The 63031-nt window shown below is 47.0% G+C and overlaps 1 protein-coding gene and 1 non-coding gene across 9 annotated transcripts; both read left to right on the plus strand.

Annotated features, from left to right (window-relative positions):
* Positions 1–919: 919 nt before the first annotated feature.
* Positions 920–54483, plus strand: AP1B1 (adaptor related protein complex 1 subunit beta 1). Of its 8 annotated transcripts, XM_090064038.1 has the most exons (24): positions 997–1015; positions 11937–12022; positions 15335–15397; positions 18121–18226; positions 19768–19903; positions 21000–21245; positions 25793–25983; positions 27211–27432; positions 29510–29630; positions 33587–33682; positions 35630–35745; positions 37715–37880; positions 39384–39482; positions 41528–41787; positions 42319–42520; positions 43595–43615; positions 44277–44306; positions 44416–44556; positions 45684–45829; positions 47358–47487; positions 48300–48384; positions 49143–49229; positions 49953–50107; positions 51071–54483. In XM_090064038.1, the coding sequence occupies exons 3-24, from the start codon at positions 15361–15363 to the stop codon at positions 51155–51157; spliced, it is 2880 nt and encodes a 959-aa protein (XP_089920164.1). In that variant the 5' UTR covers positions 997–1015; positions 11937–12022; positions 15335–15360; the 3' UTR covers positions 51158–54483. The 8 variants fall into 8 exon arrangements, with proteins under 8 accessions (XP_089920159.1, XP_089920161.1, XP_089920160.1 ...); XM_090064033.1 differs by lacking the exon at positions 11937–12022 and having other exon boundaries at positions 920–1015; XM_090064034.1 differs by lacking the exon at positions 11937–12022 and having other exon boundaries at positions 921–1015; positions 52274–54483.
* On the plus strand, positions 46566–46663 carry LOC149857534 (small nucleolar RNA SNORD125). Its single transcript, XR_016444361.1, has one exon. It is a non-coding gene; the product is annotated as a small nucleolar RNA SNORD125 (small nucleolar RNA).
* Positions 54484–63031: the final 8548 nt, after the last annotated feature.

Below are 63031 nucleotides of genomic sequence, written 5' to 3' on the forward strand. Positions count from 1 at the left end.
CATAGAATCACAATGAGGGCTGGGAGGGACCTCAGGAGGTCATATAGTCCAACCCCCTGCTCCAAGCAGGACCATCCCCAACTAGATCATCCCAGCCAAAGCTTTGTTTAACCAGGTCTTAAAAGCCCCCAAGGATGGAGAGTCCAATCTCTCTGGGTAACCTGTCCCAGTGCTTTATTACCCTCCACGTGAGAAAGTTTCTCCTAATATCTAACCTAAACTTCCCTTGCTGCAACTTGAGACCGTTGCTCCTTGTTCTGTCATCTGCCGCCACTGAGACCCGGCCAGCTCCATCTGCTTGCAAACCCCATTTCAGGTAGTTGAAGGCTGCTATTAAATCCCCTTCTGGTCTCCTCTTGTCTAGACTACATAAGCCCAGGTCCCTCAGCCTCTCCTCAGAAGTCATGTCCCCCAGGCCCCGAACTATTTTGACTGTCCTCTGCTGGGGTCTCTCCAATTTGTCCACATCCTTTCTGTAGTGGGGCCCCCAAAACCGGACACGGGCCTCTAACCCAGCGTTCATTTACTCCTTACTAAATACCTCATATCCCTGTCTTTAAAGTCTCCTCCCTTACTGGGCTGCACCAACGGCAATGGAGGGAGGGCTGTAGGTTTTTCTTTGGAAGTCAAGCAGCGGTGCGCAGGTCTCTGCCCTGCCGCAGGCCAGATGAACGCGGGGCCTGTGCATGGGTCGGACAGTCCTGCCACCCATCCTCCGCGCCCCACCTACAGCTCGGGAGCGGGTCTGTGGTGCCCCACAGCCCCCGAATGCCCCGGCACTGGGGCATGGATCTGGGGCGGCGGCGCACCCGGCGGCTCTGCGCCGCCTGCAGCCCGCCTGCAAAGCGCTACGCCGCGCGGCCCACTGGAGCGGAGCGGGACGCGGGACACGCCCACTCCCTCCCACAAGCCCGCCCCTCGCGCGTGACCCGGAAGCGCTTCAGCTCCGCGCTCTCACTTCCGTTGGGTCGGGGCAGCGGCGGCCGCAGTTGGAGCAGCAGCAGTGGGCCGCCGGGTAGGAGCGGAGCTGCCGCCGCTGTGACTTGTGCGGGTGGCGGGGCTGGAGTCGCTCGGGGTCGGGCTGCGGCGCCCGGGCAGGAAGTGTCGGGAGCGGGACGGAGCTGGACGTCTGGGCGCGCGGGAAGCCCCGGCTCCTCCGGGGGCGCCTCGTGCTGAGGCTTGCCCCGCACCCTGGTGTGGCGCTGCGGGCACCCACCCGCGAGAGGCTCTTGGGGCTTCCCGGGCTGCGCGGCCCCGGCTCGGAATCGCTGCTTTTGTGTCTGCGGCCGGGGGTCGGAGTCGGGGTGCCTCCTTGGGGAGCTGCGGTCACTTTGCCTGTGGCTTAGAGGGGCAGGGTCCAACTTCCCGGCTCCCCCACCCTGTTGCACCCGTGCGGTCTCTGGCGTCTCCTGCCTGCTCCTTAAACCCCTCTTTTCAGAAGAGAGCTGTGGTCTTGCTGCTCTAGGCCCTTGGCACAGCCAGTAACCGTCCCGGGTGAGCAGAGTATTGTGCTATCTGCATGTCCAGTGCTGCTGGCACTCCTGTATGTGGAGGGTGGTGGCAGCGTAAGAGCAGTGTTGTTGCTGCGATAGTCCAGAAATTATGCAAGAGGCAAGGGCTTCTTAGGGCATTGTCGCTTCTTGGACCGACTAGGGAGGTGGGTTAAGCTAGACAAGCTTTTGAATGTAAGGCAGTGTGTATAATGCGTGACTGTCTTTCCCTGCAAGGCCAAACTGGCCTGATATCTGTAACTAAAACTTCAAGCTGGCCTGCAAGCAGCCTATAAGCCCTTCACTTCTTGAGAAGCAGGATTTGAAACTCTAAACCTGATCTCTTGTACAGAGCGCAGCAGCCCCCCAGGCTTCAAATTCATGCTTGCTTCTACAAGCAGCAGCCCAGGTAGACCTGCAGGTTTGCTGTCGGCTTCCCATGTGTTCCTGTTGTAACTCTCTCCTCCTTCCTGTGATGATAGCTAACACATTCTTGCAGCTCTTGTCAAGATTTGGTCTTGTGTGGGTGTATAAAATTGGCTGGTAAGTGGGAGATTTTTTTCCCCTTGTGCATAAGAGCAGTGAAAGCTGAGTTGCGAGGAGAGATGTTTCACTTCCCTGCCATCAAATGAAGTCAGTGACATGAATCATTCATTTTATGAAGCCATCAACCTCTGTGCTTCTCCTCTTTGTGGAGCCTACTAGACTGTGAGCAGGTGCTGCAAGGTCTTTCTAATGCCAGGCTGCTGTGTTGTGGGGCCTCAGTGGGAGAATGAAATTCTTAATAATGATTTGAAGGTAAACAGCCTGGAGTTTATTACAAGATGAAGGGTGATATTGGCTAAGATAACAAATCAGTATGACTTACTTGCAATATGCTGTTACTATCTGGCTGTTCACTGAACTGTGTGATATGAAAAATCACTTGTACTATGGCTTTCTCTTTGTAGTGCCACTGGGTTGGTTGAAGGCAATAGTTCTGTGGAAACAACTTATGACCTTTGTGTTTACTCTGTCCATGTGATGGTCCTCACATTGGGAGGAAAGCAGTTCTTAGAATTAGAAGTGCAACCAGTAACACAAGATGTGCAACACTATTTGGCAATCAGAGGTCACAACCAAGAGAAACCTAAAATAGAACCAGAGCAAAAGAAATTTAGTTGCGTAGAAGTACCGATTAAATAAAATACGCCTTTTGGCTGGGTTTTCTGGTCACCACATGCATGCAGGCAGCCAGGAGCATAACTGGGCAGCATGGGGGGTAGTGACCTGTAGGTAAGTCTGTAGAGGGGAAGGGGTATGGGTGGGGGGCAGGTGAAGGCCCCCACAGTGAGGGAAGGGCTGGGGCTGGGGATGCTGCCCAGGCAGGATGGTGAGTGGGACTCTGGGGCTGGGGCAGAGAGCGGGACAGAACCGCAGGCAGCTCATCCAGGGGGTGGGGAGTGGCTCCCTGCTGCTACATGCACCCCTGGGAGAGGTGTGATGGGGCATGTGCTCCCCCAGACCCATGCATGTCTGGGGTGATGGAGCAGAGGCAGGTTGCTTGCTTTGATGAGCTTTAGTTCAAGCAACCCCACTGCTATTTTTAAGTGCTGGGACACTGACCCTCTGGATGAGCTGCTTGCAGTTCTGTCCCACTCCCTGCCCCACTTTCCCTCACCGTGGGGGCCCTGATCTTCCCCCCCATGCGCTTTCCCCTCCACAGACTTACTTCCAGGGTGCTGCTCTCCACACAGCCTGGCTGTGCTCCTGTAAATCCGCTGTTGGATCAGTATCAGCTGATATGCCTGGTGAATAATTGGCTATTGGTATCAGCCAAGAAAATATCTTCTGATGCACTCCTAATTTATTGTATATAGTCTTGACTTCAGGCTTATAGATGTTGACTTTCTCTCTGGAAAAGTTGCTACTGCCTTCAGTCCTGAAGCCATGTTCTTGTGCTAAACTTTCTCAGTGGGGGTGGATGACTCCTGTGTAAATAATAGCAGTTTTCAGTCCTGCTACATGCTCCTTCATGTACAGATAGCCTGAGAATGAAGGGTGTTGTGTTGATGGTGAGGATGTCTGCTTTATGGTGAGCCAAAGGGTCAAGCTTATCATGGTGCTGACTTCCATTTGTCCATCTGGGCAAGGTTTACAGCTCACCTTGACAAAGAAAGCTGCTATTTTGAATATTGCCTTGGAATGTAACCAAAATATACTCCTTCCAGACAAATACCAAATTCAGGTCTGTCTGTTTATCCAGAGGTTGAAGATCAGTGTTGTAACCATGATGCTAGTAAAGAGTGTTTTTACTCTTCAGGGCTTTGTTTTGTCTCTCGCTAAGGCTGTTTAGACTCTTCTTTAAAACTCCTTCTGTTGCTCCTGGTGGTAACAGTGTTAGGAGCTCTAGAGAAGACTTGCTTGTGTTGTGATAATCTTCTTCAAACCCTACTCTAGTGTATAGCACTGCCACACACTAGATATTCTCTGTGGGTGTCGGAGGATGTTAATAGATGACTTATTAAGATCATAATCTTTTTGGGACCTGCCTATTGTCACTGAACGGCTTGCCCATTGATAGGGACCTAGTTAAATCCCTGTGGAAGTTCACAGCACCTTAAATCCTGTTCTTTTTGCTGCCCCACACCATCATTGAGTGACTGAGGCAAAAGTTGCAGCACTAATTGCTGCTCAGCCACTCTGGTAGGGGAAGGGGGTGTGTGGTGAAAAGAGCCAGATTAAAGGCACTGTTGCCCTGTGAACTGCTGCTGCGATTTGGGTAGGTCCCTAGTCTGACTGACAGAGTAAAGCATTTGAGGCATTTACAGTTTATGGCCATTTTTGGTGCATAGCTTAGTTGTCTTGCACAACTCATTCTATTGATATGAAGATGCTTTGGGTACTTCCATGGTTTTCTGCCATCCTCACTGATTGTGACAAGATGTCCACTGTGCTTTCCATTAACTATAGGAAATCTGCTTCTTGGTTTTCTGAGCAGCATATTCTGAAAGGTTCTATCAAACTGATTCTTGGCTCTTTCATGTGGCTACCCTGGCAGCCAAATGTTCGACTAAATCCACTTTTATTAACAGACTCAAGATGTATGTGCAGGGGATGCTGTTCTTTAGATCAAAAGATAAGGGATCTTGTAAAGCTGAATATTTCATGACTGACATCAAAGGAACACTGATTCACTTGGAAAACTGGCTACATTTTTAAAAACAGTTTTAGGCCCCTTGTCTGCCAATTCCTGTGCATCTCTTTGTCCTCTTATTCTCCCCCTCCTTCCTCTCCAATTAGAACTACAAATTGGACATTGAAGCAATAAAAATAAAAAAACTATATTTAGGTGAAACCGGGGGCCTCCACAGTATGAAGATGTCATAGTACTACTAGAAATAGTCTAGCTTTGGAACTGAACAGTAGCCAAAGACAGCAGTCAGTGCTCAAACCTCTTCTGAATTGGATCTATATTTGTAAGTACAGCAAAAGCTGTGTTAACCGGCACTTTATTAGCCAGAAAACTCTACTAACCGTCATCTGAGGGATGCGGCAAAAGTGAAACTGGAAGTACCACTTCCAGGGGACTTTCAGTTTTGCCGTGGCAAGCTGAGCTTTACTTTGTCGTCTTCCCTGTCCCTTGGCACCAATGCCAGTGACACCAGGGAGTGCACCAGACGGTGCACATCTGATTAACCGGCATCCCCCATTCCTGGGGGATGCCAGATAAGAGCTTTTGCTGTATATGATAAACAAAGCCTGACTATTGGATTGGGGTTATTGGGAACACAAGGTCTTGGTACCTCTTGGGTTCAAACTATTGCTCATGAAAATGTAGTCACATCTGCCACAAATATCAGTAGCTGTTTAAGAGTCTGCTGTCCTGTAGGACAGGGAGAGGAAAATAGATGGGAATAAAAGACGGTAGGAATTGAACTGAACTGGAAATTCTTTCAGACTCAGTGTTAATAATTTCAATTTTCAGATGTGCCAGAGGAACTGAAATGAACTCAAGGTCGTGACCACTTGCAGGCATCTCCTCAAAGTAGGCTTATAGTAGTCTTCAAGCCCTAGCTGGAATTATGCCAATCCTACTATGTGGAAACATTTATCTTGGACCTTACACCCAATAGCTTTATGACTTAGTGCCAGGTGCTTAAGGTGGTGAGTAGTATCAGCATCTTTCTAGCTCCAGGGTGGGCTTTTTTGCTGGAGGGCTGTTTAACAAGCTTTGGTGAGCTGTTGAGAACTGCAAGAGTAGCCCCACCTCTTGACAGGTGCCCCACCCCCTGGTCGCCATCTCAGGGCCAGAAGTCCTGCCTCTAACTCCTGACTTTGCCACTAGAAGTCCCCCTTGCCCCCCTCTCCCCAAGTACTCCTTTTTGGAGTGGGGGTTGCCATCTTGGATCTGGGAAAAAAACAAATCTTATACTAAAAATCTAACACCTACTATAACATTTTAATTTTATTTCAAAAAATATTTTTGTCCTGGTGTGTGTGATTTATAGAGGTGATTGCATAATAGTTCAAAATAAAATCTTTCTCTTGTATGGGGTGGGTGCAGGGCTTGTGGGGTACATGTGTGGGCCTCTTGCCACACACCCTCGCCTCCAACCCCATGGCGCAAAGCCCCTGCCGGCAGCAGCAGTGAATGGCAGACCCTTGGGGCACTCGTGGCCCATGGTAGGTGGAGCCCCCCGGCAGTGCGTGGCTCCAGCTTAGTTCCAAGAACTGCACATGGCAGCATAGAGCCAGCCAGGCCCAATGGTGTATGGTGGCCCAGTGCTGTGTGGCTCCCACTGGATTGCCAGGAGCCATGGGGAATCGCATGCCATCAGGCCATACTGGCTCCATACCTCTAGGTGGGGCTCCTGGAACTCCAGCGGGGAGCCACACATGGAGGCCCAGAGCCAGCCTAGCCCAAGCCAACAGTGCGTGGCTCCTACCTGCAGTGCTGGGAGCCCCACATGCTGGCATGAAGCCAGTCCAGCATGAAGGCATGCAGCTTCCCTCCTGGCCTGATTGTGCATGGCTACCTGTGGCTTCCACCTGGAGTGCCAGGAGCCGTGGTTAGATCCTGTAGGTAGGGGTCATGTATCAGCAGTGTGCCATGTGTAGTCTTGGATCACTTGATATCATGCCTGTTGTATAGCCTAGCATGGAATGTAATAGACCCTCCTTACCTGATGACTTCCCTTCTGCAGCCCTCCTTTTTTCCAGCATAGCTGTATTTTATCTCTATCAAAAGCTTTTGCTTATCTGGGCTTATCTTTCTTGACTTGTTCTAGGAAGGCAATGGGTTTTCTTGAGTTGCTTACGCCACACCAGTTATCACTCATTTGGAGGGCTTCCATCCCCTCCTGTGACAGCTTATTTTGTTTCCTTTAGCTTGAGCTCTTGCTCCTCTCCATGTAAGATTGATATTGATTAGTGTTTTAGGCCCCTTTGAGTTGAAACAAGCTGTGGAGACTTGACATCCCTTCTCCATGTAATTGCCATGGAATTTTCTTAGACTTTGCCTTTTGTGTATTGTAATTATGGCTCATGGAGGCTTTATAGGCTTCTTACAAGGCAGATGGCTTTAATAAAGAGAGCTTTGCTACCTTCATGAAACAGTGCTGTTGATCCTGACTTTGATTGCACCTTATGTGCAGCTAGAAGAGGGAGTATTTATCTCACCTGCATAGTTTTTTGTCATCTTGCTCATTGGCTTTAAGCACCTCATCACTCCTCTTACAAGTCCATGCTGCCAGCATTTCCCTCTTCCCCATTGCCAGCCCGTTGCTTTAGACAATAGCATGGTAGCCAATATGCAGATTTCCATGTTAGAGCAAATATGTCCTTTTACACTTGATTCCCTCTCTCCCTATTTCAAACCAAGTTTTCCACTTCATAAGCTTGCCTTTTCTAAGCATGCTTCAGGACTGGCTTTCAAAGTACTGCTGCAGTATGCCAGTACAGTTATTGTGTTCTAATCCCACTGAAGATGCACACTAACTCAGTAGATTGCAAAACTAAACTATCTCTTTATTAAGAGCTTCTAAAAAATCAATGAATGTAGAATGACCCTGCCTCCTAATGTAATACACTACCTCTGTTATCATTGTTGGATCGCTGTGCTTGGGTATAGTCTGCATGCTTCTACCCTGTTCATATTGCCTGCTTGTTCAAAAATAAATGCACCACTTATTTTTGAATAAATACACCGTGTCATTCCCCCTACCTGGTAGGGATCCTAGCCTCATCTCTGTGTTACCATTATCCAGGACTCAAATTTAATTACTAGTTACTGACTTTAGCAAGGCTTTTGATATGGTCTCCCACAACTTCCTTGCAAGCAAGCTAAGGAAGTACGGGTTGGATGAATGGACTGTAAAGTGGATTAACCTCCCCCCCAAAACAAACAAACAAACAAACAAAAAAACTAGCTAGATCATTGGGATCAAAGGGTAGTAATCAATGGCTCAATGTCTACTTGGTGGCTGGTATCAAGCAGAGTGCTATGGGATCAGTCCTGGGGTTGGTTTTGTTCAACAACCTGGAAGATGGAATAAGGTGTACCTCAGCAAGTTTGCAGATGACACCAAGCTGTGTGGAGTAGTAGATTGAGAGACCTATGCAAATTGAAGGATTGGGTGAAAAGAAGTCTCATGAGGTTCAATAAGGACAAGTGCAACATGGTGCACTTAGGATGGAACAATCCCATGCACTGGTACAGGCTGGGGACTGACTAAGCAGTAGCTCTACAGAAAAAAACCTAGGGGTTACAGCAGACGATAAGATGAGTATGAGCCAACTGTGTGCCCTTGTTGCAGAGAGTAATGGCATACTGGGCTGCGTTAGTAGGAGTGGTCCCAGATCGAAGAAAGTAATTCTCCCCCTCTCTTTGGCATTGGTGAGGCCACATCTTTAGTCCTGGGTCCAGGTTTGGGCCCCGCACTAAAGGGCTGTTGACACATTGGAGAGAATCCAGTGCAGGGCAATGAAAATGGTGAGGGGGCTGGAGCGCACAACTTCTGAGGATAGCCTGAGGGAACTGGGTGAGAAGTGTGAAGAGAAGAGTAAGGGGGGTTTAATAACAGCTTTCAATTCAACCTGGGGGGGGCGGGGTCCAAAGAGGATGGAGTAGACTTTTCTCAGTGGTGGCAGATGATAGAACAAGGAGCAATGGTCTCGAGTCGCAGCAAGAGAAGTTTGTTGGATATTAGGAGAAACTTTCTTGTGAGGAGGTTAGCAAATCACTGGGACAGGTTACTTAGGGAGGCTGTGGAATCTCAATCCTTGGAGGCTTTTAAGACCCAGCTAGACAAAGCCTTGGTTGCGATGGTCCTGCTTTTAGCAGGGGTTGGACTAGATGACCTCCTGTGATCCCGCCAACCCTCTTTTTCTTTTTTTTTTTTTTTTTTTAAATGATTTTTATGATTGACATTGGCTTCTGAGGGCCTGAGCTACTATAGCCGCACCTTCCTGCCTCTCTGAATGAAACCATTAGACAGACTTCAGTTGTAACTTAGAGCAGATAATCAGATTGCACTAGAGGAGCTCTAAATCTCGATTTACTTTCCATTCCTGGTGTCACACTAAGATCTGGTCTTTTCTAAACAGACAGTGCAATCTTGTCTGGCTGTTTTCAGGGTCCATTTCCTTTTTCTTCCTACACTCTATTCTTTATCTCTTTGCTGGCTATTAATATTTTCAGGTATGGCAGAGCAAGCAGGAAGCCAAAGGACTTAAGCTGGTGGGTTAAGAAGGAAAATATGAAAATCCCAGTGTCCAGAAACACAGCCATGTGCAAAATCTGCTCCTCCCTTCCTTGGCTATTGGCAAAATCTAAGAAGCTCTAAGAAGCCTTCAAGCATTCTGTCTTGGGACTTAAAGAAGCTTTCTCTCTTTGTATTGATCTCTGGCTTGGTAGCCTTGCCCCAGCTTCATCTCGTGTGCAGAAGGTGAATAGTACCTTAAGCTTCCTGGGCCCTTTAAGGGGAAGCTGTTTGTACTGTGCTGGCTTCCCCATTCCCAGCCTCCATTAGCATTATCACCTCTGAGGAACAGCTTTGAGCAGCAGCAAGGAAGAGCATAAAAATCGCAAGCATGCTAGGGTGGAATTGACAGTGGGGCTACCAGTAGCATCAGTGAAAAGTTTGGAGTCTTGTCGGATCTTGCTGTAGATCCAAGAAGAAAAGGCATTTTGGAGGCTAGATTTTTGAGGAAATCCAGCTCCTCCAAAGAGAATGCCTAGTTTGGGTAGAACATTGGCACTTGCCTGGGAAAGTTTCCTAGTTAGCTTGGACAAGTGCATACCCTGCAAAATGGGCTTACTCACAGCCATGTGTGTTGTACAGTAGCTCCACATCTGGGCTGTCCCATAAAGAAGTGGTTACTGAAAAATACTTTTTAGCTTTGAGAGTTAAGTGATCTGTTGCCTGGTGCTCTGAGAGTTAGACTTGCATCCAGTCTCACTTCGATAGGGTGCTGCTCCCTTCTCTTTCCCAGGAGCTGGTCCCTGTTTTTGACTCCACTGCCTAGTGTCATTGGCGTTCACCATCTCTACTGCCACCCAAAGATGCATGTGGCAAGATAAGAGGCTGTTATTGTGGGGACCATTCTCCCTAGTGCTCAGGAGATGGACTCCCTCCCCAGAAATTCCTCCTGCTGTTCAGAAGGAAGGGGTCATGTTCCCGTGAGCAGCTCCTCAGTGGCTGGGGGACATAGTGGCTGGCTAACTTTGAGAGCTTTCTAGTGATTGAAAGGACTCTGCTTACCAGAAGCTGTTTCCTCCATGGCCTGGTGGGAAAGAAGATGGAAACAACTTGGCACACATCCAGAAGCTTAGCCTCTGGGACACTGTGCTAAATCTGTTTCTAACATAAAACCATTCACATCTGTGGCACCTCCATCAGGTAGGTATACATATAGCTCATTATCAGCTTCCTGAGTGCACTGGCAAGCTTTGTGCACAGTCAAGAGCATCATGTACTGTCCCTGCCTTCACCGGGGTTGAGGATTGGAAAATGGCAAATTCTATCCTGTTGCATGCAAAATCCTAGTATAAAAGGCTAAACGACCCTGTGTTTGCCCTATGGAGACTGAAATCTGGGGTGGGGGGGAGACAGAATGTGAGCCCTGTTCCAGTCTTGGCTAGTATAGTTGGTTACAGAAATCTGCTGGAACTGTGCAACTGTTCTGGTTACCTCCTGGGATTTGGTTAGTTGTGGAGACTAGTGTGTTGACAGTGACAAGTTAACCAAGTGGGTGTAGCTTTTCTTCTCCTCCCACTCAAACTTTAGCTACACTCCTGCCATGTAGTTATTCTTTCACCTGGTTTAGCCTTTGGTGACTTAACTCTGTAGAGCTTTAGATCATTCCAAAGCAATTTTTTTTTCCTTTGTCTTTGGGAGGGAAAGGGATGGAGGAGATAGAAACCATTCCCGTCCCCTCCCCCACCTCCCCATCGCTTTTGAAGCAACACAAGTCAGGAAGGGCCTAGATATAGTTTGATAGTACAAGGAGCCTTCTTGTACTTCAGGCTGCCCAGGCTTAGCGAGTCCCTTCTCCAGAGTGCATACACATGATGCAAGCTGGAGGCTGATGGGTGAAACAGCATCCATCACAGATGAAAAATTATTTGGTCAGGCTCACCCAGCAGCTCAGTGGCAGTCAGGCTTCCCCTTAGTTTTCTAGTTGCATCTAGCATGCTAGGAAAAGGCTTCACAGAGGTTCCTTCTTGCAGCTGGTGTACATTTGGAGCCCAAAGACTTTCTTGGCTGTGCTCTTATCCACTTTATCAGAAGGCTGAACTGGGCAGTTGTAGATTGTTTCAAGAGGCAGACTTCTCTGGTTGTAGGGCTCTTTGCCATTAAACAGTTTCATATGATACCTGAGCTTGTGGTTTTGGCAGCTGCTGCTGGCTAGAGAAGCACTGCATAGTTCTAGCTATAGCACTTGTGGCTTTTTCTGCATTGATGTTCATGTTCCCATACCCTAGCACTCCTTAGCAGAGCACAATTCCACAGTGGGGGTAAACACAGCTTCTGACTTTGTTCTGATCTGACCAGTAGCTCTTGCAGCTTGGGAAGACTTCCTATGCTTTCATTAAGATGCCGGAGTTATCAATTGCTCACTGGGAAGGAGGGAGAAGGCTTTAACTGGCATCCTGCCAGCCAGGAGTGGGCACAAGTAGCTTTTCTGCTAGGGCTGGTGTCAGTTTTGACTCTTGATTTTTATGCACAGACCCTGTTTAAGTGCAGCTGCATGAAGTACAAAAAAATTGTCAGTTGCTTTAGTATTGTCATTTTTCTGCCATAGAAAGTGCCTGTGTGAAACTAGGAGGCAGTTTATTCCCAATATCCATGTCTGCAGAGAAAACCAAAGCAAATAATATACCAGTGTGGTCTGCTGTTAGAAAAGCAAGGGAAGATGAATGGGCCCTGGGTACATGCATAGCCCCTCTTGGGTTTGTTTCAGATGTGAGCATGGAATTGGAAGTGGAGACCTAGCAGTGGTGCTGGAAGTCAGTCTGCTCTCTGAATGCTTGATCCTCATCTGAGTGGGTATGTAAAGACTGCTGCACAGTCTCGAATACTGACTGAAGAGAAGCCTTGCAAGCCTGTGACTACCTGCATGAGCATTTAGTAACACTTAACATAGGCATCTTCTCCACTGCCTGTCTTCCCTGCTAGGCAATCCTCCAAAACTTGTTGCTGGCTTCTGGCTTTGCACTGTACCCAGAGACTGGGCTTTTTATCATCCACCTTCATTAGTACTATATAAAAATCAGTCATGTCCTATTTAAGCTCCTAGCTGCTGTCTCTGTAAGGCAGTAATGCCTCATTACCCTTGTCCATCCAATCTTCCTGGGGTTATAGCACACAGCATTGCACACAGGGCTGTAGGTGTAGTCACAGATTCTAAACCTCTGAGCTTCTTTTCGAACTGCTGCCAGGCACTAAGGTACTGGCTTTGCTTATTTCTACTCTTGAAGGAATTGGCCATGTCTCATGTTGATAGCAAAACCAAGGTAGGCTCCACTGCAGAAGCAGGAAGCTGAGAGCAAGGTCACAACAGGTGATCCTAGTTTATTTTTGGATACTTCCCAGAACCAGGTCTTGCACCTTTTCCTTGCAGTATTTGTCCTGCTTTTGCCAAGGTTTAAGTGCAATACTTCAGCCTACAGCTCCTACATCAGTGTATAGGAAGGAATTGCCTGGTTGGGACTGCTTCAGAGACCTGGTTTTGGTGCCATGAAGTTCAGGGGCTTGTACAGAAAAGGGGTGGGTTATGGCCCTTGTTGGTGGGGACTATGGGGAATAGGAGCAGAAGCAGTATAAGTGTGGATTGCAAAGGCTGAAAAGCCCAGAGACCAGAAATCAAAAGGGGGAGAGACCTGCTGGTGCAGCTGATGGACCCAGATGAAAAAATTTCAGGTGCTTACATAACCACACAGGCCATTCTCTGTTGTAAACTAAGGATAATAAAGCAAGTCTTTTTGTAAGCATTGCATGATAAAGCAGTATAAATCTATTGGGGGGGGTGGCTACAGCAAATCCTTCCTTTTGTTGGCTGCAAGGAACAGGAGATCTGCGGTGAGGTGCAGGAGTATGCTGCAGCATAATTTGATAGCTTGTGTCACCACTTTAACTGATAAGGGGTAACTGGTTCCTTGGTAGCCTAGGGAAGAAGACACTGAACATACCAGTTTGTTTCCCTTTCTTTCTCTTCCTAGAAAGAGAAGACTGGAGTGCTTCGAAACCAGAACACTTAGGGTCATGGGGCTTCTGGCTTTTCAGAGGGACTGAGGAGCTGGCGTCTGGCATACCAAACAAGAAAGGATGCCTTGTGACAGTTGTATCTTAATATTCCTTATTGCAGTTCTTCACCTTCTTCTGTCCCCAACCCCCAGAAAAGCCAGCATCTACTACCCTAGGCCATTCTTACCTGTGTCAATCACTAGCCATCTTGTTTCTGTGTTCTGGTCAATCAGGACATCTGTTTTGTTGCTAGCCCTGCATCTTGTTTTGATCCCTGGCTTTCATTGCCACCTACAAAATAGGGGTGATTCTTAGCTGCCTTGTGTGGCAATGGAGATTTAAATGTACTAACACTTGGAGATGTATAAACTCCTCTAGATTGGATGCCACTGCATAACTTCAGAGGATTTACTAGTCCATTCAAAATGGGGAGGGAGGAGGTTATAGCAGCTGCCTCTTGCTTAAAGGAAAGCACCTTCTACTATTTATATATAACTCTCATCTGGTTTTGCTTCCTTCTTGTATCTTGCTTCTAAATCGACTAGTCTAATTTCACTGTAGCAGTTTCTTTCTAGCTAGCACAGAATAGCAGTATTGGGTTTTCCAAGGCTGAAACTACTCTTTATACTGAAGCAGACTTAGCACACTTTTAAAGTCTCCCTTCTGGGGGCAAGCCTGGAGATGGTGCCCTTCTCACATTCTGCTCTTCTAGGTTGTTGACAGGACCTAGAAATGAGTGTGTTTCTGTGATTTAAATCCTAGGTAAAAAAAGGGACAGGTTAAGTAATCGCAGGAAGACACAATCTGGAACCATGTAGCTCACCGCCTAAAAGGCTGCCCATTTTGTATGTGTTGGACTCCTTCAGAGTGCCAGGGGTGCCAGCCTGGTGCTTACTTATAAAAATCCCAGGGCCTGGAACACTTGACAGCTTTTAAAGTTTTAAAGAAGCATTGCTTGAAAAGTTAGTGGCTCTTACAGATGCATTTAGTAGGGAAGATTTATGCACTCTGAGCTAAGATTATCCTGTACATTTACTGCAGAAATTCCATAATGGGATTCCATAGAAATTGCTGTCAGCAGTTTGTTTTTTTGCTTGGTTCCTCTCTTTCTTCTCAGAAATGTTTCCTGTGTGGAGTGGTGGAGGATTTCTTTCTTCTGCCCCAGCAGCATTACTCAATCTAGGACTCGTGACCTCCTTGGCAGGGTCCTGGGTACTTGCTAATTCTGTATCACTTTTCTGGGGGTGGGAAGAAGTGAATTGGTTGTGAAGTACCACATTGAAAAGGGGGCCCTTTTCAATTTAGGATCTCAACTAGGGGGGAAAAAACTTTCAGGCTTGGACAAGGAAATAAGTGGTTCACAGGGGAACTGCTGATTGATTGATTGTTTATTTTTTGTTTGATTTATCTTCCCTCCCCTTCCCCCCCCTTACTATGAACAGGCTAGTTGACTAATTTCCCATCAAGCTTGCAAGGCAGTAATCTCTTATTTTCTTCCTAAAGGCCCTGTGTTCCTGGAAGGAGCATTAGAAACCAGCATTTTCATGTACCCTCGGACCAAATGAAAGAAAAGCAATGGAGTTTTCTTGCCTGTTGAGCCTGTCTCTGAAATGGGTGGAGGCTGCCTTTGAGAGCAGATGGGGAGTTTCACTTCTCTGATCCACCGTGTTTCTGCTGAGCTGTACCCTGTTGGCAGTTAGACCAGAGTTGGTACCATGTGAAAGGCTGGGCCGCCTCCTCCACCGTTGTCACTCCTAGGAGAAACATAGCTGCTGGGTGACGTGGGTCCTGGAGCAGTGTCAGAGCAGTGATTTCTTAAATCCATTACTAACCAGTGCTGCTGCAGAACTGCCAGCATAGACCAGGCAGGAGAAAGTGGCACTACTTTGCCTACACATGCCCTCTCTAGGGGAGGAGATATGCTGCAGCCTTCCTCATTTAAAACTCTTGTGACAGTTAAGCACACAGGCAGACCGTGTGGGTTTCCTTGTTGCCTTTCCTGTGAAAAAGCTGAATCTCCCCCACACTTTGTTTTTCTTCCCTGGGCTTCCTCTGCTGTTGCAAATTCAGCAGAAAGGCCAGGGTGTAAACTTTCTCTGCCTCCTCTCTTTGCAGAGACGCACTGCAAAACAGGGACCAAAATGACGGACTCCAAGTACTTCACTACTACAAAGAAAGGTAACTGTGTGGGGCTTCTCATGCTTTCAGTGGTGTCTCCTTCTTCTTTCAGTTCATCTCCCTGATGATGCCGTTGTCCAAGTTTTGGTACGAGTTCAGTTAGTTCCCCTCCGCAGTAAACTGTTGGTGTGACTTGGTTCCAGAACTTTGCTAAGCCCTGCGGTAGCGCCCTGTCCAGATGCAGGAAGAATTTCTTTTTTTTTAATTATTTTATTTGCTGCATTTACTCATTAATTTTAGTAGCTGCATGGTGTTAACAGGGAGGGGGAAGATAAACTGTTTAATGGCTTTTGAAGCTTTTTTTTTTTTTTCCCTTCCTCGCTTACAGAGCTTAAGCTGGCAGCATGGATGCTTTCAGTCAGAACACTCTGCCCTTCTGTTTGCTGAACTGGCAGAGGAGCCCTGTGCATGCAGATATTGTGGTAGTCTACTCTGTAGCTGCAGAAGGAACCACCCACTGATTAGGCTTCCAAAAACTGGATAGACTGAGGATGTAGCTGCCAGGCTTCTGTATGGCAAAGGCAGTTCGTTGCCCAGGCTCTGCTGCCTGTGCATGAGCTGAGACCAGCCTTTTTACCATCTCTCTCTATCAGTTTCAGCAGCATGGTAACACCCATTGTTGCAGCTGTCAGACTGGCCTCTTCCCTTGGCACACTTGGGTAGCCTAATAACTAGAACTAGGAGGGTGGTATGGCGAGGAGGAAAGTCCTGCCAGGGCCTGGAACTACTGACTGCTGAACCAGCAATGGAAGTCAGAAGGATTTAAAGAGCTAAGTTTTGGGGGGGGTTTTCTACACTGAAGAAGCTGCCAGACCAAGGAAATGATGAATAGGCATGTTGGTAACTTGCTGCTCAATCTATTTTACTAGAGACTATTTACCTTTGATCAGTGAGGTTGGAAAGCTGATTAAAAGCAGGGGTTTGGGTAATTGTAATCCCAGTAACTAGCATACTAAGAGCTGTGAAAGCCCTCTGCTGCATGACTATAGTAGATTCTTCTGTTGCTGTGGTCTTAATCACACAGGCATTTATAGCCACGTGTGCTACTGCTAAATTCTGATTTAGTGAGGGAGTTGGTCCTCAACGCTTGAGTTGCTGAGCCTGTGGGCACAGTGAATTTTATCTAGCTCGTATTATCCGTCTTTGTTTTCCACCCCCACCATTTCCAGGCTGGATGTTTGGCCCAATCTAAAGGTGGGTCATTGTCCATACTAGGCCCCAAAGCAGCTCATGGTGCTGTCAGAATGATTGAAACTCAGGATTGTTTTGCAGTTGCTGTTGCTGCATTTCACTTAGTGCCAGTGTTGCTTTAAGCACAGACCACGAGTCTATAGATCAGCAACTGGGCCATTGTCCTTGCTTGTGCTGACTCAAATCTTCACTGCTTAAACTGCTAGGAGAGCATGAACAGCTGCCTAATTAAACACTGAAAACCATCCCTTGCCCAATTTTGGGATTCATTTTGGTTTTTTTCCTTTGGGAAAAGCACATTGCTGTTGTGATTCTGTTACTAGAACAAGGTAGGAGTAAGTGATAACTATAGCTGAGGCTCTGGATTGAGTTTGCATTCATAACTTGCAAGTGCTGATCAGCCCTTTTGCAGGAGATGAGGGGTTTGGTAGCCATTTGGTTGAGAGGTCCAGTCTCTCCTAGCTGCTGGAATGGTGGCAGATAGTGGGATCCCTTCCACAGTGCTGTCCAGCTGGCAGGTTCAGCTAGCTAGTGCTTCCTTTCTTCCTCTGGCCTCATTTGGAGGGTGTATTAATAACCATTAATAGACTCCTGCAGTGCAGCATGCGAGTTCTCATCATAAATAACGTGCCCCTTCTCGCCACCCCTCCATGGTTCAGAACTCTGCTTTTTCTGCCTCGTGGATTTTTCATATCTTGCTAGGAGCCGGCCATGAGCTGGTTAAGCTTTCTGACTGCATGTGTCCATTTCCCCTTTTGGATAACTAGTGTACTGCTCTTTCCAACTTAGAGAGCTCTTTGTTTCTCTAGTGCTCTTCATTCAGAGATCGGATAATGATGCTTTGTCACTTCAGCTGGTGAAGTAGAGGCTGTGGCATCTTGAAGTGTCCCTTTGACTGGGCTCACTTGAAGGCCCAGGTTAACAGTGCTATTTGTTCCTTGTCCCCACTTGAATCAAAAGGTTGCCACATTAGGTCAGTGGCTGGCAACTTTTTACATGCTATAGATAAGAAACAACCCACCTTCAGCCTGAGGACTGGGAGGCTGTGGTGCCTCATGGCAGGAGTTGGGAGGGGTGCAGCTTTGTCCATTCTGGGTTTAGGCAAAGTCCCTCACTGCTACCACTTCTCCCTGCTCCCTAATTGTGGTGTGAACACTACTTCCAGCCAGGTTGAGCAGCTAGAAGCTGTGTTCGTGCTGTTGCTGCTCCTCTCCCCTCTCCTTTGCCCTGTCATCTCATGGCTGTGGCATGAGCATAGCTGGAAGCTGCCCAACTGTAGCACAGCTCCCTACCAGCTGAAAGCTGTGCCTATGCTGAAGCTCAGGGGAGAGGGAAGCAGCAGCAGCACGGGTGCAGCTTCTAGGTGCTCAGTCCTGCACAAGCAAAGCCCTCCACCTCTACAAGCCAAATCCCATTGCCCCCTGGGCCATATGTTGTTGACCCTTACTTTGTAGGTAGTAGAAGCTGAGGAACTGACTGGTAAAAAGAACAGTTTGTGGCAGGGAGCATTAATGCTGCTCTTTCTTCTCCAGGAGAGATATTTGAACTGAAGGCAGAATTAAACAGTGACAAGAAGGAGAAGAAGAAAGAAGCAGTGAAGAAAGTGATTGCCTCCATGACCGTTGGGAAAGATGTCAGGTGCGCAGCTGTACAAGATGGAGGTGTTGTTCTTAATTGACAGAGCAAGTGCCCAAATAAAACCTGGCTGTGAGGGATGCCTTGACACCTTGCTGAGACGCAGGAACTGCTCCTAATACATAGTAAACTAGCAAATTGCAGCAGCTCGTGTAAATAGGTCTGAGCAGCAAAGTTGCTTGGACTGAGTGCAGATTCCCCCTAGGAGAGCACTGGGGTCAGCCTCCTGTTCCTTTAATGGAACATTTGTGTTGCTTCTGTGGGACGGCTATCCCATTGCCTTGCACAAGGATGATGTGAATTCTTGTATCTGCAGTCTCTGCTGTGAAAGACAAGTGTATAAGGGCAAGCAGTCCAGTAGCCAGCAAGTTTGACTTGCCTTCTTCAGTAGTCTAACTAAAGGAGGCTTGGGCTGGTTTCCAGACTATATGCTTTTCTCCTTCCTGCCCTCTTTCCCCCCCAATTTAAACTCTAAAAATGCAAAAACCCCTTTTTGTTAGAGGATTGATCTAATTTCAGTGACAATCTTGTTATTGCTGAGCCCAGAACACAAGAGAAAAGTAAGCTCTTTCACTTTCCTCTCTCTTCCTCTGGCTTAGTCTAATCATACTTTAAATGTCCTCTCCCTGTTGTACCATTCCTATATTAGGAATACATGACTTGAGGCAGTTACTGAGTACTGATATAGTCAAAGTTTCTTCAACTAGAAGGTCATTGCAAAAGGTGCCTTGAAAGCACCTAGCACTGCCCATCCTTTAACTGCTGCACACTTTTTAAAGGTAGCCAGTGTAGCGTGCCCTCTTCTGTTGTCCAGACTGGGCAAGTCACTTCAGTGTCATCTCTTAGTTATGCAGTGAGTCAGTAGCGGAGCTGTGTTTGAAACCAAAGGTGGTGACGCTAGCTTAGTGCTCACAGCACTGATTCTGGCCTTCTCCATCAGGGTATTCTGGCCATAAAGACCTTGCAAACCAAGACAAGATAGAGAGATGGGATGACTGGAACTACTGGATGAAGGGCTCCAATCAGGCCACTCTTCCTTGGGCCTGAAATGCTGCTCCTTTTTTCTCTCTTTATTTTCTTTCTTTCTCACTGTGTACAGATGCATGTGTCTGTAGCCTGAGACTGATCCCAATGAGCCATCAGAGTGTTACTATACAAGATGCTTAATTAATAGTTTGTTAAAATGGTGTTAACTTACTGCTGCTGAGCTGGTCTGTGAGGTATAGTCAGTTTATATGCAGGAAAGGCAAAGCCTTGAATGCTTTATATAGATGCTCCGGCTTTAAAGTCTGTGCGTTTGAAATTAAGTTTCCAAAACATAAATATGTATATATATTTATATGTTTTGGAAACTTAATTTCAAACGTTCCTACATCTTAAACGGCGATTGTGCTTGCTGTGTTGAGTCCTTTGTGGAAGATGCAACTCCATAGGCACCTTCCTGCCGTATAGGTGAGAGGTTATGCACACCAAGTAACTTTTCCCTCTTGTTCCCCTGTCCCGGTAACATTTGCTGTAGTGATGCTGGTGCTCTTGTCTTTCAGTGCTCTCTTTCCAGATGTGGTGAACTGTATGCAAACTGATAACCTTGAGCTTAAGAAGCTGGTCTATCTCTACCTGATGAATTATGCCAAAAGTCAGCCAGACATGGCCATTATGGCTGTCAACACATTTGTGAAGGTGAGGTGGGAAGATTGTTTATAGGGACTTCTATAGTGGGAGGGCTAGAGCCTGACTTGCCTTGTGCTTTCAGGACTGAACTAATTCAGCAAACAGACTTGACAGGATATCAGTAAGAAATTGCCACTGATTTCAGTGCTGCTACTCCAGGAAAAGTGGCAAAATCTCCATCCAGTTTATGGATGGGTAACCCTTCGGTCCATCTGCTCCATCGAAGAGCTTAATCCTGATTTGGCATAAGTTCAGACTCCTTCATAGAGGCCTGCCTCTCACTCGTTCATGTCCTGCCCTTCTCTTGCTCTTCCATGGGAAGCTAACAGAATAACGTGCCACTTGTTCAGATTTCCTCAGCATCGATTAAGCTGACTTCCTTTGCTTCCCTTCTCTGTGTAGCAAATGAGCAGCAATTCATTCCATTAGGTGTTAAACAATGGCAAAGGAGATATGTTTGGCCTTTATTTGAGCTCTGAATAAGAGTTGCATTTTGCTGATATTAAGAAGGGGGAAGTTGTGAAGTGTGCAGTTTTGAGCCTCTTTGACTAGTATGTATCCAGTGCCAGTCGCATTTGAATTTGCCAGTTTGCAGTCAAGAAGGCCTTGATCCTCCTTAATTATAATCTATCTTATAGTAGCTTGAGGCTGGCAAAAGAATGGATTGGGAACAAAGATCCTGCCAAAGCAGCATAGCAAATGCAAAGCCATTTCATACTTCAGGGTATTTAGCTTCTACGATTTACTAGAGTAGGACTGACTTACAGCTAAATAAAATTGCTGTATTTCGCAACAAGGCAGAAGGAACTTGGTCACTTGGCACTGGTAAAACCTAATTGCTGATGGCAGGTGCCCTGAAAATAACACTAAAACCCAAATTGCTGGCATTAAAAGGTTAATCTTCTGTCCAGGCTTTCCAGCTCGGTACCACACTGAAGCACCTCCAATAAATTGCCTGATCTTAAGAGTATGCCCAGCAGTTCTGGAATTCAGGTCACTTGCAATTTTGGTGCCTAAAGACAGACTTAGGTTTATTAAACTTGGTCTGAAAACCGTGGCCCAAAGTGAAGTGGCTGGAATCTAACATCCCTTTTCATTCTTGTAGGACTGCGAAGACCCTAACCCCCTGATCCGGGCTCTAGCTGTGCGAACGATGGGCTGCATCCGGGTGGATAAGATAACAGAGTATCTCTGTGAGCCTCTGAGGAAGTGTCTGAAGGATGAGGACCCCTATGTACGCAAGACAGCTGCAGTCTGTGTGGCAAAGCTTCATGACATCAATGCACAGCTGGTGGAGGACCAAGGCTTCCTGGATACCTTAAAAGACCTCATCTCAGACTCCAACCCTATGGTGATTGTCCTTGTTGGCTTTTGCTGCTCTGTGCTGTCCTCTGTCCCTTCCCTTCCTCAAAACTGTATTGGATGCAGGCAGTGGCTGTCCCCTGCTATTCATCCCTCTGCTGCTAATCCAAACATAAACCTTTGCCTGGGTCTCTGCAGTCATCACTTTAACCAGGGGTGCTTTGGGAAATCCTGCAGAACATGACCCTGAGCACTGAGAAATCTTGACTGGCTCTTCCAGTGCCATTGTACACACAAGGGAAACTTCCTTTGGACTCTTCTTATCACTAGGCTTCAGTCCTTCCTCCTCCTAACCTGTCTTGTTGCTTACTATACTGAACTATTTAAAGACTGCCTCTTGAATGCTCTAAAGGTCATGACAATTGTCATTATAATTGCCACCTGCCTGACTGCTCTTAGGTGGAGCCTTCCTTTGATCTCTGCAGTGCACTATAAACAAGCAGTTGCTGTCCTTGCACAGTGAGAACTTTTGCTTGTTCAAAGTAACTAGAGAACTGTGGAGGAAGGAGCCTAATGGTTTGGCATGAGTTACTGGCTTAATTTCCTGCACTAGCAAGGGGATGGACTAGACATTAGAGGACACAATTCTTCATTGCAAGGTGTATTTTGGCTTCATTTTGGGCAAACATTGAACTTGCTCTGTACTAGGGAGACTAGAGAGACATGGCTTGGGGATCTGCTAAACCTGCTTCTGGGGTAGTCAGTGGAAGCTTCTGACCCACACTGCAGGAGCAGTTCTGGTGCCAGTCCTTTTACATTAGTTCTCTGTTCTCCTTGACCAACTTAGAGTAAATGGCTATGAATGACAGTACCCAGCAAATAAGGAGCAGCATTGGTGCAGTCTGCCTGAAGCCCTCTTACAGTGCCACCAAGTAAGAAAATAACTTAATCTTACAGCTCTTCTACACAAGACAACTGCCTGGAATAACTGTTCCATGCTAAATGCCTTCAGAGCATTCCCTTGCTGCAGAAGAGTTAGCATGCTTTAAACTTGCACCCTAGTTCATTTTGCAGTAAGCTTCCCAGGGAAATGAGCCTTCAGGAGCATTCTTGTAAGAACTGTGGTTAGATTCTCAATCAAGGTCATTGCGAGCCCTTCCCTCTTTCTGCTGACTGGCTTCTGTCTTGTATGTGAAATCCTCAGCCTAGTGGCTTCCCAGATGCCTCGCGGGAGCCCTGGAGTCTCTTCTGCATATCCTCAATGAGAAAAGAAGTGGCAGGAATGTGCTTATCCTAGAATCAAGTGCCCCTTGCTTTGTAAGGATTTAGTTGTCAATATGATTCCAAGCACTGTCACCTTGATGCTTGTGTGAAACTAAGATCTATTGGTCTTCTTTTCTGGAGGTTGTTATATAGCTATAGAGAGTTAGGGGGGATTGTAACTGGGACACCAACCATGGGTGCTGACTGAGGGAGTGGCAGCTTTTAGTTTGGCAGCTGCTGCTGGCAGCACAGCTGTGGACATTGCCCCATCACTGTCCAGGGCACAGAAGTGCATTGGTATACCTCTGCCTGGAGAGCCAACTTTTCTGCACCCTGCATTTCCATGAAGTTGCCCCATAGGAAGCCAGGGACATGACAACCCCTAGCTCATGCAAGAAATGATCCTAGCATAAAAATAGGTTACATTTCAACAGTTACGTTGGGAGTCCAGTAGCTCTTAGTTCACAGAGTGCTTGGACATTAGGGTACCAGTAGAGATGGCCTAAATTGCATATGGCAGAAGTGCGTTTCCAGCTTTGTTATTGGGTCAGTCTAGCCCTTCATCTCTTGGGAACAAGCCACATTTTATGTGACTTAAGGTATGACATTTTGAGACTTTTAAAATCTCTGCTCTGTTTGAGAGAGCTGTATAGTCACAGTGCTGTACCATGTTCTGTATAGGGATGGGCTTTACATAGCCAAAACTTCTCTCCCTCTCCTTCCTGCATGCCAATTAACAGCTGTCCTATACACCAGTGGTGGCTGCACTTTAGAGCATGTGTAGAGATGGTGAGTGCCTTGTGACCATTGTGAGGGGAGGGAAAGTATGGCAATATAATCACCCCATAATGAAAGACTTGTGTAATATCTGTTTAGTGTTTCCTTCTGCAGCAGAGACTTGACAGCTCAGCCGTAAGCCTTCTGTGAGGAGAGAGCCGCAGTCTGACACTGATGGAGAGCTCTGACAACTGTCCCTTGGGCACTTTTGTACTCGGTGCTATCTCCTCTCTCCTAGTTTACCAGGAGTACTACTTTGCCTAGTGAAGTTCCAAAGAGGAACAAGCCTGCACAGTTCCTCCAAACCCTCATGTACCAAAGTGGTTGTCGTGGCACTGAATCAAGAGGAAGTCCTGTACATGTTGGATAGTACCAAGTTTGTTTGGATGCTAAGCATAGATGAGTTCCTCTCTTTTCCCTACAAAAAGAAATGAGCAAATGAATTTGTTAATCTGTTACCAACCCTGTCTCTAGAAAAATGCTCTTGCCAAAATGCAGCTTTGCTGCCAGCCAGGATTTAGAGACGGGTAAATCTCCTTTGTAGTGATTGAATAACCTTGCTAGAGTAGACTGGTAGAAGTCTATAGCATCTGAATGCTAGTTGGAGACTCACTTTCTCTGGACTCTCCACCTTATTGAATATAAAACTCTGACTTGACAAAATAATTCGGAGCCTGTTGCCCACCATTTCTCCTGTTCCTCTACTGCGTTTCCAATCTTTTGGTCTGGTCAGTCTAGCTTCTGTCTCTAGGTTTCCACAGCAATGGGCAGATAACTTCAAAAGAGATTATTTATGGTTCTGTAGCTATGAAAGAAGGCGGCTGCTGTCAGACCCTGAATAATGGACACTGCCATTTGCCAAGCCCTTGGGTGAATTCATCTTAACTTTAGCGGTGCATATGTTGAATATTTTAAGATGTTGTTATTGTGTAGGTGATGGGAGCAAGCTAACAGTAATTACTCTTGTCTCTTGTATGTTATCTTATGTGATTTCAGCTCAGCACTGTTGGGAGAGGAGTTGGCCCCCAAATGTCACCCTGGTACTGAGGTGTTGATTGCAAGCCTTTAGTGTCCTGTTACACGGAAGTGGTGGTAGGCAGAATCTGAGCAACCTGGGCCCATCTGAAGTGACTAGCTTTTCATTTCATAGACATTAAGAGCTGGAAGGGACCTCATGAGATCAAATCCAGCCCCCCTGCCAGAGGTGGGAAGTCTGCAGGGGTCAAATGATCCCAGCAAGATAAACATCCAAATTCCTTTTGAATAAGTCCAGAGTAAGTGCTTACATCACCTTTGGGGGGAGTCTGTTCCAGACCTTGGACACTTGGACTGTAAAGAAGTTTTTCCTTATATCGAGTCTGAATCGGCCTTCTAAAAGTTTGTGGCCATTGGACCTAGTTATCTCTTGGGGAGCCCTGGTGAACAAGTGTTCTGCCAGATCCTGATGCATCCCCCTTATAGGCAGCCACAAAGTCCCCCCTGAGCCGCCTTTGACAGGCCGAAGAGTTCCATGTTTCTCAGCCTCTCCTCATAAGGCTTGCTCTTTTGGCCTTTGATCATAGGGGTAGCTCTTCTCTGGACTCTCTTGAGCTTGTCCACATCCCTCCTGAAGTGGGGGACCCAAAACTGGACTCGGTACTCCAGCTGTGGCCTCACTAAGGCCGAGTAAAGCGGGAGGATGACCTTCCCATCAACTAGTACCCTTTGGGTCCAGTCCCAGAGTCGGTTCCCCGGCCATTGGACCATGAGATGGCTGAGGCCACAGTTCTCCAGCTTGGTCATGAGAACATCATGGGAAACCTAGTCAAAGGTCTTCTTTAAATCCAGATAAATGATATCGACCTTGCCTCCCTTGTCCAGGCAATATGTCACCTGGTCATAAGAGATGAGGTTGGTCAGGCAAGACTTCCAGTAATAAAACCATGTTGGCTGGTATTCAGTAGGTTGCCTTCCGTTAGCCTGTTGCAGATTCATCTCTTGATGATTTTCTCCAAGATCTTTCCAGGGGTGGATGTCACACCGATAGGTCTGTAATTCCCTAGATCTTCCTTCCTCCATTTCTTGAAGATTTGGGACCATGTTTGGCTCTTTTGTCCAGTCTTCCGGTACATCACCCAAGTGCAATGACCTTTCAGATATCTTGGCCATAGGACATGCCATGATGTCCTCCAGCTTATTCATTCTCAATAAGCCAACAAGACTAGGACAGACTTGAAGGTATATGCCCCTGTGATATCAGCAGTGGAAGCCAAAGACTAGAGTTGTTTTGCACAGCTGGTTGGTACTTTAAGTGGCTAGTAGCTGGTGTTGTAATAAAGCTTCATCCTTGGCTGGGGTGGAGAGCGGTGATGGGGAGTGGAATTTATAGATGATGGTCAAATGCCAACAAGGTGTCTGAGTCCCTATAAGCTGTTTCTCTGCCCGGTACTGTTGCTTTGCATATATGGTGACCATTGGGGAGGCTTGGTTTGGTTTTGGGTTGTTTTGATTTGTTTTTAAACATCCATTTTACACAAGATTGGTATCTCTCTCTCTCTCTCTCTCTCTCTTTTTCAGGTGGTAGCTAATGCTGTTGCAGCTCTTTCAGAGATAGCAGAATCTCATCCTAGCAGCAACCTACTGGACCTCAACCCCCAGTCTATTAACAAACTGCTCACAGCCCTAAATGAGTGCACGGAGTGGGGCCAGATTTTCATCTTGGACTGTCTGGCCAACTATATGCCTAAAGATGACCGGGAGGCCCAGAGGTGAGGGAGGGGTGATCTCAGTGGTATAGAGGCTGGTTCTGAACTTGAGAGATGCAGAAATTGGTCTGCTTGGTCAACAGTCCTTAAACAAAAACAAAACCACATTTGCTACTTGGACCAGGCCCTGCCTAAGTCTCTGCCCTCTTCTTCCTGCCCTCAGGGTGAGTTGGGAAAGTGGGGGTAGAATCAGCAGTTGTGTAAAGGGTTCAGTTTCCCTTGCTTCAGTTGGAGCAGAGAGTATGCATGCAACTAATGCTGTGACTCCTGTCTTCTGAAGAGTCCTGTGGGTAAGCTTTATCACTCAGTGAGTGCCCACTACCACATTGTAGTAAAGTAACTTGAGGTGGTGGCATGTGGTGTCTCCAGAGCCACGTGACTCATTCCCTGCACTGCAAGCAGCAGGCTGAGACTTCTGGAGGTGAGAATCAAGGGGAGAGAGAGAGACTGAGAAGAATGGAGAATCAGTCTCAAAAGATAACTTCTGCTTTGCTTTCCTGGAGTGTGTAGTCATCATGCTGAATAAAAGTTCCCTGGAGCTAAGCCTTTGCATTCACTTGACAGTTGGGAGAAGGCAGCTTTGTAAGCCAGTCATATAAATGGCTCTGGCTTTATATATGGCCCTCTTCCTACCATGCACCTAGCATCTGCCTCCTGCCCTGGGTGGAGCATTCAGAATGCCGTGGCCTGGCTGCCACCCCTGGCATCTCTTGATAGAAGTCAGTTGACCTCTGGTTTCCTAGGCAGAGATCATTCTTTACTAGTGCAAGGAAAACACTTCTCTTTGTGGATTTTTAATGGGTTCTCTATTTCTGTTGTCTTGCTCAGGTTAGGGTCCCCTGTTTGCCTTTTCTCCTATTTGAACAGAGCTGGCCTTTGTCCTTCTCTGTAGTCCATTGCTGATTCCTAGGCCTGCTAGAAGCAATCTCCTATAAGAACTGTGCTGTAGGTCATGGCTTGTCTGCAGATTGGGGCTTGTCTGTGCTGTGGCGCCTCTGCTTATATAAAGCTGTGTCACCAGAGCCCCCTAGTGTTTATGCAGCATGTGCTAATAGAAAGGGATTTTTACTGGCTTACTTGCACTGTCTTCTTGAAAACAGATACTGATTCAGACCTGGTGGTACTGGCAGTGCTTTTCTTGGACTATTACAGTTAAATTCTTGATCCTTCTCTGTTCCCTTCTCTCTCCCCTTCCCTATTTTGTCTTGCCTTTCTACACCGTCCCACTAGCATTTGTGAGCGGGTGACTCCCCGGCTGTCCCATGCAAACTCTGCTGTGGTCCTGTCAGCAGTGAAGGTGCTGATGAAGTTCATGGAGATGCTGTCAAAGGACCTGGATTATTATGGTACTCTGCTGAAGAAACTGGCTCCCCCTCTGGTCACGCTGCTCTCGGCAGAGCCTGAGCTGCAATATGTGGCTCTCCGCAACATTAACCTCATTGTGCAGAAGAGGTGAGGTGACCTCATTTATTACTCTGTGGGCAGGGTGGGGAGAGCCAGGCAAGGAGGACCAGCCTATTTCTCACTGCCAGGTCTGGTTGGCCTTGGGTGACCCTTCTCTAGAAGTAGCCACAGTAACACAAGGCCATGGTACAATTTGCTGTGGGCCTTGCAAGCTAGAAGTTAATTCCAGACCCTGTTACAACTGATACAACTTCTGCTAAAGCACGTCTCTATTATTAGTGCCATCATCATGGGTTTGCTCTTAATTCTAGTCAAATCCATTTGGGGGATTTGCCTTTCCTTTCCAGCAGCATTGGAATGCCTCCAGCATGGGGCTTGCATTTTGGAGCAAGGAAATGAAATGGACTAGAAACTGAGCTGTCAGTGTTTTCTAGTTAGTGTCTTGCACAGTGTAGAAGGTAAATGAACAACTAGCTCTGGTAGTCTTTAGGTTGTTAATCAGATGTGTAACGCTTTGGAGAATTTTTAGGTAGCTTGTCCTTTTGAAAACATTGCATTCCTCTTTAAGTATTTTTCCCTCTTGCAGACTTGCTGTGGGTTGGGCATGTCAGTGTCTCTGTACTTCAGTTGTGTTTGCAAGATGGTGTAATTGCACAGTAGGGAAATGCTAAGGTGTGAGGAAATGCACATGCTTAAGACTGATGCCCAGATCCTTTAGTAATCAGGATCATGCAAATACTGAAGTTTCCTATTGCTGAACACCCGTGTTGCACTGTGCAAACCCCAGTAGTAGTCCACTGTTTCTGCTGTTGCCCTAGGGTCTAGTTGCCCTAAAAAAAGGAAAACTGCATCTCTTCCTCAAGTTTAGGACTTTGCATTGTGACTTCCTTTCCCAGGTTTTTTATCAGTGTTGTCTGGCAGCAATGTCAAAGCACCTAGAGGTTAATGGAGTGAGTTTTGAGTAGTGCAGTGTCTTACACAAGACATTCGGGAGCCCTTACTCGGTCAGTTCTTTAGTTAAAATTCTTTACAGTAGTGATTTGCAACCTTTTTCAAGATGAGTTGGCGGGGTACTCTCCACAAGCTTTTTGAATTTGGCTAGTTGAGAACTACTCTTGCTCTGCTTCCACTTACTTCACTATGTCTCAGCCAGGTGCTGCCTTGCAGTCCTTCCTGTATTAAGCTTTTCTGGTAAATCTAAAGCAGGCAGGAGTGTTGTATGAACCCCATGCCCACCAGCCTGGGGAATAGAGGGTGGTGGGGAAGGAGCATGATCTTTCCTGTCCTGTGGTGTCCCTGCACTCACCTTCTCCAGATGGGGCTGTTGCAGCCAGCCTAGCTCCTGATGGGGCAATGCAAACAATAGTGCCACAGCCCAGCCCAGCTCCCTACATGGACAGTGCAAAGGGGTCTGAAGCAAGCAGCTGTGTCACAGCCCTTCCTAGTTCAACCCTGCATGCCTCTCTTGGAAACAGAGGGGTGTAGGACAGCTCCCCTGCCTGGCATCCTCTGTTTTCCAGGAGGAACATGTGGAAGCAGTTCAGGAAGAATGTGGGCTCTAGCCACAGCTGCTGCCATTCTGCCTCCACATAAGGCAGTTCAGCCTGGCTGTGGCAGCACCCATGTTATGGCACCTGAGGGAACTGCAGCACCCAGTTGACCACTGCTCTACTGTCTCTCGGGCAGTTTAAAAATCCCAGCTACAGCATTTAATTGAGAACTAACGCATGTAATAAATCTATAGTTTGCATTTGGGGGCTCCACTTGATTGTGGGGGTCAGGCTTACTGACTTATTCTTCTCTCATGCTGAGCATTGTGTAACAGCTACATTTTATGAGTGGGCAAGTTAGCTTTTTTACTGAAAAGCTTCTGATACTGGCTACTGTCAGAAATGGGAGAATTTGGGGGCTGAGCCCAGTGATCTGACCTAGCAAATTGCTTCACTGGGACTGCTTTCCTAACCTCTGTTGAATACAGATTCATGGTAGGCATCCTTAGGTTTGGGTTTTAAATGTTTTTTTTTTTATTTGTGTGATGGTTTAAAAAAAAAAAAACTTTTTTAAAGTCACATAACAGCCCTCAGCACCCCCCACTTCCCCTCCCTTTCTGGATCTCTCCTTCCAGGCCTGAAATCCTGAAGCATGAGATGAAGGTGTTTTTTGTGAAGTACAATGACCCCATCTATGTTAAGCTGGAGAAACTGGACATCATGATCCGCCTGGCATCCCAGGCCAATATTGCTCAGGTCAGATCTTGGGTGCCGGAAGAGGGGGGAAGGGTAGACATCTTGGTGTCATAGGCAGATGGGATGGATGGTAAGCATGTCACAATTTTGGTTAAATTTTGGTGACTTTAGTGTATGGGATACAACTCTAAAGGTTGTCTACTCTAGAGTTCACAAAGAGTTGTTTAGCTTGAGTTGTATGCAGGGATAATTAGCATGAAACTAAGTCACAGAGCTAAAAGGGAGTGGGAACTCATCTGTAGAGAGTTAGGTTAGAGCTTAGCCAAAGCTTGTTCAGGCTAATGGAGTGAGTTTCCAGAGAGCCTAAGCTTCACTCTCCTTCTGAGGAGAGAGCAAAGGCTAAAAATTTTGACCTGGACTACCTTATCCCGTGCTGTGGTTGGAATAAGGCCTGTCCAGTAGGAATCCTCTGGCTGCATCACTTCCTGGAGCACCATGGATTTTACTACCTCCTATCTTTCTTATCAGTGGCACATGACTGCTAAAGACACTGCTGAACAAATTCTTGGAGGATCTGAGCCCCTTGATCCTGTTCTGGCACATTGGCAAAGTGAAAGGAAGCTACTTCTTAGTTTCATAGTTTCTAGGGTCGGAAGGGACCTGAGCAGATCATCTAGTCCGACCCCCTGCCATGGCAGGAAAGAGTACTGGGGTCCAACGACCCCAGCAAGATGTTCATCCAACCTCCTCTTAAACACCCCCTGGGTAGGAGCCTGCACCACTTCTCTTGGAAGCTGGTTCCAGGCCCTAGCTGCCCTGACTGTGAAGTAGCGCCTCCTGATATCTAACCTAAACCTACCCTCTGCCAGCTTGTGACCGTTATTCCTGGTCACTCTTGGCAGTGCTCAGGGGAACAGTGACTCCCCCAATGCCTGCTGATCCCCCCCGACTAGTTTATAACAGGCCACGAGATCCCCCCTCAGCCTCCTCTTATGGAGGCTGAACAGGTTCAGGTCCCATAGCCTCTCCTCATAGGGCCTGCCCTGTTGTCCCCTGATCATGCAAGTGGCCCTCCTCTGGACCCTCTCCATGCTGTCCACATCCCTCTTGAAGTGCGGCGCCCAGAACTGGACACAGTACTCCAACTGTGGCCTGACCAGTGCCACATAGAGGGGGAGGATCACCTCTTTGGACCTGCTCGAGATGCATCTGTGGATGCATGCCAAGGTGCGGTTGGCCTTCCTGACTGCCTCCCCACACTGCCAGCCCATGTTCATCTTGGAGTCAATGATGACCCCCAGATCCCTTTCTGCCTCCGTACTGACAAGAGGGGAGTTCCCTAACCTGTAGGTATGGTGCTGGTTGTTCCTCCCGAGGTGCATCACCTTGCACTTGTCTGTGTTGAAACCCATCCTATTCTCGTCCGCCCACCCTTGTAACCTGTCTAGGTCTGATTGTAGCCTGTTGCTTCCTTCTAGTGTGCCCACATCCCCCCACATCTTAGTGTCATCAGCAAATTTGAACAGGGTGCTTTTTACCCCCTCGTCCAAATCACTGATGAAGATGTTGAACAGTGCGGGCCCGAGGACCAAGCCGTGCGGAACCCCACTGCCCACGTCCTTCCAGGTTGAGAAGGACCCATCCACTCCCACCCTCTGGGTGTGGCCCTCCAGCCGGTTGGTGACCCAGTTGACTGTGTGGGTGTCTACACCACAGCCCCCCAGTTTCTTAATGAGAACGGGGTGAGAGACAGTGTCAAAAGCCTTCCAGAAGTCCAGGAAGACTATATCCACTGCTACCCCTGTGTCTAATGATCTGGTGATCTGATCGTAAAAGGCCACCTGGTTGGTCTGACAGGACCTGCCACTGATGAATCCATGTTGGTTGCCCCTAAGCATGCAGTCCCCTGCTGGCCCCTCCTGGATGTGTACCAGCATAATTTTCTCAAACAGCTTGCCTAGGATCGAGGTGAGACTAACCGGCCTATAGTTTCCCGGGTCCTCCCTCCTGCCTTTTTTGAAGATGGGGACCATGCTGGCCTTCTTCCAGTCCTCCGGTACCTCACTAGAGCACCACAAGTGCTCGTAAAGCCATGCCAGGGGACTTGCAATGACCTCGGCCAGTTCCTTTAGAACTCTAGGGTGGAGATCATCCAGACCGGCTGACTTGAATACGTCCAACCCCTCCAGAAGCTCCCTAACTAAATCCTCGCTAACCCGTGGCCCAGGTGTGCCTCCCCCGGGGCCCGAGGGGGGCCCAGCAGGGAGGTGGCTGTTCTGGTCCCTACTTAGGAAGACGGAGGCGAAGAAATCGTTGAACATGTTAGCTTTGCCGTCTGGTGTGACGACCAAGTTTCCCATTGCGTCCTGCAAGGGTCCCACATTACCCGGGACCTTCTTTTTACCCCCTATGTATTTAAAAAAGGACTTCTTATTGTCCTTAATCTGGGAAGCTAGTCCCAGTTCCATCTCTGCCTTGGCCTTCCTAACTACCCCCTACATCCCCGAGCAACTACAGAATAGTCCTCCCTGGTGGTGACCCCTTCTTTCCATTGGGTGTAAGCCTCCTTTTTAGCAAGGAGACATTCCTGGATGCTTTTGGTGAGCCACGGAGGCTTGTGTGCTCTCCTGCTCCCTTTGATCCTCATTGGGATTACCTTCCTTTGGGCTTGGAGGATCGCCTCCTTAAGGAGCGACCACTCTCCTTGGACACCTGGCTCCCCTCCGGGACCTCAGCGCTTCTCCAACTATCCTCCTTAGCTCGTTGAAGTTTGCCCTCCTAAAATCCAGGGCTGCTGCCTTACTGCATGCCTTTGCCACCTTGCGCTGGATGGTGCATTCCAGTAGGTGATGATCGCTGTCGCCCAGGTGGTCGAGCACTCACAGCCCCCTCACCAGGTCATCACCCGTGGCCAGCACCAGGTCCAACAAGGCGTCCCCCCTGGTGGGGCTGTGCACCTCCTGGGTTAGATGGAGGTCCTGCACTCTGGCCAAGAACCTGCGGGAGCGTTCAGACCTGGCTGACTGCTCTTCCCAGCAGATGTCCGGGAAATTCAGGTCCCCCATGACAACCACATCCTTAGCCTTCACTACCTCTGTGAGCTGACCCAAGAATTCCTGGTCAAGCTCTTCTCCCTGGTTGGGAGGTCTGTAGTAGACCCCCACCGTTAAGTCTCTTTCCCCTCGACTGCCTTGTACTCTAACCCAAAGCACTTCAGAGTGCCCCTCCCCGACTCGTTGCTAATTGACAAGGATGTGTATTCCTCCTTAATATAGAATGCCATGCCCCCACCTCTCTTTCCTATCCTGTCCCTCCTGTACAGTATTTTAATGGTGTAAACTTTACAGCTGCATGTCCTTAGTGCCAGAGATGCTAAGCACCCCCACTTTAAGGAAGCCCTGAACAAAGAGTGTAGGTAGGGTTCTTTGGGTAGCTGTGGTATCTTTTTATTAGACCAACTGAGTAGCGGCAAGAAAATTCTTTGCAAGCTTTCAGCACAATTGTCCTTCATGTTGTGAAGTTTCCACTTTAAATGGCAAAATTCAATATCTTCCATGTTGCTGGGTTTTTTGGTTGTAGTCATGTTGGTATAAGGACATAAGCAGGCAAGGGTCTTTGGGCTGATGTGATATCTTTTTTATTTAACCAACTGAGGAGTTGGGTGAGAAAACAGTTCTCTGAAAGCTTTTGGCTGCAATCACCGTGAACAGTGAGTAGCATTATCAAGCCACCATGCTTGTTAGTGCTCCTGAAGGTTTTAATTTATCCAGTCCAATAAGCAAGAATTATTAATGCCTCTAGCTCTACAGAGGCTGCTGTCACTACGGCATTGTGCCTTCACCAAGCCATCAGGTCACTATAGCAATAAAATACGCAATCAGCCATAAGAACTGCCTTTAATTGCATGTCTTTGAAGAAATCCTGGTCTCTAGTAATTAAAGGAGTCTACATATTGTTGTCTCGTTTTGGGGACAAGGCAGGGTTCTGGTCTTATTCTGCTTTTTCTTCTCTGGCAGGTGCTTGCTGAATTGAAGGAATATGCAACAGAAGTGGATGTAGACTTTGTTAGGAAGGCAGTTCGAGCCATTGGCCGCTGTGCCATCAAAGTTGAGGTGAGTGGTAGGATGCATTGGCAGCTGGAAGGAGAAGTCACTTCCAGGGAAATCAGGTCTTTTTATTATTTCTGAAATAAAAGCAGCCTAAATTACCTGGCAGATCACAGCAGGCAGCACATGCCGGGGGTGTAGGAGCTTCTTGCCTTGTTTTCCGGAAGTGTCAAGTATAATCTGTTCCACGTGTACTGTTCCTTCTAATTAACTTTACAAGCACTGTTTTAGCTGTAGGGATCAGAGGTGTAAACAAAGTCCATCACCCTTTTTTAAAGGTAAATTCAAGATTTATCTTGAATTGACAGTCCAGTGATGGCTTACTTGCACCTGTTCTTCCTTTGCATGCTGTTCGGTGAGCTATTTCCACCCTAGACTTGAAAAAAAATTCTGTCTCCTTCTACATTACAAGTCCTTTGCCTTGGAAATAAGCTTCAGAGAAGATGGGCTGCAGTTGTTCCAAAAGTTCTGTTTTGACCATAGTTCTGGAGAAACGTACATTATTCATTTTGTAGCTGTCGACTTCTGTGTTTTTGTCTCCATACACTAAGTTGGAGACGTTGTTGGCTGCAAAAGACTGGACAGGTGAAGAGGGCGTTCCCCTCTTTAGAAGTCTTTAAGTTTAATCCTTCACTTAAATTAACTTTTTTTTCTTTTCACTTGGATACGTTAGAAGAGAGGGGATTACAAAATCGTTTTGAAACTTCTGCGTAAAAATAAATCTGTATCTTGTCTCAAACCTATTCATAGACCAAGACAAATTTGACTTGACAGAATAAATTGTGTTGATGCAAAACCTCCTCGATCAATCAAATTTAGAATAAGCAGTTCAGTAATAGCAAACTAGCTCCCTTGGAATGAAATTGTCAGACAAGGCACAATTGGAGCTAAGCTGGTGCCTCTTGAACAAATCTAACCATGCTGTGAATTGAAGAGTCACCAGCAGAGAACAAGATAGCACTAAATGTAGTGGGTTTTATACAAATCACATTTTGTAGCTGAGCTATCCCCTTCCACCTAGGATTTCACTCACCAAATGAAGCTTGGGCTCTCTTTCTTTTCTGTCCCCCTCCACCCTGTTCCCTCCAGTTTTTAACATAAGGAAACTGGTAGCTAGCATTTTTTTTTTCATAGTGGGATTACAGGTAGACTCCCAATCTTCATTTTAAAATAAAGGCTTCTAGGACTATCAAAGCAGCTTCAGGGGTCACATGATGGGAAGCCTTGTGATCTCTTAATGGCACAGAATGAGGGAGAAGCAGGCTGCTTGATATCAAATGCTTCATACAGGCATCTTATGCATCAAGCTTCCTCTTTGTAAAAGGGATATAGAAAGTATCTTCCTGCAAGATGACAACTCATGCATTAAGAGAATTTCTTGGTGACTTTTATAGTAGAGCTCTTCCAGCACTCAACAGGGAGAAGTCTTGGATTGCTCTGCATTTAGTATAGTGATTTTTCTGCTTGGCCAGTAATTGACAAGCTGGCAGGGTCAATAGTCTGTCCCTATGACTCCCAGGCAATGGGATACCATAACTTGGGAACATGCCACTTGCTAATTACAGATATTCAGGGAGTGTGCTTCAGGTAGAGACTGGAGAAGGAAACAATCACCTGGAGGAATTGGGATGGGGAGCAACAAATGTGCACCCTTTGTGAGGGTGGGGGTGACAGCTCTTGAAATAGTATGGGAGGATGGCCCAGAGATCTTGAGGCTGGAGGGATGCAGAGATCTGATATAAGCAGGACTTGGTGCATACAAGCTATAACAGGCACAGCCCAGTTGGGTTTAAAAAGCTGTTGAACAAGGTGTGGCTGCCACTGAAATGCTCTGCTGCTTTTTGGCGTGCTGAGGGAATGCACCACATGCCGCATGACTGCCTGATGGAACTGGCAGCTGTTCATTCTTTTCCCTGATTCTGGCTGACTATGTCCCTCTCTTCCCTTGGACAGCAATCAGCAGAGCGCTGCGTCAGCACCCTGCTTGATCTCATCCAGACCAAAGTCAATTATGTGGTGCAGGAAGCCATTGTTGTGATCAAGGACATCTTCCGCAAGTACCCTAACAAGTATGTCTGCATGCCACCTGTTGGCCACTTTGCTTGGAGAACTCTTCCCAACACACCTGAGTAAATGCTTCCCATGTCAAGCTGTTTCTACAGAGGTGTCCAACAGGCTTTTGGGGGGTTCTGTAGAGGGAAGAACCTGTGTCTGAAGAGTTCTGCTCTTTCTTTTTCCTTTTATGCAGCAAAAGCATCTACATGGTCTTGGGTCACCTGGAAATCTAGGGCTCTTAAACACTTGATTGAACTAGAGGCTTGTAGATACTCATTGTGTGCTATCCAGTTATTCCTAGTATATTGCTTTGCTCCCAGTGCAGTGAGAAGGCATGAAGAGTCTGAATTCTGCAAGTGGTAAAGTTAGCAGCTTTGCCTGCAGCTGACTGCCAATTTTCATGACTGGGATCCTGGTTAAAGATAAAGGAAGGAAATGGTCCATTTTGAGAGTGTAAAGCCGGTGTATAGGAGGCCTGTTACAGCTCTGAGCTTTTAGAAGCCTAAAAAGGGGCTGGAGCTCCCAGATGAGACTAAAATAAGCAGACAAGAAGCTGAAGTGACTCCTTGTATCTCTGTGTTAACACAAATGGTCTCCAGTCTGCCTTATGATTTGGCAGTGCTGCTGTCGCTACTCACCAGTATCAAAAAACATGAGAGACTAGAGCTGTGAGACAAAGGAATTTGAGACAAACAAAGGGTGTGTTTAGTGAAGGGTCCTTGAGTGAGTGAGGCTGCCTATTGCATTATAATAGTACTGAAGTCCCTTTGTCTCCAATGTCATAGTATAGCAGGGTGGGAAGATAATTCAGTCTCCCATTTGTAGTGAATTGGTGACCGTCACAAATGGGAAATAATGGATGCCTGTGGTGGTAGCTGTCAGCTAAGGACTGCTGTTGAGCTGGAAGAGAAGAGTGGGGTGAGGGTGAGTCAGACTGAGAATTAATTATATGGAGAAGCTAGAGAATCTAGGCATGCATCCTCTAGAAAAGGGATGACCCTCCTGAAGTAGATGCATCTGTCTGCTGCTAGCCTTAAGGCTGTTATATAAATAGATGAACTTGTCAAACAAACCATGAGCACAAATTACAACTAATGAAGGGGCTGTCTAGATGACATCTTTTAACAGAGTATAGCTGATACATGAGGAAAGACTTTCCAAAGGTAGTTCATAGGAGCCATCAATGGAGAAGCATTCAGAGGATAATAAAAACTGGTGCCCTTGGTAACTTCCTGACTCTTTGTGGTGGGTTTTTTTTATTGTTCATTTCTTTCAGTGGACTGTGCTGTGCTTCCATAAATAATCAGTGGAGATGATAGCCTGAGATAAGTGTCCCCTCTGGCCTGATCTGGAAGTCCTGTAGCAGACTGTCTACCTTTTTTTTTTTTTTTTCTCTTCCCTGTGAGAATAAAAAAAATGCTACTGTCCTCCAAACCTCTTATGCTGACACTAGCCATTCATTCCCTTCTTGGTCACGCTTTTTTTTTTTCCCCCCTCCCCGTCCCACTTTCTCAAAATAGGTCACTAATAGCTTCAAAACTCAGCAGATACAGCCTGGCACATCAGGGGCCTGCAGCAGCTCTCATCTCTGCCAGAATTAGGGGTATGAAGGGAGGTGAGGGTGTGATGCTGAGCCTGGGCAAAGCCCAAACTCCACGGCATGAAACTTAAAGGATTCTGTCATATAAATGCAGACCATGTTCCATCTCTGTGAGGGGAAGACTTGGTTCTAACTCTTTAAAGACTCTTGTCAACAATGGGTCCTGGTGGCAAGTGCCAGGATCATGTTCTGGGGCACTTGTTGTGCTGAGGTCTGGTGATCCCTGCAGCAACCAAAGCCCTGAATGTATAATGTCCTGGGTGGAGGGGAAATTTAAGAACTGTAAGGGTGTTGTTCAGCAGGTGTGGCCAGGGCTGGGAGCCGAGATGGGGTTTAGCTACTTTTCCTTTGGCATTGCTAAGATGTGTCCATTACCCATGAAGGTATGAGAGTGTGATTGCCACTCTGTGTGAGAATCTGGACTCCCTCGATGAGCCTGAGGCCAGAGCTGCCATGATCTGGATTGTGGGAGAATATGCTGAACGAATCGACAATGCAGATGAACTGCTGGAGAGCTTCTTGGAGGGGTTCCATGATGAGAGCACCCAGGTAAGGGACTGGGACTAGAATGCTTGAGGCTCCTTCCCTGCCCCACCTCTGACACATCTTGATGAGATACAGAGATCTTGACCTCTGGTACAGCTTAGTACCTTTTTGGCTCTTCAGATACCTTTCCTCTAGAGTTATGGCCTCTCCAGGTGAGAATGGTGTAATCCATTGGCTAGGCTACCATTTGGGGAAGCTTACTTTACTGATGCTCATGCTATACCTGTTTTCTAGATTAGATCTCTAGAGCTCTTGCCTCATCATATAGGCCTGAGCTTCAGGTTAGTTTACAGATGGGTGGACATCTGGAAGGATCCTGGGGATTCTTGGTGATTTTTAACTTTTTTTTTTTTATTATTATTATATTTCTACTACTAACTTGAAAGAATTGGGTGCTGGGTAGCTCCATGGCAGGGTACAGTACCTGGGAGGCAGAATGCTGTGAGTTTAGGTTCCCATGGCTGCCTCTTGGGTGTAGCTAAATGGTTTCTGTCACTGGATGCAGAATACTGGCCAAGATGGACCCGTGGGCTGACCTAGTAAATGGCAGTTCTTATGTTCTTTCAGTTGGAAAGCAGGTGGCTTACGTGAACAGCTCTTAGTGGTGTTTCACTGTGCTGAGCTGAACAGAATTACTTGGTTTAGTGAAGCACTGCAAAACTAGAGACCTGCTCTTTGCACTCTCCTGGGCAGTGACCTGCTGCTGCTTTTGGGGTCAGAACACAACAGTCCCATTCATCTGTGCTGCATTGGTAAACTACTAAGATAAATTATTATAGATCTCTTTCTTCAATCTCTACTAGCGTGGAGGATTCATATCAGGTTGTCCTTGTTCTGGGATGAGTGGGAAGATGGAAACTGTTCCTGTCTCTTACTGCCTCATTGTGTGATCTTGAGCAAGTCAGTTAAATTGGTGTGTCTTGTAATCATCATTTTATATATGGGAAACTATTTTTCAGCTTCCCTAGATGGGGGGGATAAGCCTGTTCTTATGAAGCTTGGAATTGCTGTGGTTATGGGATGGAACGTAGAAAAGCCAACATCAAGATTAACCTGGTGTCTACTGAGCTCTTACTGGTTGAAAGCCAGTTAGTGTTAAATTGGTAGTCTTCTGGACTTCTAAAGCCAGAAAGCATCAAGATCACCAAGCCAGAGGTATTGCAGTAGTTCATACTGTTTTATTCCTGTACTGAGGCTAAATGTGTGGCTGAAGTTGTTATAAGAGTTGGGCTAAAGTCACAGAAAATAATTGGTTGGTTTAAGGAGGTGTATGCCTGGCATGTCACCTCACTTGACTGATGACTGGAAAGCATCCAGTGTGCTTAGCCAAATGGCACTGGATTAGATTTTTGCACAGGGATGGAAAGAGTTCCCAGGCATGGTATGAACTGCAATTACTGGGAAATGGTCCTATGCCTAAGTCTGATGGAGACATGCATCTGAAGCTCATTCGGTCTATCTCTGCCTGATCCCAACCCCTGCTCTGCTCTGTTTTGTTCTCTGTAGGTCCAACTGCAGTTGCTGACAGCAATTGTGAAACTCTTCCTGAAGAAACCCACAGAGACTCAGGAGTTGGTGCAGCAAGTACTGAGTCTGGCTACTCAGGTGCGTGATAGGGCCTTGTGTGTTAGAATGTAATTTCCTTTGTTTTCTCAGCAATCTCTTTCCTGTTTCTTGGGTTTGCCTGCCCTCTCCAGAGCAGTGGGATGCGTAAATAGCACCAGTGGCTGTCCAAATGCAAAGACGCTCCACAGCTGCTTAGTTTAGCTCCACATGTTGATGCAGACTACTACTTAGAGCAGGCTTGCAGGAGGGGCTATGTGACTAGTGCACAGCTGCACTTAAGAGTTTTTTGTTGCCCTGGTACCAACAGGATGGAGAAGCATTGGGCTGCCACTTAGAAGTGTTATTCTCCACTGCATCCCAAGACAGTGAAGGCCATCAAATCCCCTAGCAGCAAGTACTGCTGGCCATCACGGGGCATGGCTGAGTCCCTGTACTGAAGAACTGTTGGCCCTTACTGCAAGGTAGAGAGAGCACGTCTAAAGGGGCGTATACTATGAGAGGAAGGTGGGCATTGGAGAATCATGGACCTCAACATGTTGAGCTCACATTTCATGTACCCCTTATCTACCTAAAGAAAATGTTACTTACTGAGTCTGGGTCATAGATTTCATAGACATTAGGGCTGGAAGGGACCTCATGAGATCATCGGGTCCAGCCATCTGCCTAAGGGGCAGGAAGTCAGTTGGGGTCAGATGATCCTAGCAAGATAATTATCAAAGCATTTATTAAAAGTATCCAGAATAGGTGCTTGCACCACTTCTGGGGGAGTCTATTCCATACTTTGGAGATTCAGATGGTAAAGAAGTTTTTCCTTCGGTCTAAAATGGTCTTCCAGCAGTTTCTGACCATTGGACATTTGTCTTCCCTTGGGGTGCTGTGGTGAACAGATGTTCTCCCAGTTCCTGATGCACACCCCTCCTATATTTACAGGCTGCCACCAAATCACCCCTGAGTCTTTGCTTTTCCAGGCTGAAGAGTCTCATGCCTCTCAGCCTGTCCTCATAAGTCCTGTTCTCTTGACTTCTAATCGTGTGGGTCTCTCAGTCCTTTGTTCATCTTCATGTTACTTAACCTGTGGTATCAAATTCTGATATCCAAATGCTACTGGAAGGCATTATTCTGCTACTCTGAAGGCTGGCAGTGATGTAGGCCTGTTTTGAACTGTGCCTTCAGTGGGGTTTTGGGGGCTTTCATTAAAGGTTGGGAGAAGCAATCTTTCTTTGTGAGGATGAAGTGCCACTTTTGGCAGGTTAGGGGAGGCAGAATGAGGGTTTTTGTCCTTCATAGTGAATCAGGAAGGTAGTGCTGAGAGCTACCCATGAAACCATTCAGCTGATGTCCTTTGGCAGTTGTGAAGGGCTCTGAATGCCAAGGAACAAGCAGATCTGCGTGGTCTGCACCAGCAAGCATGTGATGGAGGACTGTCACTTGCTGTGTGTACAGCATGTAGCGAGGCCAGGAGCCCCCAGTCAAACTAGCCTTCTGGGCACTGCTGCAGCAGGGGTTTAGCTTGCCCTTTCAGCTAGGAATGGCTCTATGGAAATGAAGGTTTGGAGTTGTTGGGGGTAGTTTTATGAATAGAATGGAGATGGTGTGAAACTTGCTCTTCATGCACTTGAATGTTGAACACATTTATATGAAATATAGCGTAGTAAACCTCTCTTTCAAGACTTTGCAGTAATTTCACATCTTAACTCCCTTTTAGCCTGTTCTTTCTTTGCAGCAGCCTGACTACTGAAATGATTGCAATCAGGATTTTGAAGAGTGGGGGAAGGGGTTGATGCTTCTGTACCTGTCCCAGGAGGTTTCTTGTCACTATCTTGAATGGAATCCTTGCTTTAAAAAACACAACAAAATGGTTATAACTCATCTTGGATCTGCAGCTGACAAGCACAGCAGAGCTGGTCATCAAATTTTCTGTTCTTCCCTCTTCCCTCACCAGATACCTAATGGTTGGGGTTATATTTGGTCCTTTGATCTCCTTGAGGGATGCTGTAAGACTAGGCCACTGCAGTAGTAGTCCAAACCTTTCCCCCACTAGGTTCAGCTATCATGTGAATTGTGTTCATAAATGTTTCCCAAAGGACTCTGATAACCCAGACCTAAGGGACCGAGGCTACATCTACTGGCGTCTGCTCTCCACTGATCCTGTGGCTGCCAAGGAAGTGGTGTTGGCAGAGAAACCCCTCATCTCAGAAGAGACTGACCTGATCGAGCCTACCCTGCTAGATGAGCTGATCTGTTACATTGGCACTCTGGCTTCTGTCTATCATAAGCCCCCCAGTGCCTTTGTGGAGGGGAGCAGAGGTGTTGTGCACAAGAGCTTGCCTCCACGAACAGGGTCGTGAGTACCTAAGATGTCTCTACTTGTTTCTGGCTGTCTCTTCCTCCCAGATCATATTTGCCTTCTCCGCACTGTGCCTAGAAATGGCCTGGCATTTGATAACCGGCTGCGAGCAATGTTTTTGATACCCTTTCGTTTCACTATGGGGCCAGACTGTCTTCATGCTCTGTAGATCACCTGATACACACTGAAGCCTTGGCTTCTGCAGTGTTGTACCAAACTTTCTCTTCTGCCTTCTGTTGCATACTATGCTTGTGTGTCTTAAGAAGAGAAAGTGCATGTGGTAAAAATAGTGGGTATGGCATGAATTAAGCAGCTGCCTGTTTTGAGCCCATGATTCCTTCTGGGCACTCTACCATATCAGTTCATGGATTCTAAAACATAAGGACTCATGTTGGGAGGGACTGTCAGTGGCTTATTGACCCTGGCTGCTGGAATGAATTTTACCCTCTTCAGTGAGGCCTCTGGCTTATCAGGTTGAAACTAAAAGGGGTGTAATATATTTCACTTTCCTCTTGCTGCTTTCTCTAGGAGTGAAAGTGCAGAGAGCCCTGATGCAGCCCCAGCAGGAGTTCAGCCTTCAGAGCAGCCAGCTGTCATCCCAACTCAGGGTGATCTCTTGGGTGATCTCCTGAACCTTGACCTGGGCCCACCAGTGAGTGGGCCTCCTATTGCTGCATCTTCTGTGCAGATGGGTGCTGTGGATCTCCTTGGAGGCGGCTTGGACAGCCTGGTACGTCATTGTTTTTGCTTGGCTGCGTTCTAATGGTCTGTAAACTGGGGCGTTGGTAGTCTGTCTGACAGATGTGGTCTTTGTGTTTCTAGGCTTTATTAATAACATAGGCTGCTCCAGATAGGAGGAAGCATCCTCCTAGTGTTTGGAGTCTGGAATATAATTGCCTTTAATTAACTCAGGTCCTGTTGAGAGCTTTGTCTTCCATCCAGTTGTATGTGCTCTAACCTGCCACAGGGATGGAGCTGCAGTTGCCATCCTGGGACTGACGTTTGCACTTGGAGCATGTATTACTGAATGGGAAGCAGCAGGCACTTCATGGCCTGTTCTTTTAACCATCACACTTTCACAAACAGACTGGAAATCACCAATGGTGCAGTCAGCATGTTGGCCAGGCATGTGAAGTTCAATCAGTTCTCCAGTCTTCCAGGAAAAGTTGGAGCACTAAGCTGAAATGAGGCAAATTTAATGAATGTAATGCTGCCTATGTGAGGCATGAAAGGAAGTGTGGGAGCTGCCTGTGAGCTCTTGACTTGGCCTAGTTACTTGTCTGGCATAAAGGTTTCTGGCATCTTCTCTGTTAGCAAGTGGGTACCGTGATAGTTGTCCTTACCATGGAAGGAGATCTAATGGTGAGTCTGGCACTTGAGTTAAGTTTGGTAGCCAATGAAATAATGGGCGTGCTTGGAAAAAGGGGTGCAGATCTGTCTGAAATAATGGGTCAGAACTGTCAGTTTGGAGGGATGGAGTTGGCATGGGGTAGTGTGTGGCCAAACTAGGGGAAGAGCTGTGCTGTGGAGACGTGATGCAGGGTGCAAAGATAAATAGTTTGAGCCAATGCAGAACATCACTGTGGTGCTGTGCTATGTCCTGGGGGAGAAGGGGTCTGTCTGGACACCCACCTTGTGCTACTGCTGCCAGGTGGACACTGTCTGTCAGGTGTATTGAACAGCTTTGTTTAACTAACTTCTGTTCCCTCCACCCCTTCTTGTCTTCCTATTTGTCTCTTTCTCCTGGCTTGTCTCTCTGCATGTGGCTGGCTCATCTCTTCACCTTGCCTGCTTCTGCTTGGAGATGGGGGACGAGTCTGAAGGGGTATGGATCAGCCCTTTTTTTAGCCCTCTAGAACATACCTAGCCAACATCCATGTCCTCCCCTCACCTCCCCTTCCCTCTTCACAGTAGCAAAAGAGGAGCAGGTGGAGTTTCTGCACCTACTGCCATGCCTGGAGCTGGGTATGAAGAAACTCCTTCAGTTAGCTTGATTCAAGGCAGGCAGACCTTCATTCATGTAGTGCTGCCCACCTACCCTGTGCTGTTTCCCACTGGAAGCCATAAAAGCTTAACTGGGGGGGAGGGGAGGGAATTATTCCACACCCAGAGACCCACTTTGAATAGAAGATTCAGTAGTAGCTGATTCCTATATAAAGAAACTGGTGCTAACCATAGTAGCAAATGAACTCCCAGCTGCCTTTTAAACTCTGGTCTCTCTGGCTTTCTCTGTCTCTTGCTCTTGGTTCATGTGTGTGCAACCTTAGCTTGTTAGATGTTGGCTAAAAAGCAGATCTGAAGTAGACCTTGAAAATGATGCATCCCTGGGATAAGCCTTGGGGCTGGCTGTTCTCTTGGGCAAAGTGGGTCAGGAATTACTCCAAAGCCCTCCATGAAATGTTTCATGGCCACATGAGTTGGGCACCCTGAGTTGGGTTCCCTTGCCTCTGCTCCAAGTGATGCGTCTGTTTCTTGTCTCTTTGCAGTTGAGAAGCGATGTGGGAGGCAGCCCTGCAGTGAGTGTGCACCTTCCACATTTACCTGTCTGTCACATTTTGCACACTCCATTTATTCTCTTGTTCTCTGCCTAGTGCCTAATATAACTTGTTTCCTTGTTTCACACAGATGGGTGGTGCTGGCTTTGCAGCTCCCAGCACTGTGGTGCCTGCAAACCTTGGGGCACCCCTCAGCAGTGGCTTGGGAGACCTCTTTGATCTGACTGGTGGAGTGGGCACTCTGTCAGGATCCTACGTGGCACCCAAAAGTGTGAGTAGAACAGTTTCTACTGGCTCCTGCCAATATACTAGGTCCTTATAGCTCATCTCTAACAATTGGGTTTAATACTGCTGCCATTTTAAAGATCAGCCCAGCACTGTCACAGTGGCATGGGATAAAGAGACCAGCTTCAAGTGTTGAGCTCCCAGATAACACACAAGGCCCATGTGTCAAGGGAGGGTATGGCAAATGTAGATCCTTAATGATCAGGTGAAGGGGCCTATTGTATCTAATGATGTCTTATGTATCTGGTAATGGAGAGAGTACCCAAGACAGTCACAGGTTGTTCAGGTCTCTTTCCATCCCAGTGCTGGAGTTGCGCTGAATAGGATGTCTCTTAGAGCAGTCATGGTAGTGTTGGTCCAGAAAATGAGGCAAGGATTTTTGTGGGTGATTTTATACTTTTAGGTCAACAGCACAGTTGGGATAGGCTTAGACTTAAACAAGCTTTTGAATGAAGGGGAGAGTGTCCTGTATTAAAAAGCTTGTCTAAGGGGTTGGTTTGAATTTTTTTGTGGGATGGGGGTTGGTTTGTTTCTTTGTCTCTCTCTTTATTCCAGCCATGCGGTTGGTCCAATAAGGTATCAGTCATGTAAATCCTTACCTTGGAGTACATTGCCATATGTTAGGCCTTTGTTGATGGGAACTTGCCTCCTTAGGCCAGCTTCTGTGCACTCAAAGTCTAGCTAAACTCAGTGCTAGGGACTGTAGATGATGACCACCTGCAGGGATTCATGTCCTAGCCCTGAACAACCATGAGTCATTCCATGTGTTGTGTCTGGTTAATCACATCTTCACAAATCTCAGCAGGATAGAAAGTAACTGACTACAGTTTGAAGGCTACGGTCATTTATCAGTTAGACCTTCCTTTTTATGGGCCAGAAGAGCTTTTTTGTGCTCAAATGCACCATGTTCTACTATAAATGTACTTCCAAGTTTTTGGGAGAACTTCACTGCGTAGCTCTGTACCATTGTGATGGGGGTGGAGGGTGGACTCTTGAACATGGAGTATAACTTGACTCCTCCCCACAGTCTACAAGGACTGTCAAAGTGGGAGCTCACCTTTTTATATTTCAAATCCAGTAAAACTGGGGGGGGGTTGTCTCCGTATAACCTAGGTCTGGCTCCCAGCCATGAAGGCAAAGGGCCTGGAAATCTCTGGTACATTCAGCCGTCAGGTGGGCTCCATCTCCATGGACCTCTTGTTAACTAACAAGGCCCTGCAGGTCATGTCTGACTTTGCCATCCAGTTCAACCGCAACAGGTAAAGTACTTGCTAGGGTTGGGCTTCAGTGTGGCCATTCCATTAACTTGTCTAGTTTAGGCTTGAAGTTTGTTTTTTGTTTTTTTTAAGTGCAAGACGTTGCTCCTGTTGCATGCAGCCGTCTGCAAGCTGCTGTTGGACCGTTGACTTGGGGGAGTAGAGTTGCTGCAGAATTTGTTGCTGCTAGTTTCAGAGTCCTCTTTTCTAGTAGCTGGGTCCATTGTTAGTTCAGCATTTTACCAGGCATGCTGGGCTTGGAATTTAGGATAGAAACCACTCTAGTTGTTACTGGCATCTCTCAGGTGAACCAGCATGCCATACCAGGGCTTTAGTCTGTCCTGTCAGAAGTAATGGAGGATGCATGTAGGGAGACAGTGCAGGGTAATAATGGCCCTCCTTTGACTAAAGGGATAGGCAGATGTGAAGAGAAGAAGTTGGTGCAACTAACGTGTCACTTTACACGTGATTCTTTCAGTGGTAACTTCCCACTAGATTGGGCCAAATTACCCTGGTTTAAGGGTTTTCATTGTTTATCCACTGTTCTCTTATAGCAATATAATGCTGGTGATGGTACCTATACCTTTGGGATTCCTCTTGCTTTACAACTTCAGTCCAGTTATCTAATGAAGCCCAACTTCTTCTGAATTCCAACAGAAAATCTAAGTTCAGACTGGATTGGAGCTAGAAGGAAGTGACTGAGGGTCTAGAGGCAGACTTATAGCTTGTAGGCCACAAAAGCAGGAACGGCCTCACATGATGATCCTTCTCTCTGAGCAGCTATGGTGATGAGTAAACCTGAGCCTCTAAGAAGTTGACTGAAGAGGCTGTTCCTCCTAAGAACAGATTCTCCCTTCCTTCTGGGCATTTTTAATCCAACTTTATCTAAAAGAATAAGAGGTTGGCAGCACTATGTCCAGGGGCTGCAGGGTTCTTGCTACAAGAGGAAAGGATGCAAAGCATAAGATTCTCAAAGCCTTAGAGACACAGACACAAGGCCCCTACTTGGCGTTTAGCTAGTAGCCTGGTTGGCATGGTTCAACAGGAGCTGATTGTGGGGTTTTTTGGTATCAGAATCTGTAATTTGCGTTAGGCATGACAGTACATGTTACCTGTGGCTGATCCACCACGTGGCATGAGGAACTACCTACCCTGATGTTAGGGAGGACTGAGGGTACATGGGATAGTGATGGGTGGAATGAGGACATGTATGAGTGCTGGTGGGGACAAGAGGAGTTTTACTGTAAGCAGAAAGATGGATTAGTGTACCTAGTACACCCAGCAGATCACAACTGGAGCCCAGGTTAAACATCAGGTTGGTGAGGTGGAAAGGTAGCTTTTAAATCAGTGAGGTGGAAAGGTATCTACAAGCTGCATGTGCCATCCAAGGAGATGATTCAGGTATGAACAGTCACTAGTGTCCTCCTCCCCCCACTACCTGGCAGGAACTGTAGCCTCTGCTTATAGGCAGCCCAGTGCTAACAGCTGCTTCTTGCCTCTAACCTGCCTGCTCTTCTGGGTGTTCTTACAGCTTTGGCCTGGCACCAGCAGCTCCTCTTCAAGTCCACACCCCTCTAGCTCCCAACCAGTCTGTGGAAATCTCTCTCCCTCTGAACACAGTTGGCTCTGTCATGAAGATGGATCCTCTCAACAACCTCCAGGTAAGTCTGTATGGCAGAGGCAGCACAAAGCAGCAAAGGATGCTCCAAAATGTGTATGAGCCTTCGGTTAGTGAGCTATCATCTTTAGAAAGCAGAACTGGCAAGGAGGAGACCTAGCCATTGGACCTGGGCACAAGAGGGGAAAAAGAGCTGTCCAAAAGCCTTTGTGTATTGCTTTGAGCTGAACCCCAAAGCAGGTGTTTGGAGGAAGAGACAAGGGAAAACTGAAAGGTATAATGGGCTCTGGAAGAAAAGGATTATTTACTCTGTAGCTGTGCCCTTCTAGGGGGAAAAAAAGATCCACACTTTTTTGATCTAATATGCAGCTCAGATACTGCCCAGCCTCTGTGTTTACAGAGGGGGAAACCCTCCTTAGCATGGCTAGGTCAAAAGGCCAATGCATTAGTTCTTAAAGCTTCACAGAGTGCTATAGGTGGGCATGCTAGCTCTGTTTGGCCAGGGGGAGGTGGTTCCATCTGGTCCTTCTTTACACCAGCTTCTTGGAGGGCATGGGGGCCAAAAGCAACCTGATTTGCAGGGCTGTGCTATAGTAGGTTTGATGTTGGCTATTCTTGAGTTAAGCAGTGCTGCGAGTTCTTGTGTTACCTGTTTTAACCTTAGCCTGGTAGATCAGAGGCTTGGATTAGAACAGGGAGTTCCAGATTCTGTGTTCACTTTTAGACCACTTAGTCTTGCCTTTAAACATTGATATGTATCAGTGCCTGCCATGTAGGGGTTCCCCTGTGAACTGCCTTCCTGCTCCAGATCAGGGAGGAAAAGCTGAAGTCCCTACATCTCTTTCTTGACACCAGGTTGCTGTGAAGAACAATATTGATGTGTTCTACTTCAGCACCTTGTACCCGCTGCATATCCTCTTTGTGGAAGATGGGAAGATGGGTGAGTTGATGGAATTTTTCTAGCCTGGAATAGCAGAAGCAGCAGCTATGGTGAGGGAAAGGGAGGTACTGAAAAGTTGCCTATACAGGTGTAATTCTGTCACTGTTCAATAGATGGCATGCGGTTGTTAAATCTAAATCCTTAGTGTGACGCTTCTAATTCTGTGGTTTCACCTTTTGGGAATGATGGGGATAAATGCCATGCCCATGTTATGTACTCTGAGCATAACATTGGGCATCAAGGTCAAGTTAACTTTGGCCTGAACATATCTGCAGGGGGATACTAATGGCCCTCCTGCTTGTGCTGTTAACTCCTGTTGCCTATTTCTACTTTTAAGCCTGCAACTGTCAGCAGCCAAGCTTGCAAAGATACGGTTCATTTGCTGAACATCACTGGAACAAATTCCCATTTGTGTTGTCCTCTAAACAATTGAGTCATCTGTGTTCCTGGCAACAGTTGCATCTAATTTTTTAGTGTTGCTGCCTATACTTAGCTGCAACAACCAGGCTGAAAAACTTAGTGATGTTGCAACAGAAAAGTGCTAAACACAGCAGTAGTTCTGCTTCTGTTGTACAGAGCATTGTTGGAAACTTATCTGTTTTTGCTTCTTAGCAAAATAGTTTAAAATAAGGTGCTAAACTCCTAGGTTGCTGGTAGGGGGGCAGGGAGCTGTGCATGCATACCGCTTTTGGGGTTTGTGCAGTTTGGGTGGCTAATGCTTTAGCTTTACATCATATCTTCCTCTGTCTCCCCTCTAGAGAGACAGATGTTCCTGGCCACCTGGAAGGACATTCCTAATGAGAATGAAGCCCAGTTCCAGATTAAAGATTGTCCTCTCAATGCAGGTGAGTTCAGGGTCATGTGTTCCATGGTTCAGTGTTGGGATTAATCCAGTGAGGATTAAGTGCTGTAGGATCAGACAGTAACTGCTTTGTATAGCCCCCATGGAATCCAGACCAGTTGGCCTAGCTGAGGGCTCCTGTATTCTCTTTCACCGAAGTACTCTCTGCAAATACTCCTGTGGGCAAATGGTTCTTGATTTAACTGAAATGCAACTTTTGCACAGATACCAGATGGGATTGTGTTTGCTAGGTGGGGGTTGGCACTGCTCTGTCTGGGATGTTATCAGAGCACCTTTAATTATTTCCTTGGTTTCATCTCAGTGTTGTGTTGCATTACAATGAGCTCAGTTTTGCATGTCTAGTCCTGTAACTGCTGCTCAGAGATGTAGATTATTCCCATGAACTTGGTTTCTACTTGTAGCCAGACAGAATGCTGAGAGAGTTTCCAGAACACAAAGCACTGGCTGAAGTGCATACTCAGTGTCAGTTCATAATGTCAGTCTAGAAACCCACAGCTACAGAGTGATCTCTGTCCTCTGGTAGACTTGGGCAACTGCCTGGGAATGGAGGCATTTAGAACAGTGCTCACTTAATTTCCTTAGCTCTGCTTTAGTTGAGATTCCAAATTAGAACAAAGCCCTGCCAAAACTGTCTTATCACTAGACACTAACAGGCCACTTTGATTGTCACCACATGGCCCAATTTTTTTTTTTTAATTCCACACAGATGCTGTTAGCAGCAAGCTTCAAGGTAGCAACATCTTCACCATAGCCAAGAGGAATGTGGAGGGCCAAGATATGCTCTACCAGTCACTCAAACTGACCAACGGTATCTGGGTTTTGGCAGAACTACGAATACAGCCAGGCAACCCCAGCTTCACGGTAAGTCCTGCTTCTCCCAGTCTTCTCTTCAGTAATACAGCACGCACAAAATACAAGGTTCCCCTTCAACTCCTGCGTAGAAAGGTGAATTTGGGTTCCCATCCTTCGGTGAATATTCTTGTGGTGGTGGGAGTTCCCAGGCACAGCAGGATTGCATGAATGTGCCAGAAACTGGTGGTGTAATTGACTGGTGGTATAATTAAGGATATCTAAGCTGGGTGAAATTCATACTGGACTGGAGGAAAGGATAACCTGAGTTCTCTTCCCCCTGCTTCTTCACAAGTGCTTATGAGAAGAGGCTCTGCTCTTGATACTGGAAAGAATGCCTTTTGGGGCAAAGGGCCTCTCTACTCTGATTCATAAGGCTAGGCTGAGTTACAGGCTGGGAGAGGAGATTTTTTTTTTTTCCCCTATTTCTATCTGTTACCCTTGATTTCTGATTGTAGACATCATTCCCTAAAGAGTAAAGGGGAACAGTGACTGATTGAGCCAGGTTGGTGTCTGCTAAGCCGTTCAGCGGTCTGTATGGCCTAATCAGGTAGATCGTGGGAAAAGTGCCTTGAGCTATAGTAATCCACAGGGTCAGTAACTCAGGAGAACCACAAGCATTTCCCTTAACTTAAATTGACAAGTTGGATTCTAAGGAGATTAAATGCTCTCCATGTGTTTGTCCCTCATGGTAGAGCCAAACAGCAGCTGCAAAGGCAGACCCTTCCCCAGACAATAGCAACTAGCCCTGCTCCCCTCTGGTCTGAAATGCTTACAGTCAAGTCATCAGACTCGGTTTCAGGATTATCCAGCCCCCTGACCCATTTCAGCCCAGGTAAAACAGGTTCCAGGCATTCCCCTTGCAGCCTTTTGTTGTGTTGCATTACAATGAGCTCAGTTTTGCGTGTTGATTCCGGTCTCTGTTTCATTGCTGCATGCCCACCTGCCCACCGCTGGTCTGCCCTGATGTTGCAGGATTTGGAGGTTAGCAGACTTTTTTTTTTCTTTTTATGGCTGTCTCCAGCTGCCTTCTTGCCACTTCACCACTGGTATTTTTTTTAGTCTCCCACTGCCTGCTACCCCACTTCATTTCTTTCCCTTGTGCCTCTGTTCCCTCCAGCACTCCCTGCACAGCATGGGGTGGCATTGAGCTGCTGCTGTGTGGTAGACCGTACTACTGAGGGAGGGTGGTGGGAAGAAAAGAGGAACAACAGTTCTTAAAACTGCTTCACTGCCCAGAAGACCCACATTTTCAAAAGCAGCTAGTGACTTCATTCTTTGTTGTAGGGCAAGTTGGTGCTGAGCATTAGCCAAGCACTACCAAAAGAAGCTAACCCCAAAGCACTAGTAACTTCTACAAGCCTTTTGCCTTTGCATTTGCTACCTCGCTCACTCAGCCATAAAGTGATCCTTGGCAGTTGTTCTGCATTTTGTTCCCCATTCCCTTATCCTTCACCTACTTCCTAAAAAAAGGTAAAGCCAAAGAGGGAAAAGTTGAATTCACATCCTCTCATCAGAAAAATAACTCCAAGTCTTTAGCTTCAGTTTGAGATGATATAAAATGTCAGCTCCTACAGAGGCTAACAGAGTAACAACCAGTGATTCAACCCCCCCAAACAGATGAGTATGCACTTGCCCACTGCTCTTTCTACTTTCTGTCTCTAAGCTGCATGCAGGGGAGCTCTGCTTCTCAACCTGCCGTAAGGGCTGGTAGAGGTGGATGGGGAACAACGCACTGAGAAGATTACTCCAATTAGGAGTTGGTTTATTTTGAGGCTCTCACCTTAGTTTTGTGACGGGTTTCTCAAATTGGTCAGCCTCCTCATGGCTTGAGATGTTGGCTGGTCTGTGAGGGGGAAGGGCTATGTCTGGATTTAGGAAAGCCCAGGCCTGGTTGAGTAGCAGAATAATTAGAGGTTGCACTTTGCAGCATGTCTGTGACACCCTGCTCTTTTTAGAGGCTTTGGATGGCTGTTTCCTGCTTTCTTACCCCCTCCCCTAGTCTTCAGCATTCTCCTCTTTACTCACCCAGAAGCCTTCACTGGAGCTCCGATCCTGTACCCCAGTTCCTAACTGCAGCTGGCAAGTGGGGGCTGAGTGGGGACTGGTGTCCTGTGCCTCCACAGCTGTGGGTATAAAGTGCTACTGGATTGTGTTTTTTCTCCTTTTTCTTTGCAGCTCTCTCTGAAATGCCGAGCGCCTGAGGTATCCCAGCACATCTACCAAGCATATGAAACCATCTTGAAGAATTAATGCACTGAGGCACCCTCTTCCTCCTCCTCCTCCTCCTCCTCCTCCTCCCCGATCCCAAGTGAGGAAATGGGACCAGGACCTATGTGCATGTCTCCTCTTGTCCCTGCACAGAACAGATGCAAGATAACCCCCCCCACCCCCAACCTCACTGCTGTCTCTTAGATGCTGAACATGGAGTAGGTGGCAATGCCTAAGGTCCATTTTCAGCTGCCCAGGATCAGGGAGTGGGAGGAAGGGAGGAGGGCTCCTGTTGAGATTCAGTGCATCAGTGTTGAGTTCTTTTGTGTGAAGTAATGCAGTGTCCTCTTGGCCAATGTTGCCCCTTTTAATAGCCCTGTTGCCCTTGAAATTAAGTGAGTGCTTTCTTAATGAAATCCCAAAGCCAGCCTGAGAACTGAATTCAGGGGGCAGCAGGTATTGCTGTTGGCTCCCCTTTTGATTCTTGCTGCTGGTTCCATCTTGCCTGCCCTGCCAATCCAATCAGTGACTTGATGCTGTAGTGCGGCTTGTGCTGCATTGCCAAGCCCAGCCCTGGAAAATCAGTGTTTTGCCTGGTGAATGGGTCTCTTGTATTTGAGCGCATGTGTCATCTGCTAAAGAAGTGGTTGCTAACAGATCCTCTTCTGATGGGATAGTCGCCATGAAGCACTGCTCTGGCTGCCTCCTTTCCCAGCATTGTGAGCCTGGAGTTAATTTGCTTGCAGCTGATTTCAGATCTAAGACACCTTGAATAATTTTCCTCCTTTATTTGGGCTGATAAAAAGAACTCCTGGGTAAAGCTGGAGGCAAAGTCTGCTGGGGAAGGTCAAAGCAGGGAATTGTGTTCCATAGGAGCAGTTCAGCCTGCAGAGGCAAATGGCCCCATCCTTTTCATCCCTAGTTGCTCAAAGTCTCTGTGGGGAGAGGTTGGCAGTTGTGTGAGCTGCTAGTCTGGAATGTGAATTGCTGCCTGCAGTCATTACCAGGAGGTAGGTGGCAAAACTCCTCCATTATAGCTCTTCCCTTCCCCAAGGCACTTGACTTCCCTTGGGTCTCCAGACAAAACCACAGTTCCCTTCCCTTCCAAAGCCCTCGGGTTCCACAAGAGATGCTGCAGACCCAAGCTCAGTCTGTCTGTACCATGAAACAGCAGTATCCCAACAGATTCCTTTGCTGTTTTAAAAGGAATCTGATGAGTTTACCACATACTAGACTCCCTAAGTCTGTGTGGTGGTTTGCTCTTGCTGAGCAGTTTAGTAAGTAATTAACTGGCTGGCAATAAAACAGCTTTCAGCTGCAGGAGAAGAAAAGCCTCTTCCTGGACTGCAGAGCCCATTTTCAGTGTGAATTGGCTCACTGTGGCTGCTTTCCAAGGAGCCTGCAGGGACCAGGTGCCCTGGAAACTCCAGCCAATGCCCACAGCTGCTGTGAGAAGGAAATCAATGCCACCAATGAAAGAAAATAATGCACATTTTAAATAGGTCCAAGGGAGGATGGAATATGCATTAGACCTGAGCTCACAGCACCTCTGTGAAAAGGAGTCTGCAGGCACTAAGATGTACGTCAAATCCCTTAAGTGCTGGTACCCTCCCATCACTAACAGCCATCTTTGCAATTAAGTTTCCAAGAAAAAGGGTCTTTTGAGGCAGCTGTAACCTAAGGTTACTTGCAAAGTGCCCCTTGAAATCCTAGGCTTCTGTTTTCTGTAAGGCTCACACTCTAGCCCTAGTCTCATTTTTTTCCCTCCCTTACTTTTTAACTACAACAGCAGCTGTGATCAGCCATTCCTAGGTGTCCTGGTTTGTGGGGGAAGTGAGTGGGATCTGCACTTACTGCCCCAGGGAACTGTGTGATTCTGCTGTGCTCATCAGCTACTGCAGTCCCATCAGAACAGGGGAGCAGCTGTGTTCCTGCTGAAATATTTTGGGCTGCTTGCAGTGTCCCTCTTTGGAGGGTTTAAGGGAACACTGCCTTTTCAAATCAGTGACACTAATTATTTTCTTCCTTCCCAAAATTAAAGCAATTGATCACCCTTAAATAGAAGTGTTTGGTGCGAGTTTTCGGATCCCACCAGTAAATATCTAATATATATAATATAAATATATTGTATGTTTACTTGTTTAAAAACATTGAATAAAAATGACATCTTCCCATCATGCTGTTGTCTGTGTAGAAGACCGGGGTAAGAAAACAGCGCCATGGGTGACCCTGATATTCAGGGGTCTGCTCACTGGCTATCTCTCTCATCACTTGCACAACTAGAGTTTAGTGAATTTATTTTTTGTTTCTGGATCTCAGACCTGAGACCTCATAGAGGAATTACTTGTCACTCCTCCACAGCAAGATGCTAGTAAGGATTTGCCCATGAATTTTCTAAGACCCATGAATTTTCCAAGGGAGGAAGGGGCAGGAAATATTCCAGTACCAGCCAGGGATTCCAACAGCATGGGCTTCCTCAGCAGTGCCCAGTTGGTGCCAGGCCAGGCTGGCAGCTGGCAGAAGCTACTGAATCCTGCTGAACTCTTGGACCCCTGGAATCTCTTACTCCTGAGTTTATATTTCCGAATCTCATCACTGCACACTTCCAGGGACAGAATGAGGCCTCTGAACAGCTTATGTTCACTGGTGTGTCTCTAGGCTTAGTTGGAAACTGGTGTCTCTGTCATGCTCCCATTAATTGGTAAGCCCCTGACTTGAAAATCCAAACCCCTTTGTCCTCGCAGGCAGCTGTAGCCTTAGACCTCCACTGCTACCTTTTTGGTCTGTGGACTTTTGCTTGAAAGCTTATATTGCTTTGACATCTGTTTAATTAACCAGCACAATTCATACTTTTCAACACTAGAGGGAACTTAACAAATGGGAGTAGAGGGGAGCATGTATTACATCTACCATATTGTCCTGATGGCTCAACCCTCTGTTGTTTGTATACTGTAGCCCTTGGGAGGGGAAGGTGGTTTGAAGGTGAGGAAATTGTTGGCCTATACTTGGTACAATACGGTATTTGTGTTCTGCTGTTTCACTGGCACTGCTCACGACAAATATGACATATGAAAAACACATAGTAGAAGAAAGGGATAAACCAAATCCAAAGTGACCAGAGCAGGGACTCGATGCCCACTTGGAAACCAAGGCAGGGACCAGGAGGCTTAAGTAGAAGTGTAATGCCCTCCCCTGCCCTTGCTGTCTCCCCAGGGCAGTGAGGCCACTATAGAAATGGAGATTTTTTTTTTTTATTTTATTTTTGTGCCTGGTGTCCATGGTGCTGGGCGTGTCGAGGTTCCTTAGTGACAGGGGTGACTTCCCACTCCATCTTCCTGTACCAGTTACTTGTGTAAAGGATGTGTAAGTACCAGGGGTGAAACTTTGCCCTATTAGAGTTCAGTAGAGAAATCTTGTTACCTGGAAAAAGGTCAGGAATTCTTCTGCAGGCTCTTACTGTGTAGATAATGCTAGATAGCATCTTGTTCCAGCACAGTGTGCACAGGGACCTGGACTGCTCTGTCCTCTTTTTCCCAATGAAGACTGAGCATTGGCTGTTAAACCCAAAGCTAGCTTGCACCCCCTCCTGTGAGATTCATTATAACCAGCCCATGCTTCCCTATGTCAGCTGAGGGCTGCTGTGATCTGAATCTTTCTGGCTTTTTTGGATGCCAGCTTGCTTGTTTCTGAAGAGAACAAGAATCTGTAAAATGGTTGAGCAGAACAGAATAGTTGGCTTGTGCTAATGGAGAAGTGGCTGCCTCTGTCTCTTGCTGTTGAGACTTCAGCTGCTGAAAAAGACTTCATTCTGTGCTGAGCCTGTGAGCAGAGCCATGGGACCTGTTCCTAGATCTCTTCTGACATGGTCACCCAAAACTCCCTTCAAGGCACACGGGGCAGGGTGGAGTGTTTATACCAGGAGATAAAATGTATGTTGTGCTAAGCAACTGTTTGCAAAGAAACAGATCTAGAAGCAGGGGGTCTGAGACCTGACCACTGAGAACTAACCTTGGATCTATTAAAGGGTAGGCAACCCCTGGCATGCTTGCCAGTGCGTGGTGGGGAAGGGGCCAGGGCTGCATTGCCACCACAAGGTTTGGGCCCCTTGTGGCTCCCCTGGCAAACTAACAACTCGCAAGTTGAGGTTGTGGGTGTTTTTGTTGCCACTCCCTGATGTATAACATTGGGCTGAGGGCAGGCTTCTTGTAGCCTCTGACACCTGGTGCACTTTCCATCCTGCCACTTTGGAGCTTTTCCCCTAAAGTGGGCAATATAGGGTCTGCTTTTTCCCACATGCCCTGTTCACCTCCTAATAGGAAGAGAGGAGTGTCCAGCGGAACTGATCTACCTGCAATCGAACAGCAAGACAGAAACAGGACCTTTGTCCTGTTTTTGTCTGCTCTAATCATTGGACAGAGTGCCATTGATGTCAGGATAAAACTATCAGCTGCATATCTGGTGTCTGACATTTTCTCTGGGATTTTTTTGTGATCTCTTGCTCTCTAACCACAACTCACTTCTAGACGAGCCCCTCCTACCACCTGCATGCCAGCTAAGATCGGTTTGAGAGGATGTTCCTTCATTCTGCTCCCTAGCTCTCCTGCAAGGGAGACCTGAAGGATAAATCAGCAAGGTGATTGTGGGGTGGGAGGGGAGAAGTTATGCCCACCTTGTAGATATTTGGATGCAAGACACAAGCTCAGTAGCTAATTGGCATGAGTGTGAGTGTACATGATACAACAAGAGGGAGCTTCCTGTTAACTCAAACCTAGTCTAAATTCAACACGGGAAAAGTTAAATGCGTTAGGTGTAAACTGTTATATGGATTATACTGGCTTCACTCACAGGAGGGAATTAACAGGAACAAGTTGAGCTGAAAGAATCTCTCAACTGCTCAGTCAATGCAAGTTACTCCCCTAATTTGATTTGATTGAAATCTAACTTGATTTTAAATCCATGCAATTTACATATGGTTGAGCCTGCCATGATACTAGGGCCCCTGGAGGGTGAATTCCTTGGCTTGGATCACTTATTTCATTGGTTTGTGGCTATATAACCAGACTCTGCCCTGGAGGCATGGAGGTGAACAGTAAGCATCACTGAGCCTGTCAAGCTGCTCTTGGTGGTGCTGAGCTGATAACTGCTTTGGCCTCTGGGGAAGGAGGCTGGGATGTAAATGATGTGCAAATAGGCTCAGATCCTGCTGACAAGTGCCTTGCTGGAGGGGTAGAAGACAGAAGCCAGTAAGTGGCTGGAAATGCTGGTTCTGGCAACCCTGCATTTGATGAGCTGGAAGCTGTTCTGCTTTTTTGCAGTACAGGGTTATAAGATGCTTTGCCATGGGCCAGTTTGTTCCATGACTGAACTGGGATTAGAGTTGAACCTTATCTGAGTTGCAACAGGTGACGAAGCCCTGCGGAGGGAGGGGGGTGGTTGGGAGGGAGGAGGGGTATGGAGCAGATGTACCAGTTCTGTGCTGTGCCCAGGGACTGCCCTTGTAGAGTACACTTGCTCTCCTGGCTGTTTGACTCTGCAAGGATCTGGTGCAATGGGCTTGCTGCCACAATAAACAAATGTATGAGATGATGGGAGGCGGGAGGTCTGGGTGCAGTGACTGGGTCTGCCTGAGTGTGACCCTAGGGAAGTTGTGGAACCTCTGGGCTTTGTTTTCTGGCCTGCTGAATGGGGTAATGCTCCCCCTGCTGTGACAACTCGGTCTCTTCTGGCCCAGCACAATGTAGCTGTCTTCTCACTTGCAGCCTCCAGATGCTTCTGCAATATAATCTTAGCTATTTCTGAAAGAGAAGTAGGTTTGAGGGAGTCCCTCTGATCAGCCCTGCCCTCTACCATGTAGGGCATCAGCCCTCAGGTTCATTTTTTTTTCTTTTATTCTGCATCATTGGCTATCCCCACCACTATCTTCCGGAGGCAAGAACATACCTGAAAGCAGCAATTACTGCTTTTTCTTGGGAGGTGTCTGGTGCTCCTTGCAACCCATCTGTCCCATCTCCCTGAACATGTTCAGTTTTCCTAGGTGCTTCCATTGCAAAGTAGTGATGCTTTCCATCCTCCTGCTAACATGGGACCCTGTGACTGGGCTTACACAAGGTGCTGTCTGGCTCCGCTGCCCTCCTTGGCTTCCACGTGCTAAGGTTCGTCAGCTGACTGTTTGGCGTGGGCTGTGGTAATTCTCCATCAATGCTCATCTCGCTGATGCTCCTTGCTGTAATGGATTTGGCTCTTGGCTCTTCACGAGCCAGGAACGTGTCCGCTTTAAGTTCAACTTTTACTGTCCTGGGGAAAAATATGTTGAGGTGGAGGGTCAGGTGAGTGCATCCGACAAGGCCTGGAATATAGCCCAGATCTCAAATATTTTAATTCCCAAACCCTTTGGCCTCGTCCTCCTGGCCCCAGATTCAATTAGCATTAGAGCAATGAAAGGCTCAGGTCTGTACTAAAATTACGGGTGGTTACACTGAGAATGCACTTAGGCCTTTAGAATAAACTCGGGCAACTAGTTTGCGAGCGGCTGAGCCTGCTGCACCTTGACCTCTTGTGTGAAGAATCTTCCTTTATTTGGAAATGTTCCAAGACTGAGGTGTTAGGAAGGGATCAGTTACCCCAACTTTGTTGATGGCTTTTCAGGATGCTGTGCAGGGTGCAGGCTGGGCTGCTCTAATTAAGGGGCATGACTTGCTGTTTGTATACCGCTATCCTAATTGGGCTGCACAATGGAATTGCCCTCTAGTGTTTGTCCCCTCTTCCAGCTGTCCCTGCCCTTACATTTATTAAAAAGTCTTAAGTTGCAGTGGATGTGGATGTCTCCATGTGTGCTAAGGGACTGGACAGCAGCAGCGATCTCCATGTGTACCCAAAGGACTGTTGGCCTGCCCTATAACTGCGCTAGGAATTACCAGACATGGCCTAACCTCATATACCTATCCAATCCAGGCTCCTATCCTGGAGGTCTTTAAGAGGAGGCTAGACATACACCTTGCTGGGGTTGTTTGACCCCAGTACTCTTTTCTGCCATGGCAGGGGGTCAGACTTGATGATTTCCTCAGGTCCCTTCCAACCCTAGAAACTAAAGCCCATCTACTTAGTAGTCTGCAAGGAGGGTAAGGATGCAAAAGGACTCTGTAGTGGAGGCAAGAGAGGTTTCCCTTGGATGTGTAGTTAGGGTTGGGGGAAAGGGGGAGTTGGTGATTAGCTGTGTATATTCATGCTGACTATGTGCTTTACATCTATGCAAGTGCCTGGAGTTTGGGAATGGGAGATCTTTAAAGAAAGTAAGAACAGATTCATTCTTGGCTGCACTGGCTTTTCAGATAAGACCCTGCATTTTCTCTGCCTGATTTGGGGCGCGAGTCCCCACAGTGGATTACAACCAGCATTCTCTGCATTAATTCCCAACCTACTTCCTCTTCCCCACCCCCACTTTTTTCCATTTACACTTTTTCTGGAGCATCACTCCAAAAATACTCTCTACCCATCCACTCCTGCTTTATAGGCATTTCCTCTTCCTCCTCCACTTTCTGCTGTCATATGTTATAGTTTTTCTCTGCAGTTCACCTATTCCTCATATATTCTAATAATCTGTAAATCCTCCAGCCCCTCTTAAAGATGTCAGAACCATCTTGGAGAAAATCCTACAGGACAACTGGGAAAGTCAGTAGCCTTCTACAAGTAGAAACTACCATACAGACCTCTAGCAGTTGGGCCAGAGTCAGAGACAATGGAGTGGTCTATTATGACTGGGGGGTGGAAGGACTTCCCACTGCTTTCAGCTGGGTTTGGATTGAGATCCTTCTATGAGAGTGCTCCAGCGTTCGCTTTCATCCATCTTGTAGGACCTGTAATCTCGCAGTATTTCCCAGAATATCAAATGCTGCTGCCTGCCTTCAGGGAGAAGGGCCTCCCAGGGATTCTGAAGCCAATTGCACATTACCATGTTATTCAGTTGTTTTGGCCTCTACAAATTTGAATGTTCACTGTACTGCAGAGGTCTACGGTGCAAGAGACATCATTGCATTGCTAGAAGAAGAGATTTTGGCTACTGGGTGAGAGATGGGGGTAGTACTTGGGCCTAGGCAGCTGTGAGACGCATCCTAGAATTGTTGGTGCTGAATTGATGTAGTCTCACAGCTGATGCCCCATGGGAAATGGCAGTACCTGCTCCTTTCAGAACTAGTCGGGCTCTCTGCGGAGCCTGTCTGATATCACGGCATCAGTTGCACTCTGCTCCTATGTGGAGCTGTTCCAGTGGCAAAAAAGTGGTGGTGTGAAATCCTGGGACTCCAGGAACTACAGGAAACCTTAGCAAGGGGTAGATTTTACAATGGATTTTAACGTGGGCATCTGAGCCCCTGGCTATAAGTGGTATTACGTACCTCCCCTACTCCCATGTGCTTGGGCAGCCATTTAAGTGTTGTAAAGCAGGGCAACTCTTTTTGGCACCACTTGATTAACACTTTACATACCCACCAGTGAACTCACTCATTCAGCCTCTTCCCTGCTGCCTTGGAATAACCACAGGCTTCCAGTTGCCAGAACCTGTTTGCCATTAAGTTGATGTCTGTCCACTCTGAGCTAACTTCTTCCACATGCTTTGGTTTTTATATATGCTTCAGGTGAGGCCTCAGCTACTTCTATGACAGGCAAAAGAAGGCTAGTATGTGTGTATCATGCAGAAGATGAATTCCTCCTTGGGTGAACTTTCCAGCTCAGTGACATTCATCTATATGCACCATCATATAGACATTTTTCAGATACAGTAAGTTAACACTGAGGTCTCTGGTCCCTCTGTTGTCACTGGTCTTGCTGCCAGTTGTAGCTATCTCAGTACAAAACCCTCCTGCAGTAGAGTATAATTGGTGCTTGCATCAGTGGGAGTTGCATCTGCTGAACTGTACAACTGCAAATCGCAGCTGGCTGAGTGACTCCCTCTTACGTCCGGGGTTTGTATTGGTGCAGCCATGCTGAAGTCTGGAATTGGGGTCAACCCCTAACATGGATAATAGCTCAGTCCCAACACAGACAAGCAGGCTGGAGCCTGCTTTCCAAAGACATTAGCCCTCTGCTCCTTCATGATGCTCACGTACAAAGGAGGATTTACAGGATCCAGTAAGAAAAAGCTGTGCTGTCAGCTATGGGTTGAAAAGGATCTCAAGGCTTATTTGGTTCAACCCCCTGCACAAATACAGGATGTGCTAATCCTAAACTACCCCTGGCCAATGCTTATACAGCCACCTCTTGAAAACCTCCAGTGAAAGAGTCTACAGTTCCCTTGGACAGTCTCTTCCACTGCTTTGCTGTGCTAAAAGCAAGGAAGCTTTTCCTGAGAAGTAATCTGAATCTGCTTTGCTAAAGCTTAAATCCCCTGCATTATGTCCAGCCCTCTGCAGCAGGAGAGAACAGGTGTTCCCTTCTCATGGCCATTTTTCAGATACTTGAATTCAAATTTTCTTGCCCACTTAACTGCCTCTCTTCCAAACTGAACATACCCAGTTCTCCTAAAACCATTCATTGTACAGCTTGGTTTCCCACCTCTGATCATGTGGTCAAGAAAACAGATCTTAGGATGATAGGCTGAGAGCCATGGGACTCTTTAGCCTGGAAAAGCGCAGGCTCAGGGGTGATCTGATGGCCACCTATAAGTTTATCAGGGGTGACCACCAGGATCTGGGGAAGTGTTTGTTCACCAGAGCGCCCCAAGGGATGACTGGATCAAATGGTTATAAACTACTGCAAGATCATTTCAGGCTGGACATCAGGAGGAATTTCTTTACTGTCCGAGCCCCCAAGGTCTGGAACAGCCTGCCATCGGAGGTGGTTCAAGCACCTACATTGAACACCTTCAAGAGCAAATTGGATGCTTATCTTGCTGGGATCCTATGACCCCAGCTGACTTCCTGCCCTTTGGGCAGCGGGCTGGACTCGATCTCCCGAGGTCCCTTCCAGCCCTAATGTCTATGAAATCTATGAAATCATTTGTCATCTGCCTCTAGGCCCTGGGCAGCTTCTCCACCTTCTTTAAAACATGGGGCTCAGGGCTGCATGTGATGCTTTAGGTGAGGCCTATCCAGTGCACTGTAGAGTGGCACTATTGCTTCCAATACCTTAGACCTAATACTCCCATTGAAGCAGCTGAAAATTATACTATTCCCCACCCCCCACCACTTGCATCATCTTGGTGACCCATGCTAAGTCTGTGATCCACCAAAACCCCCAGATCCTTCTAAGCAGCACCACTACCCTGTCACATCTGTATTTCTGCATTTGGATATTCTTCCCTATGTATTGCATCTTGCACTTTTCTGCAATGAACATCATCATGTCTCAAGCTTAGGCCTATCAAGAGGCTTCTGAATTTTACTCCTATTCTCCCGAATGTTTGCAGTGCTTTTGTGTACTGTTCTGTCACCTAGAAACTTGATCAAGAAACTCTCTTCCAGCAACCAAATACTTAATAAACATATAAAATAGCACCAGCCCCAGGACAGGCCCTTGTGGAATGCCCTTAAAACCTCCTGCCATTCTAACATTGGTCTATTTTATAGTTATGCATTGCTTGTGGTTATTGGGCCACCTGTCTATCCAATTTACAGTCATTTTATCTAACATGTTTCTCCTGTTCACTTATGAGACTGTCATGTGGGGCTATGTCAGAAGCCCTACTGAAGTCTAGGTACCCCAGCTCTACTGCATTCCCTTCATCCACCCACC

Source organism: Crocodylus siamensis, chromosome 9 (assembly GCF_052110815.1).
Source record: "Crocodylus siamensis isolate JL-2025a chromosome 9, ASM5211081v1, whole genome shotgun sequence".
Taxonomy (NCBI): domain Eukaryota; kingdom Metazoa; phylum Chordata; order Crocodylia; family Crocodylidae; genus Crocodylus; species Crocodylus siamensis.

Bases quoted from the DNA above. Each gene is read 5' to 3' on its own strand.
- AP1B1 (XM_090064033.1), top strand. From the start codon at position 15,361: ATGACGGACTCCAAGTACTTCACTACTACAAAGAAAG. The intron at 42,521-43,594 runs GTACGTCATTGT...TTCTGCTTGGAG, and splicing joins GAGGCGGCTTGGACAGCCTG to ATGGGGGACGAGTCTGAAGG. The intron at 50,108-51,070 runs GTAAGTCCTGCT...CTGATGTTGCAG, and splicing joins CAGGCAACCCCAGCTTCACG to GATTTGGAGGTTAGCAGACT.